The 68,891-nt window shown below is 49.0% G+C and overlaps 1 long non-coding RNA gene across 1 annotated transcript; it reads right to left on the bottom strand.

The window, feature by feature from the left end:
* Positions 1 to 39,134: 39,134 nt before the first annotated feature.
* LOC131412670 (uncharacterized) lies at positions 39,135 to 43,076 on the bottom strand. Its single transcript, XR_009221826.1, has 3 exons — positions 41,412 to 43,076; positions 40,551 to 40,661; positions 39,135 to 39,197 (listed from the first exon to the last, which is right to left on the bottom strand). It is a non-coding gene; the product is annotated as an uncharacterized LOC131412670 (long non-coding RNA).
* Between the last annotated feature and the right edge of the window lie 25,815 nt (positions 43,077 to 68,891).

The following is a 68,891-nucleotide window of genomic DNA, read 5'->3' as shown; positions in this document are numbered from 1 at the left end:
TCACGAGGAGCTTTGCCAAAGCTGCCCGGAGGCCGAGAGCCAAGCCCTGCTGGTCCCTTCCCCGGCGGTGGGCCTGGGTCTTAAAGCGGGGCTGTTCTCTCCCCCTCCACGCAGGCCTCCCAAGCCGCCTGGCTGCCTCCAGCCAGCTGGACCTCCATCGGAGCGTTCCTGAGGCCAGTGGATGCAGGGGAGCCCCTTCGCTGGGCTGGAGATCCTCTACCTTCGCCTGCTGGACACCGCAGACGGCTCCTTCGCGGTCAGTTCCTCCAAATCGACAGACTTTTGGAATTCCTAGAGCACACCAAGAAAAGTGGGACTTTGTTTCACTTCACGGACTGTTTGGATTATCCCTCGTTAGTAGTGAAGAAGAGCCTGATCTTTTCCTTAAATTGAACCTTCATCAAACTACCTTTCTCTAGACGATATTGTGTAAATATTATGTATATATTAAACTTCAGTGAATTATTAACGGTGTCTGTCTCAGTGTTGCATTGAAAGTTGTAAATGTGCGCCATGTAGCAGTCAAGACTTTTAGCAATCGACAGCAGTCTTGTTTCAGAGTAGTATTCCCAACAGTCGCGACTCACAAGTCGAAGGAGCTTTCTTGGACTAAGTGTGTAGTGGTTAGAAAAAGAAAAAGCTGATCGATCTCTTTGGGGATCAAGTTAGATTGCCTGGTTAGAGAGAGGTTTGCCTTCTTTTGTGACTTGATTCTAATGTGGCAACGGCTAAACAATTTTCAAGAAACAAATGATAAACTACGTGGAGGTTTGTCCTTGCACTACACGAAGGCCGAGGGAGAGTTTACTGATGAAGAGGAAATCACCTTTGACATCTGGGGGGAACCTCCTCGTTGCTGCCCTCGGCCCCCTCTACTCACCAGCTAACGCTCCACACTGGAAAGCTGAGGAAGTCTCAGGGGTTTCTCTCCCATGTGACGAAGTGAGGGTCTCGATCATTCCTAGTTTCACTCACAGATAATGTCCCCCAGTTAGGCAACGAGCACCAGCTGCGGATGACTCTAGTGGCAGGAAAGCAGCAAGTGGCAGTTGGAGCAAATAGGAGGGGTCACATGAGACAAATGGCAGAGACAGCATCAGCGGCACAGAAAGGATTTCTCCTCTTAAGTCGAGAGAAAGCAACAAACCAAAAACCTGTGCTTGCCTTGGCAACAGAGCAATGAAGACTAGAATGCGAGAGCCTGCCCTTGTGTTGCTGACATTTTAGGAAGGACAGGCAGGTGCTAAAGAATCAAATTGAGTAGAAGACATGGCATATTAGGTGATAACGAATGTTCTGGAGAAGAATAAACAAGGCAGGGTAAGGGGTGATGGGTGTGGGAATGGGGGGCACACTTGCCTAGACACACACTCTCGGTGGGAGTGGTCACCTGAGCACTGAGGAGCCCTGGAGGAGAGCTCTGTAGGCAGCGGGGGCAGAACGGGCCATGGCTCTGAAGGCGGCATGAGCACGGTGAGTGTGAGAAGCGACCAGGAGCCAGAGTGGCCCGAGTGCAGTGAGTGAAGCCAGAGAGAAGGGGGTCAAGGCCATCAGGGGTCAGAAGGTGGAGGGAGTCGAATCCACCGTAAAGAGTTTGGTTTCCCTTTCAGAGGACAGAAGCTGCCATGGGGAAGAGGAGAACAGAGGGAAACCTGTGGGAGAGCATGGCAGGGACTCGAGGCTGAGGATGGTGAAGGCTGCCCCCGGGCAGCGGTGGAGGTGGAGACGGAGAGATGGGGTGGGATCCGGGACCTGTCCTGCAGGCAGAGACCGTGAGACGTGCTGATGCCTGTGGGTGTGAGAAAAGAGAGGCGTCGGCATGGGGACGGGAGCCCCAAGTGAGGGGTGGTGTCCTTCAGCGAGATGGGGGGAATGGCAGAGGAGTGCCTTTGGACGGGAAATCAGAGTGGGTCTCTGTGAGAGTTAGGTTTCAGGGCCCTCAGCCAGCAGAGTAGAAATACCGAATGTTCGGAGGAGACAGGTGTCTGCGCTCAGAGGAGCGTTCACGGCTGCAGATAGAAGTACGCAGGGGCATCGGGGAGGGAAGTTCCCGTAGCAGAGACGATGTCCAAGGGCCGAGAAGATGCCACAGGGTAGACTCCATGGGCCTGTTTGCGGCGAGAGCCCATCTTACAGATGCAGAAGCTGAGGCCCAGAGAAGTGAAGTGAATATTTACCTCTTCCTTTCTCTGGAGTGGAAGGGTCAGTAATCAGCCCAGGCCTGCCTCTGGTGTCCTGGGCTTGGAGGCCTCACAGATGAAAACAGTAGAGAACAGAAGCCAGGTGTCCCATGGGAGCCAGGTGACCAGGGGAGCACAGGAAGCCTCAAGCAGCTGTCTTGAAGGTCCACTGAGCCTGAATCCATTTGTGGGGTTGGGGGTGGTGGGGGCGGGTCGAGGGGGCTGGGAGGCCCTAAAAGATGGTGTGTGTAGCTGGCGTGGGTTTTATGGTGGCATTTCTAGGGGACAGAGATGAAGCTGGCCTCTCTTCTTTCCTCTTGATACTTCTCCTGTCCCCATTTCTTTCTTTGTTTTTGGCAGGGAGGGCCCGGGGGTGATGCCAGTTCTCAGGTTTTAGGGCAGCTCCTCGCTCTGGAAGCGGGGTTGCCTTTTAGAGCCAGGAGGAAGGGCCGAGAGGCCCAGACGTCGCTCCGGGCTCGAGGGCCTCACACGTTGCCATTTGTGGATGCGTCGTGAGGCTCCTCCTCAGAACCAGGGCTGCTCAAGGAAGAGCTCACTTCCTAACACGCGGAAGAATACTTGCCACAGTGGCTTGAAATGGGCCTCTCGAGGTGACATTTCGGTGACTTTTTCCCCTTCCTGAAGACGCATATAATTTTTACATTCCAAACGGGTATAGAACTGTACCTGGTGAAGAAAACAGATCTTTGAAGGCGCTAACCTCGAAAGCTCCCTAGGTGTCAGTGACCGAGGGAGGAGGGGGTTCTTCTCACCTCCGTCTTGCCTTTGAGAGAGGAGCGGCGTGTTTCCACTTTTGTGAACTTCCGGGAACCCCGCTGCCACCCCGATCCCTGGTTTGGCTGGGAAGGTGGGAGGTGGCGAGGCAAACATCCCGTCACCAGCGAATCCCGTCGAAGGCCGCGCTTGGAAAATGAGTCTGCAAAGAAACAGTTCACGCCACGCGTGGAGCCCTTGACCATGGTGTGGCGAACGTGCTCAGAGCCCAGAGGTGGGCAGGGGTGGACGGGGACGAGCGACTCCTTCTCCACTTGGGCCCTCCTGACCACCTGCAGCTCTAGGGGAACCCCCCCAAAGGGCCCCCGCTCAGTGCGGCTCCTGTGCCATGCCACGGTGCACCCCACTTCCGTGGGCACCTCTTATTAAATGTGTGCCCAGATGGTCCCTGAGGATGGGGCCCCGCCTGTTGTCCCCACCTAGAAGTCCAGCCCCGGGAGGCAGGCTGCGGTCCTGCGCTGGACTGAATGTCCACTGTCTGGAACGGGGACTGCGGCTTTGGCGGCTCACAGGTCAGATTTACAGGAGGAAGGGAAGGGCCTGGCTGCCCGCAGTGCCAGCTCCTGGTGCTCTGTCACCCCACACTCACACAGCAGTGCCCTCCCCTCCTCCGTGCCGTGCTTCCTGCTGTCGCCTCCCTCAGGCTGCAGGGGCCTCTCTTCCCACCTGCCTCCAACCTTCAAGTCCTCCCTGTCCTTCAAGGCCTCGTCCAGATGCCACTCCCTCTGGACAAGCCGCCCCCTGCCGCCCCCCCCGCCCCCCCGCCACCGCCACCCGCCACCCCGCCCTCCCCGCCTCCTAATTACCCCATCACGTGCCCCCTCCTCACTGACTGTTTCCAGGAGGCCCACCACCACCACACACACCCTTTATCGAGTAGTGTAGCTTTAGAGGCAGTCCCGAAGATGGTAGTACCGTACCTTCCTCTCACTATGTTCTGCTTCAATACTGGGGAGGCGTGTTGAGTCTGCCGCTGGGATCTTCACTAGGATTGTCTTGACTCTGTAGATCCTGTTGGGAAGAGCTGACATCTGCTGAACAATACCGAGTCAACCTATGAAGAAACATGGAGGAAGTCTGCATTGCTGTTGGTCTTCTGTGATTTCTTCTGTCAGCGTGTTGTAGACCTCCTCACATCGATCTTGTGCGTAAGTGTTTAGATTTACACCTGTGTGTGTCATTTTTGATGCTGATATCAATGATGTGTTTGTAACTTTAAATTCGAGGTGTTCACCGTTAGTATAGAAGAGAGTTGAGAATCATTTTCAAGCCCATTCATTAGCACGGTGATTAAGTCTTCCACAACCTGTGATGAGGCTCTGTTCTGCCTCGGGCTGTCTCTTCAGGCCTGGGATCCCTGGTCAGGAAGGTAGAGCCAGATCCAGTCCCCTGGGTGTTCACGGCACTCTTGATCCTACCGTCCCCCGGGGAGTGGAGGGTTTTGTGGGCTGTAAGCAGCGAAGAACCGCCACCCGCCCCACTCTCCCCAGTTTGTTGCTGCGTCCCCGCTGTCCCCATCCGCGAGAACGCTTGGTGCCGCTGTTCGCAAACCAGTCGGCTAAACGACTTTTCACATCTGATCCCGTGATCGTCTGTTTTCTTTGCACTCCAGACGAAACCTAAAATCTGCAGATTTAGTTTCACATACACAATACTGCTACCACCTTGTATGGGCAGAACTTTCCGTGGACTCTACCCCCCCTTCTGCTCTGGGGAGACTTTGGCCAGGAGGGCCAATGGCCCTGGGAGGCCACCGTCAAGCTGTTCCCTTCTGTGAAGGAATTTCCGACCCGGCGACATGATGCAGGGAGCTCAGCCTCCAGGCGTCCTCTATGGGGAATGTGGATCTGAGAATTTCTGCCTGTTCTTCCAAGGGGATACGCAGGGAAGGGGAATTCATGCGACCCACGGTGGACATGTCCTGTGGTTTGCCTCCGACGACAAAGGGAGAGGCAAGCCCTGGCTGAGCTCCCTTCCTGTGACAGCCAGGGAGAGCCAACGCTACGGAGAGATGCCACAGCCTCGGAACAAATGCATGGCTGGGAGTGTACAGCCGAGTCAAGGGAAGGAGCACAGGCCTGTGAGACCAGAGCCAGCCTTGGGTCCTGCTCCAAATCCCAGAGAGGTGATCTGCAGTGTCCTGGAAAGGGAGGAGCTGGCTCGATCTCGGTGGTTCTTCTTTTATGATCGGAGTTTCGTGGGTGCAGGGGAATGTGCTGGAGTGGACCCCACATCCCCGGCTCTGCCTTGAGCATGAGGAAGAGCCATGGGGCTCTTATCCCCCAGTTCTGTGCCGGGGAAAGAAAGAGGCTTCCAGAAAATTCCCACGGACTGAACTTGACTGTGAGCTCCCCGTGAGGCTGGGCCTGGAGGGAGCAGAAGCAGATACTGATAAGCCTTCCAGAACCGTGACTTCCCGCACAGGTCACACGCACATCCGTGGACACACACCATTCCTCACAACCACAGGGCAGACGCACGAGGTCAGGCGATTACCCTTCTCATGGGCTCCCCTCCCACAGCATCCGTTACGAGAAGTTGCATGACTGGGAGATACATTTAAGTACTCGTATATATCTTTAGCTGCTCTTCTGCTCTTTACTGTTACGTCTTCTCAAGCCGAGGAATATTTCCCGAGACGACCTTGAAGAAATTAATTGGAAATCTGAAGACTAAGGAGGGACTGCGCTACGATGACGTGTATGTCCACATGCAGATCTGGAAAAAGTCGCAGGCTTAGTACAATCCACTAAAGTAGACTTTTGGTGCTCACGTAACTCAGTCATGCTTTTCTCTGCCTTCACACTGCACGTGTCATGATGGGGACTGGATAGGTCCTGTGATAGGTATTGGAGACTAAGCGGTGACACTGACAGGGAGACGCTTGAGCAGAGACCTGAAGGGAAGGAGGGAGACCAGCACGTGGGTCTCACAGGACAGGGATTCAAGGCGGAGAGAAGAGGAAACGTCAAGCCCTGGGGCAGGAGCATCTTGGCGCACTCGTGGAGCAGGAAGGAGGCCTGCGAGGCTGGGGCAGAGCGCGTGAGGGCCCAGCTGTGCAGTTCGACCGGGGAGGTAAGCGGGGGTCAGATCCCGTAGGGCTCCTGGGGCATGGGTGTGTTTGACTTGCACTCTGATGAGTGGAAAGCTGCTGGGGGCGTGAGCTGAGGACGGACCTGACTGGATCCTCTGGAGCTGGGTGGAGAACCGACTGCACGGCTGAGGGCAGGAGAAGGAGCTTGGTTAGGAGCAGCCACGCTCATGTTGTCAAAAGGTGAAGGCGACTCTGAACAGGTAGGGTAGCGGGAGGCAAGGAATGGCCGGATGAGGGCATTACTCTGATGCTGGGAATGAAGGCTTTGCCGATGGGGTGGAGGTGAAGAGGAGAGAGGGGAGAGGTCAAGAAAGACCACAAAGCTGGGGCCTGAACCCCCGTCGGGGTGGAGTTGCCCACGTGGAAAAGAGGGAGAGCGGGTTCAGGGGAGAATTGGAGTATGGTGTGGGCTCGTTCGATGTCCACATGGGGACGTCACGGAGGCAGCTGGGTGGGTGTGAGTCCGGACTGGATGGCAAGGTGTGGAAAGGATAAATAAACGTGGAAGTCACGACAGCACAGATGTCATTGAAGTCCGGAGACTGGCTGAGGTCAGCAAGGGCTCAAAAGCGGTCCAGGATCTACGTCCTGGGTCAACACTGATGCTGAGAGGTTTGGGAGAAACACAGACGTCAGCGATGGAGACAGAGAAGGAAAGGCTACTGAGGTCAGAGAAACACGCCAGCCGACGACAAGACAATCCTCGAAAGAGTAGAATGGACCGAACCGGCAACGAAGTGATGGAAGCATTTCAAGGAGAAGGGACCGACTGTGTCGAATGCAGCCAAGAGAGTCAAGGGTGAGTGATGGACTTTTCCTACAACGGCACTGTGATAGTTACACAACTCTGCACTTGTACAGAGAAAAATCAGTGAATTGGCGTATTTCGGTGTGTGAATTGATGACACTAAATTGTGCCTCAAGAAAACGGTTTCAAAATAAAAGGGCATTTAGCGTGTATCTACCCAGCATTTCTGCTCCCGGGTATTCTTCCCCCAAGGTAAATGAAACTACGTGCTTATAAGGCAGACGTATACGTGAATTTTCACAGCATCTCTGTTCATAACATACCACGCTTGAACTAACGCAGAAGTACATTATTATGTGAAGGGCTGGACATTTTGGGATATATTTACATGAGGTCAAAATACTCAGCCTTCAAAGGAGGGCGTACTGCTTATTCAAAGAAAAATATATAGATCTCAAAAAACATTGCTTTGAGCAAAACAGACAGACATCGAACCGTAGGCCGTGATTTACTTCCTTTTCATGAAGTTCTGCCACGACCCAACTGAAGGATGTCAACAGAAATGAAAACAGAGGCTGCGCATGTCGAGGGTGGTTGGGTCTCAATTGAAACGTTGCAGAGGGCCGTTTTCTGTAGTCATGGGAATGATTCATATAGGGGAGGGGGTTTGGACACTCTAGGGGTTCGTGAAGTGTCGAAGATTTGTCAAGTCATGCAGCTAATGTTGACACGTTTCACTCTATTTTCATTTGATTTGACTAAAAAGCGAAAAGAAAGAGGGAAATCAGAAGGAACACTGAACCGTCATGGAGCTACGCATAGTTTATTTCCAGATCTCCCCCCAGCCCCACCATGTAAGTGACCTTTCCAGACTGTCAGTTGCCGGTCGGGTTCCAGGCGGAATGTCGGGAGCCGACATTTGTTGTGGCTGGTGTTGCCACGGTGAGTGGGCAGAGCCCTGTGGTGGGTCAGTGCCATGGAGGGGCTGCCGTCCTCTGTGGAGCTGGGCTTTGGGCCGATCCTCGGCAAGCTGGGCGAGGTGGTGGTGGCGCTGCTGCCCGATGGCCTGAGTCCACGCCTCACTTGCCACAGCCTCCAGTGGGAGACAGTGATGCGCCCACCTGTCGTCGGTTTACTGGTGGGTCTCTTATTTCTCTTCAGACTTGTTCAGTCTGTTAGAAGTCGACGTTACGTGAGACGTGAAAAGCGGCTGGCAGAAGCAGTGGCTGCAGCGATTGAGGAGAAATGCCAGCTCATTGACAAGCTCAGCGCTGCTCAAGAGGAGTATATGGGGATCGACTCGTCTTCAGAGAACGCCAGGCTAGAGAGAGAGTCGCTAAATATACCCGGCCTCACAGACGCTTCCCGAAAGGTGACGAGGACCAACTCAGTGCTGATGGAGGAATTAACTGGCCTGGTTCGAGAACTGAAGGCAGAGAGAGCCAAACGGTCGAAAGAAGAAGGAGAGATGGCCGAGATGCTAAAAGCGCTCGCGTCCATAGAAGCGGTCGTGAGATCCAGCACGTCACGAGGAGCTTTGCCAAAGCTGCCCGGAGGCCGAGAGCCAAGCCCTGCTGGTCCCTTCCCCGGCGGTGGGCCTGGGTCTTAAAGCGGGGCTGTTCTCTCCCCCTCCACGCAGGCCTCCCAAGCCGCCTGGCTGCCTCCAGCCAGCTGGACCTCCATCGGAGCGTTCCTGAGGCCAGTGGATGCAGGGGAGCCCCTTCGCTGGGCTGGAGATCCTCTACCTTCGCCTGCTGGACACCGCAGACGGCTCCTTCGCGGTCAGTTCCTCCAAATCGACAGACTTTTGGAATTCCTAGAGCACACCAAGAAAAGTGGGACTTTGTTTCACTTCACGGACTGTTTGGATTATCCCTCGTTAGTAGTGAAGAAGAGCCTGATCTTTTCCTTAAATTGAACCTTCATCAAACTACCTTTCTCTAGACGATATTGTGTAAATATTATGTATATATTAAACTTCAGTGAATTATTAACGGTGTCTGTCTCAGTGTTGCATTGAAAGTTGTAAATGTGCGCCATGTAGCAGTCAAGACTTTTAGCAATCGACAGCAGTCTTGTTTCAGAGTAGTATTCCCAACAGTCGCGACTCACAAGTCGAAGGAGCTTTCTTGGACTAAGTGTGTAGTGGTTAGAAAAAGAAAAAGCTGATCGATCTCTTTGGGGATCAAGTTAGATTGCCTGGTTAGAGAGAGGTTTGCCTTCTTTTGTGACTTGATTCTAATGTGGCAACGGCTAAACAATTTTCAAGAAACAAATGATAAACTACGTGGAGGTTTGTCCTTGCACTACACGAAGGCCGAGGGAGAGTTTACTGATGAAGAGGAAATCACCTTTGACATCTGGGGGGAACCTCCTCGTTGCTGCCCTCGGCCCCCTCTACTCACCAGCTAACGCTCCACACTGGAAAGCTGAGGGAAGTCTCAGGGGTTTCTCTCCCATGTGACGAAGTGAGGGTCTCGATCATTCCTAGTTTCACTCACAGATAATGTCCCCCAGTTAGGCAACGAGCACCAGCTGCGGATGACTCTAGTGGCAGGAAAGCAGCAAGTGGCAGTTGGAGCAAATAGGAGGGGTCACATGAGACAAATGGCAGAGACAGCATCAGCGGCACAGAAAGGATTTCTCCTCTTAAGTCGAGAGAAAGCAACAAACCAAAAACCTGTGCTTGCCTTGGCAACAGAGCAATGAAGACTAGAATGCGAGAGCCTGCCCTTGTGTTGCTGACATTTTAGGAAGGACAGGCAGGTGCTAAAGAATCAAACTGAGTAGAAGACATGGCATATTAGGTGATAACGAATGTTCTGGAGAAGAATAAACAAGGCAGGGTAAGGGGTGATGGGTGTGGGAATGGGGGGCACACTTGCCTAGACACACACTCTCGGTGGGAGTGGTCACCTGAGCACTGAGGAGCCCTGGAGGAGAGCTCTGTAGGCAGGGGGGGCAGAACGGGCCATGGCTCTGAAGGCGGCATGAGCACGGTGAGTGTGAGAAGCGACCAGGAGCCAGAGTGGCCCGAGTGCAGTGAGTGAAGCCAGAGAGAAGGGGGTCAAGGCCATCAGGGGTCAGAAGGTGGAGGGAGTCGAATCCACCGTAAAGAGTTTGGTTTCCCTTTCAGAGGACAGAAGCTGCCATGGGGAAGAGGAGAACAGAGGGAAACCTGTGGGAGAGCATGGCAGGGACTCGAGGCTGAGGATGGTGAAGGCTGCCCCCGGGCAGCGGTGGAGGTGGAGACGGAGAGATGGGGTGGGATCCGGGACCTGTCCTGCAGGCAGAGACCGTGAGACGTGCTGATGCCTGTGGGTGTGAGAAAAGAGAGGCGTCGGCATGGGGACGGGAGCCCCAGGTGAGGGGTGGTGTCCTTCAGCGAGATGGGGGGAATGGCAGAGGAGTGCCTTTGGACGGGAAATCAGAGTGGGTCTCTGTGAGAGTTAGGTTTCAGGGCCCCTCAGCCAGCAGAGTAGAAATACCGAATGTTCGGAGGAGACAGGTGTCTGCGCTCAGAGGAGCGTTCACGGCTGCAGATAGAAGTACGCAGGGGCATCGGGGAGGGAAGTTCCCGTAGCAGAGACGATGTCCAAGGGCCGAGAAGATGCCACAGGGTAGACTCCATGGGCCTGTTTGCGGCGAGAGCCCATCTTACAGATGCAGAAGCTGAGGCCCAGAGAAGTGAAGTGAATATTTACCTCTTCCTTTCTCTGGAGTGGAAGGGTCAGTAATCAGCCCAGGCCTGCCTCTGGTGTCCTGGGCTTGGAGGCCTCACAGATGAAAACAGTAGAGAACAGAAGCCAGGTGTCCCATGGGAGCCAGGTGACCAGGGGAGCACAGGAAGCCTCAAGCAGCTGTCTTGAAGGTCCACTGAGCCTGAATCCATTTGTGGGGTTGGGGGTGGTGGGGGCGGGTCGAGGGGGCTGGGAGGCCCTAAAAGATGGTGTCTGTAGCTGGCGTGGGTTTTATGGTGGCATTTCTAGGGGACAGAGATGAAGCTGGCCTCTCTTCTTTCCTCTTGATACTTCTCCTGTCCCCATTTCTTTCTTTGTTTTTGGCAGGGAGGGCCCGGGGGTGATGCCGGTTCTCAGGTTTTAGGGCAGCTCCTCGCTCTGGAAGCGGGGTTGCCTTTTAGAGCCAGGAGGAAGGGCCGAGAGGCCCAGACGTCGCTCCGGGCTCGAGGGCCTCACACGTTGCCATTTGTGGATGCGTCGTGAGGCTCCTCCTCAGAACCAGGGCTGCTCAAGGAAGAGCTCACTTCCTAACACGCGGAAGAATACTTGCCACAGTGGCTTGAAATGGGCCTCTCGAGGTGACATTTCGGTGACTTTTTCCCCTTCCTGAAGACGCATATAATTTTTACATTCCAAACGGGTATAGAACTGTACCTGGTGAAGAAAACAGATCTTTGAAGGCGCTAACCTCGAAAGCTCCCTAGGTGTCAGTGACCGAGGGAGGAGGGGGTTCTTCTCACCTCCGTCTTGCCTTTGAGAGAGGAGCGGCGTGTTTCCACTTTTGTGAACTTCCGGGAACCCCGCTGCCACCCCGATCCCTGGTTTGGCTGGGAAGGTGGGAGGTGGCGAGGCAAACATCCCGTCACCAGCGAATCCCGTCGAAGGCCGCGCTTGGAAAATCAGTCTGCAAAGAAACAGTTCACGCCACGCGTGGAGCCCTTGACCATGGTGTGGCGAACGTGCTCAGAGCCCAGAGGTGGGCAGGGGTGGACGGGGACGAGCGACTCCTTCTCCACTTGGGCCCTCCTGACCACCTGCAGCTCTAGGGGAACCCCCCCAAAGGGCCCCCGCTCAGTGCGGCTCCTGTGCCATGCCACGGTGCACCCCACTTCCGTGGGCACCTCTTATTAAATGTGTGCCCAGATGGTCCCTGAGGATGGGGCCCCGCCTGTTGTCCCCACCTAGAAGTCCAGCCCCGGGAGGCAGGCTGCGGTCCTGCGCTGGACTGAATGTCCACTGTCTGGAACGGGGACTGCGGCTTTGGCGGCTCACAGGTCAGATTTACAGGAGGAAGGGAAGGGCCTGGCTGCCCGCAGTGCCAGCTCCTGGTGCTCTGTCACCCCACACTCACACAGCAGTGCCCTCCCCTCCTCCGTGCCGTGCTTCCTGCTGTCGCCTCCCTCAGGCTGCAGGGGCCTCTCTTCCCACCTGCCTCCAACCTTCAAGTCCTCCCTGTCCTTCAAGGCCTCGTCCAGATGCCACTCCCTCTGGACAAGCCGCCCCCTGCCGCCCCCCCCGCCCCCCCGCCACCGCCACCGCCACCCCGCCCTCCCCGCCTCCTAATTACCCCATCACGTGCCCCCTCCTCACTGACTGTTTCCAGGAGGCCCACCACCACCACACACACCCTTTATCGAGTAGTGTAGCTTTAGAGGCAGTCCCGAAGATGGTAGTACCGTACCTTCCTCTCACTATGTTCTGCTTCAATACTGGGGAGGCGTGTTGAGTCTGCCGCTGGGATCTTCACTAGGATTGTCTTGACTCTGTAGATCCTGTTGGGAAGAGCTGACATCTGCTGAACAATACCGAGTCAACCTATGAAGAAACATGGAGGAAGTCTGCATTGCTGTTGGTCTTCTGTGATTTCTTCTGTCAGCGTGTTGTAGACCTCCTCACATCGATCTTGTGCGTAAGTGTTTAGATTTACACCTGTGTGTGTCATTTTTGATGCTGATATCAATGATGTGTTTGTAACTTTAAATTCGAGGTGTTCACCGTTAGTATAGAAGAGAGTTGAGAATCATTTTCAAGCCCATTCGTTAGCACGGTGATTAAGTCTTCCACAACCTGTGATGGGGCTCTGTTCTGCCTCGGGCTGTCTCTTCAGGCCTGGGATCCCTGGTCAGGAAGGTAGAGCCAGATCCAGTCCCCTGGGTGTTCACGGCACTCTTGATCCTACCGTCCCCCGGGGAGTGGAGGGTTTTGTGGGCTGTAAGCAGCGAAGAACCGCCACCGCCCCACTCTCCCCAGTTTGTTGCTGCGTCCCCGCTGTCCCCATCCGCGAGAACGCTTGGTGCCGCTGTTCGCAAACCAGTCGGCTAAACGACTTTTCACATCTGATCCCGTGATCGTCTGTTTTCTTTGCACTCCAGACGAAACCTAAAATCTGCAGATTTAGTTTCACATACACAATACTGCTACCACCTTGTATGGGCAGAACTTTCCGTGGACTCTACCCCCCCTTCTGCTCTGGGGAGACTTTGGCCAGGAGGGCCAATGGCCCTGGGAGGCCACCGTCAAGCTGTTCCCTTCTGTGAAGGAATTTCCGACCCGGCGACATGATGCAGGGAGCTCAGCCTCCAGGCGTCCTCTATGGGGAATGTGGATCTGAGAATTTCTGCCTGTTCTTCCAAGGGGATACGCAGGGAAGGGGAATTCATGCGACCCACGGTGGACATGTCCTGTGGTTTGCCTCCGACGACAAAGGGAGAGGCAAGCCCTGGCTGAGCTCCCTTCCTGTGACAGCCAGGGAGAGCCAACGCTACGGAGAGATGCCACAGCCTCGGAACAAATGCATGGCTGGGAGTGTACAGCCGAGTCAAGGGAAGGAGCACAGGCCTGTGAGACCAGAGCCAGCCTTGGGTCCTGCTCCAAATCCCAGAGAGGTGATCTGCAGTGTCCTGGAAAGGGAGGAGCTGGCTCGATCTCGGTGGTACTTCTTTTATGATCGGAGTTTCGTGGGTGCAGGGGAATGTGCTGGAGTGGACCCCACATCCCCGGCTCTGCCTTGAGCATGAGGAAGAGCCATGGGGCTCTTATCCCCCAGTTCTGTGCCGGGGAAAGAAAGAGGCTTCCAGAAAATTCCCAAGGACTGAACTTGACTGTGAGCTCCCCGTGAGGCTGGGCCTGGAGGGAGCAGAAGCAGATACTGATAAGCCTTCCAGAACCGTGACTTCCCGCACAGGTCACACGCACATCCGTGGACACACACCATTCCTCACAACCACAGGGCAGACGCACGAGGTCAGGCGATTACCCTTCTCATGGGCTCCCCTCCCACAGCATCCGTTACGAGAAGTTGCATGACTGGGAGATACATTTAAGTACTCGTATATATCTTTAGCTGCTCTTCTGCTCTTTACTGTTACGTCTTCTCAAGCCGAGGAATATTTCCCGAGACGACCTTGAAGAAATTAATTGGAAATCTGAAGACTAAGGAGGGACTGCGCTACGATGACGTGTATGTCCACATGCAGATCTGGAAAAAGTCGCAGGCTTAGTACAATCCACTAAAGTAGACTTTTGGTGCTCACGTAACTCAGTCATGCTTTTCTCTGCCTTCACACTGCACGTGTCATGATGGGGACTGGATAGGTCCTGTGATAGGTATTGGAGACTAAGCGGTGACACTGACAGGGAGACGCTTGAGCAGAGACCTGAAGGGAAGGAGGGAGACCAGCACGTGGGTCTCACAGGACAGGGATTCAAGGCGGAGAGAAGAGGAAACGTCAAGCCCTGGGGCAGGAGCATCTTGGCGCACTCGTGGAGCAGGAAGGAGGCCTGCGAGGCTGGGGCAGAGCGCGTGAGGGCCCAGCTGTGCAGTTCGACCGGGGAGGTAAGCGGGGGTCAGATCCCGTAGGGCTCCTGGGGCATGGGTGTGTTTGACTTGCACTCTGATGAGTGGAAAGCTGCTGGGGGCGTGAGCTGAGGACGGACCTGACTGGATCCTCTGGAGCTGGGTGGAGAACCGACTGCACGGCTGAGGGCAGGAGAAGGAGCTTGGTTAGGAGCAGCCACGCTCATGTTGTCAAAAGGTGAAGGCGACTCTGAACAGGTAGGGTAGCGGGAGGCAAGGAATGGCCGGATGAGGGCATTACTCTGATGCTGGGAATGAAGGCTTTGCCGATGGGGTGGAGGTGAAGAGGAGAGAGGGGAGAGGTCAAGAAAGACCACAAAGCTGGGGCCTGAACCCCCGTCGGGGTGGAGTTGCCCACGTGGAAAAGAGGGAGAGCGGGTTCAGGGGAGAATTGGAGTATGGTGTGGGCTCGTTCGATGTCCACATGGGGACGTCACGGAGGCAGCTGGGTGGGTGTGAGTCCGGACTGGATGGCAAGGTGTGGAAAGGATAAATAAACGTGGAAGTCACGACAGCACAGATGTCATTGAAGTCCGGAGACTGGCTGAGGTCAGCAAGGGCTCAAAAGCGGTCCAGGATCTACGTCCTGGGTCAACACTGATGCTGAGAGGTTTGGGAGAAACACAGACGTCAGCGATGGAGACAGAGAAGGAAAGGCTACTGAGGTCAGAGAAACACGCCAGCCGACGACAAGACAATCCTCGAAAGAGTAGAATGGACCGAACCGGCAACGAAGTGATGGAAGCATTTCAAGGAGAAGGGACCGACTGTGTCGAATGCAGCCAAGAGAGTCAAGGGTGAGTGATGGACTTCTCCTACAACGGCACTGTGATAGTTACACAACTCTGCACTTGTACAGAGAAAAATCAGTGAATTGGCGTATTTCGGTGTGTGAATTGATGACACTAAATTGTGCCTCAAGAAAACGGTTTCAAAATAAAAGGGCATTTAGCGTGTATCTACCCAGCATTTCTGCTCCCGGGTATTCTTCCCCCAAGGTAAATGAAACTACGTGCTTATAAGGCAGACGTATACGTGAATTTTCACAGCATCTCTGTTCATAACATACCACGCTTGAACTAACGCAGAAGTACATTATTATGTGAAGGGCTGGACATTTTGGGATATATTTACATGAGGTCAAAATACTCAGCCTTCAAAGGAGGGCGTACTGCTTATTCAAATAAAAATATATAGATCTCAAAAAACATTGCTTTGAGCAAAACAGACAGACATCGAACCGTAGGCCGTGATTTACTTCCTTTTCATGAAGTTCTGCCACGACCCAACTGAAGGATGTCAACAGAAATGAAAACAGAGGCTGCGCATGTCGAGGGTGGTTGGGTCTCAATTGAACCGTTGCAGAGGGCTGTTTTCTGTAGTCATGGGAATGATTCATATAGGGGAGGGGGTTTGGACACTCTAGGGGTTCGTGAAGTGTCGAAGATTTGTCAAGTCATGCAGCTAATGTTGACACGTTTCACTCTATTTTCATTTGATTTGACTAAAAAGCGAAAAGAAAGAGGGAAATCAGAAGGAACACTGAACCGTCATGGAGCTACGCATAGTTTATTTCCAGATCTCCCCCCAGCCCCACCATGTAAGTGACCTTTCCAGACTGTCAGTTGCCGGTCGGGTTCCAGGCGGAATGTCGGGAGCCGACATTTGTTGTGGCTGGTGTTGCCACGGTGAGTGGGCAGAGCCCTGTGGTGGGTCAGTGCCATGGAGGGGCTGCCGTCCTCTGTGGAGCTGGGCTTTGGGCCGATCCTCGGCAAGCTGGGCGAGGTGGTGGTGGCGCTGCTGCCCGATGGCCTGAGTCCACGCCTCACTTGCCACAGCCTCCAGTGGGAGACAGTGATGCGCCCACCTGTCGTCGGTTTACTGGTGGGTCTCTTATTTCTCTTCAGACTTGTTCAGTCTGTTAGAAGTCGACGTTACGTGAGACGTGAAAAGCGGCTGGCAGAAGCAGTGGCTGCAGCGATTGAGGAGAAATGCCAGCTCATTGACAAGCTCAGCGCTGCTCAAGAGGAGTATATGGGGATCGACTCGTCTTCAGAGAACGCCAGGCTAGAGAGAGAGTCGCTAAATATACCCGGCCTCACAGACGCTTCCCGAAAGGTGACGAGGACCAACTCAGTGCTGATGGAGGAATTAACTGGCCTGGTTCGAGAACTGAAGGCAGAGAGAGCCAAACGGTCGAAAGAAGAAGGAGAGATGGCCGAGATGCTAAAAGCGCTCGCGTCCATAGAAGCGGTCGTGAGATCCAGCACGTCACGAGGAGCTTTGCCAAAGCTGCCCGGAGGCCGAGAGCCAAGCCCTGCTGGTCCCTTCCCCGGCGGTGGGCCTGGGTCTTAAAGCGGGGCTGTTCTCTCCCCCTCCACGCAGGCCTCCCAAGCCGCCTGGCTGCCTCCAGCCAGCTGGACCTCCATCGGAGCGTTCCTGAGGCCAGTGGATGCAGGGGAGCCCCTTCGCTGGGCTGGAGATCCTCTACCTTCGCCTGCTGGACACCGCAGACGGCTCCTTCGCGGTCAGTTCCTCCAAATCGACAGACTTTTGGAATTCCTAGAGCACACCAAGAAAAGTGGGACTTTGTTTCACTTCACGGACTGTTTGGATTATCCCTCGTTAGTAGTGAAGAAGAGCCTGATCTTTTCCTTAAATTGAACCTTCATCAAACTACCTTTCTCTAGACGATATTGTGTAAATATTATGTATATATTAAACTTCAGTGAATTATTAACGGTGTCTGTCTCAGTGTTGCATTGAAAGTTGTAAATGTGCGCCATGTAGCAGTCAAGACTTTTAGCAATCGACAGCAGTCTTGTTTCAGAGTAGTATTCCCAACAGTCGCGACTCACAAGTCGAAGGAGCTTTCTTGGACTAAGTGTGTAGTGGTTAGAAAAAGAAAAAGCTGATCGATCTCTTTGGGGATCAAGTTAGATTGCCTGGTTAGAGAGAGGTTTGCCTTCTTTTGTGACTTGATTCTAATGTGGCAACGGCTAAACAATTTTCAAGAAACAAATGATAAACTACGTGGAGGTTTGTCCTTGCACTACACGAAGGCCGAGGGAGAGTTTACTGATGAAGAGGAAATCACCTTTGACATCTGGGGGGAACCTCCTCGTTGCTGCCCTCGGCCCCCTCTACTCACCAGCTAACGCTCCACACTGGAAAGCTGAGGGAAGTCTCAGGGGTTTCTCTCCCATGTGACGAAGTGAGGGTCTCGATCATTCCTAGTTTCACTCACAGATAATGTCCCCCAGTTAGGCAACGAGCACCAGCTGCGGATGACTCTAGTGGCAGGAAAGCAGCAAGTGGCAGTTGGAGCAAATAGGAGGGGTCACATGAGACAAATGGCAGAGACAGCATCAGCGGCACAGAAAGGATTTCTCCTCTTAAGTCGAGAGAAAGCAACAAACCAAAAACCTGTGCTTGCCTTGGCAACAGAGCAATGAAGACTAGAATGCGAGAGCCTGCCCTTGTGTTGCTGACATTTTAGGAAGGACAGGCAGGTGCTAAAGAATCAAACTGAGTAGAAGACATGGCATATTAGGTGATAACGAATGTTCTGGAGAAGAATAAACAAGGCAGGGTAAGGGGTGATGGGTGTGGGAATGGGGGGCACACTTGCCTAGACACACACTCTCGGTGGGAGTGGTCACCTGAGCACTGAGGAGCCCTGGAGGAGAGCTCTGTAGGCAGGGGGGGCAGAACGGGCCATGGCTCTGAAGGCGGCATGAGCACGGTGAGTGTGAGAAGCGACCAGGAGCCAGAGTGGCCCGAGTGCAGTGAGTGAAGCCAGAGAGAAGGGGGTCAAGGCCATCAGGGGTCAGAAGGTGGAGGGAGTCGAATCCACCGTAAAGAGTTTGGTTTCCCTTTCAGAGGACAGAAGCTGCCATGGGGAAGAGGAGAACAGAGGGAAACCTGTGGGAGAGCATGGCAGGGACTCGAGGCTGAGGATGGTGAAGGCTGCCCCCGGGCAGCGGTGGAGGTGGAGACGGAGAGGTGGGGTGGGATCCGGGACCTGTCCTGCAGGCAGAGACCGTGAGACGTGCTGATGCCTGTGGGTGTGAGAAAAGAGAGGCGTCGGCATGGGGACGGGAGCCCCAGGTGAGGGGTGGTGTCCTTCAGCGAGATGGGGGGAATGGCAGAGGAGTGCCTTTGGACGGGAAATCAGAGTGGGTCTCTGTGAGAGTTAGGTTTCAGGGCCCCTCAGCCAGCAGAGTAGAAATACCGAATGTTCGGAGGAGACAGGTGTCTGCGCTCAGAGGAGCGTTCACGGCTGCAGATAGAAGTACGCAGGGGCATCGGGGAGGGAAGTTCCCGTAGCAGAGACGATGTCCAAGGGCCGAGAAGATGCCACAGGGTAGACTCCATGGGCCTGTTTGCGGCGAGAGCCCATCTTACAGATGCAGAAGCTGAGGCCCAGAGAAGTGAAGTGAATATTTACCTCTTCCTTTCTCTGGAGTGGAAGGGTCAGTAATCAGCCCAGGCCTGCCTCTGGTGTCCTGGGCTTGGAGGCCTCACAGATGAAAACAGTAGAGAACAGAAGCCAGGTGTCCCATGGGAGCCAGGTGACCAGGGGAGCACAGGAAGCCTCAAGCAGCTGTCTTGAAGGTCCACTGAGCCTGAATCCATTTGTGGGGTTGGGGGTGGTGGGGGCGGGTCGAGGGGGCTGGGAGGCCCTAAAAGATGGTGTCTGTAGCTGGCGTGGGTTTTATGGTGGCATTTCTAGGGGACAGAGATGAAGCTGGCCTCTTTTCTTTCCTCTTGATACTTCTCCTGTCCCCATTTCTTTCTTTGTTTTTGGCAGGGAGGGCCCGGGGGTGATGCCGGTTCTCAGGTTTTAGGGCAGCTCCTCGCTCTGGAAGCGGGGTTGCCTTTTAGAGCCAGGAGGAAGGGCCGAGAGGCCCAGACGTCGCTCCGGGCTCGAGGGCCTCACACGTTGCCATTTGTGGATGCGTCGTGAGGCTCCTCCTCAGAACCAGGGCTGCTCAAGGAAGAGCTCACTTCCTAACACGCGGAAGAATACTTGCCACAGTGGCTTGAAATGGGCCTCTCGAGGTGACATTTCGGTGACTTTTTCCCCTTCCTGAAGACGCATATAATTTTTACATTCCAAACGGGTATAGAACTGTACCTGGTGAAGAAAACAGATCTTTGAAGGCGCTAACCTCGAAAGCTCCCTAGGTGTCAGTGACCGAGGGAGGAGGGGGTTCTTCTCACCTCCGTCTTGCCTTTGAGAGAGGAGCGGCGTGTTTCCACTTTTGTGAACTTCCGGGAACCCCGCTGCCACCCCGATCCCTGGTTTGGCTGGGAAGGTGGGAGGTGGCGAGGCAAACATCCCGTCACCAGCGAATCCCGTCGAAGGCCGCGCTTGGAAAATGAGTCTGCAAAGAAACAGTTCACGCCACGCGTGGAGCCCTTGACCATGGTGTGGCGAACGTGCTCAGAGCCCAGAGGTGGGCAGGGGTGGACGGGGACGAGCGACTCCTTCTCCACTTGGGCCCTCCTGACCACCCGCAGCTCTAGGGGAACCCCCCCAAAGGGCCCCCGCTCAGTGCGGCTCCTGTGCCATGCCACGGTGCACCCCACTTCCGTGGGCACCTCTTATTAAATGTGTGCCCAGATGGTCCCTGAGGATGGGGCCCCGCCTGTTGTCCCCACCTAGAAGTCCAGCCCCGGGAGGCAGGCTGCGGTCCTGCGCTGGACTGAATGTCCACTGTCTGGAACGGGGACTGCGGCTTTGGCGGCTCACAGGTCAGATTTACAGGAGGAAGGGAAGGGCCTGGCTGCCCGCAGTGCCAGCTCCTGGTGCTCTGTCACCCCACACTCACACAGCAGTGCCCTCCCCTCCTCCGTGCCGTGCTTCCTGCTGTCGCCTCCCTCAGGCTGCAGGGGCCTCTCTTCCCACCTGCCTCCAACCTTCAAGTCCTCCCTGTCCTTCAAGGCCTCGTCCAGATGCCACTCCCTCTGGACAAGCCGCCCCCTGCCGCCCCCCCCGCCCCCCCGCCACCGCCACCGCCACCGCCACCCCGCCCTCCCCGCCTCCTAATTACCCCATCACGTGCCCCCTCCTCACTGACTGTTTCCAGGAGGCCCACCACCACCACACACACCCTTTATCGAGTAGTGTAGCTTTAGAGGCAGTCCCGAAGATGGTAGTACCGTACCTTCCTCTCACTATGTTCTGCTTCAATACTGGGGAGGCGTGTTGAGTCTGCCGCTGGGATCTTCACTAGGATTGTCTTGACTCTGTAGATCCTGTTGGGAAGAGCTGACATCTGCTGAACAATACCGAGTCAACCTATGAAGAAACATGGAGGAAGTCTGCATTGCTGTTGGTCTTCTGTGATTTCTTCTGTCAGCGTGTTGTAGACCTCCTCACATCGATCTTGTGCGTAAGTGTTTAGATTTACACCTGTGTGTGTCATTTTTGATGCTGATATCAATGATGTGTTTGTAACTTTAAATTCGAGGTGTTCACCGTTAGTATAGAAGAGAGTTGAGAATCATTTTCAAGCCCATTCGTTAGCACGGTGATTAAGTCTTCCACAACCTGTGATGGGGCTCTGTTCTGCCTCGGGCTGTCTCTTCAGGCCTGGGATCCCTGGTCAGGAAGGTAGAGCCAGATCCAGTCCCCTGGGTGTTCACGGCACTCTTGATCCTACCGTCCCCCGGGGAGTGGAGGGTTTTGTGGGCTGTAAGCAGCGAAGAACCGCCACCGCCCCACTCTCCCCAGTTTGTTGCTGCGTCCCCGCTGTCCCCATCCGCGAGAACGCTTGGTGCCGCTGTTCGCAAACCAGTCGGCTAAACGACTTTTCACATCTGATCCCGTGATCGTCTGTTTTCTTTGCACTCCAGACGAAACCTAAAATCTGCAGATTTAGTTTCACATACACAATACTGCTACCACCTTGTATGGGCAGAACTTTCCGTGGACTCTACCCCCCCTTCTGCTCTGGGGAGACTTTGGCCAGGAGGGCCAATGGCCCTGGGAGGCCACCGTCAAGCTGTTCCCTTCTGTGAAGGAATTTCCGACCCGGCGACATGATGCAGGGAGCTCAGCCTCCAGGCGTCCTCTATGGGGAATGTAGATCTGAGAATTTCTGCCTGTTCTTCCAAGGGGATACGCAGGGAAGGGGAATTCATGCGACCCACGGTGGACATGTCCTGTGGTTTGCCTCCGACGACAAAGGGAGAGGCAAGCCCTGGCTGAGCTCCCTTCCTGTGACAGCCAGGGAGAGCCAACGCTACGGAGAGATGCCACAGCCTCGGAACAAATGCATGGCTGGGAGTGTACAGCCGAGTCAAGGGAAGGAGCACAGGCCTGTGAGACCAGAGCCAGCCTTGGGTCCTGCTCCAAATCCCAGAGAGGTGATCTGCAGTGTCCTGGAAAGGGAGGAGCTGGCTCGATCTCGGTGGTTCTTCTTTTATGATCGGAGTTTCGTGGGTGCAGGGGAATGTGCTGGAGTGGACCCCACATCCCCGGCTCTGCCTTGAGCATGAGGAAGAGCCATGGGGCTCTTATCCCCCAGTTCTGTGCCGGGGAAAGAAAGAGGCTTCCAGAAAATTCCCAAGGACTGAACTTGACTGTGAGCTCCCCGTGAGGCTGGGCCTGGAGGGAGCAGAAGCAGATACTGATAAGCCTTCCAGAACCGTGACTTCCCGCACAGGTCACACGCACATCCGTGGACACACACCATTCCTCACAACCACAGGGCAGACGCACGAGGTCAGGCGATTACCCTTCTCATGGGCTCCCCTCCCACAGCATCCGTTACGAGAAGTTGCATGACTGGGAGATACATTTAAGTACTCGTATATATCTTTAGCTGCTCTTCTGCTCTTTACTGTTACGTCTTCTCAAGCCGAGGAATATTTCCCGAGACGACCTTGAAGAAATTAATTGGAAATCTGAAGACTAAGGAGGGACTGCGCTACGATGACGTGTATGTCCACATGCAGATCTGGAAAAAGTCGCAGGCTTAGTACAATCCACTAAAGTAGACTTTTGGTGCTCACGTAACTCAGTCATGCTTTTCTCTGCCTTCACACTGCACGTGTCATGATAGGGACTGGATAGGTCCTGTGATAGGTATTGGAGACTAAGCGGTGACACTGACAGGGAGACGCTTGAGCAGAGACCTGAAGGGAAGGAGGGAGACCAGCACGTGGGTCTCACAGGACAGGGATTCAAGGCGGAGAGAAGAGGAAACGTCAAGCCCTGGGGCAGGAGCATCTTGGCGCACTCGTGGAGCAGGAAGGAGGCCTGCGAGGCTGGGGCAGAGCGCGTGAGGGCCCAGCTGTGCAGTTCGACCGGGGAGGTAAGCGGGGGTCAGATCCCGTAGGGCTCCTGGGGCATGGGTGTGTTTGACTTGCACTCTGATGAGTGGAAAGCTGCTGGGGGCGTGAGCTGAGGACGGACCTGACTGGATCCTCTGGAGCTGGGTGGAGAACCGACTGCACGGCTGAGGGCAGGAGAAGGAGCTTGGTTAGGAGCAGCCACGCTCATGTTGTCAAAAGGTGAAGGCGACTCTGAACAGGTAGGGTAGCGGGAGGCAAGGAATGGCCGGATGAGGGCATTACTCTGATGCTGGGAATGAAGGCTTTGCCGATGGGGTGGAGGTGAAGAGGAGAGAGGGGAGAGGTCAAGAAAGACCACAAAGCTGGGGCCTGAACCCCCGTCGGGGTGGAGTTGCCCACGTGGAAAAGAGGGAGAGCGGGTTCAGGGGAGAATTGGAGTATGGTGTGGGCTCGTTCGATGTCCACATGGGGACGTCACGGAGGCAGCTGGGTGGGTGTGAGTCCGGACTGGATGGCAAGGTGTGGAAAGGATAAATAAACGTGGAAGTCACGACAGCACAGATGTCATTGAAGTCCGGAGACTGGCTGAGGTCAGCAAGGGCTCAAAAGCGGTCCAGGATCTACGTCCTGGGTCAACACTGATGCTGAGAGGTTTGGGAGAAACACAGACGTCAGCGATGGAGACAGAGAAGGAAAGGCTACTGAGGTCAGAGAAACACGCCAGCCGACGACAAGACAATCCTCGAAAGAGTAGAATGGACCGAACCGGCAACGAAGTGATGGAAGCATTTCAAGGAGAAGGGACCGACTGTGTCGAATGCAGCCAAGAGAGTCAAGGGTGAGTGATGGACTTCTCCTACAACGGCACTGTGATAGTTACACAACTCTGCACTTGTACAGAGAAAAATCAGTGAATTGGCGTATTTCGGTGTGTGAATTGATGACACTAAATTGTGCCTCAAGAAAACGGTTTCAAAATAAAAGGGCATTTAGCGTGTATCTACCCAGCATTTCTGCTCCCGGGTATTCTTCCCCCAAGGTAAATGAAACTACGTGCTTATAAGGCAGACGTATACGTGAATTTTCACAGCATCTCTGTTCATAACATACCACGCTTGAACTAACGCAGAAGTACATTATTATGTGAAGGGCTGGACATTTTGGGATATATTTACATGAGGTCAAAATACTCAGCCTTCAAAGGAGGGCGTACTGCTTATTCAAATAAAAATATATAGATCTCAAAAAACATTGCTTTGAGCAAAACAGACAGACATCGAACCGTAGGCCGTGATTTACTTCCTTTTCATGAAGTTCTGCCACGACCCAACTGAAGGATGTCAACAGAAATGAAAACAGAGGCTGCGCATGTCGAGGGTGGTTGGGTCTCAATTGAAACGTTGCAGAGGGCTGTTTTCTGTAGTCATGGGAATGATTCATATAGGGGAGGGGGTTTGGACACTCTAGGGGTTCGTGAAGTGTCGAAGATTTGTCAAGTCATGCAGCTAATGTTGACACGTTTCACTCTATTTTCATTTGATTTGACTAAAAAGCGAAAAGAAAGAGGGAAATCAGAAGGAACACTGAACCGTCATGGAGCTACGCATAGTTTATTTCCAGATCTCCCCCCAGCCCCACCATGTAAGTGACCTTTCCAGACTGTCAGTTGCCGGTCGGGTTCCAGGCGGAATGTCGGGAGCCGACATTTGTTGTGGCTGGTGTTGCCACGGTGAGTGGGCAGAGCCCTGTGGTGGGTCAGTGCCATGGAGGGGCTGCCGTCCTCTGTGGAGCTGGGCTTTGGGCCGATCCTCGGCAAGCTGGGCGAGGTGGTGGTGGCGCTGCTGCCCGATGGCCTGAGTCCACGCCTCACTTGCCACAGCCTCCAGTGGGAGACAGTGATGCGCCCACCTGTCGTCGGTTTACTGGTGGGTCTCTTATTTCTCTTCAGACTTGTTCAGTCTGTTAGAAGTCGACGTTACGTGAGACGTGAAAAGCGGCTGGCAGAAGCAGTGGCTGCAGCGATTGAGGAGAAATGCCAGCTCATTGACAAGCTCAGCGCTGCTCAAGAGGAGTATATGGGGATCGACTCGTCTTCAGAGAACGCCAGGCTAGAGAGAGAGTCGCTAAATATACCCGGCCTCACAGACGCTTCCCGAAAGGTGACGAGGACCAACTCAGTGCTGATGGAGGAATTAACTGGCCTGGTTCGAGAACTGAAGGCAGAGAGAGCCAAACGGTCGAAAGAAGAAGGAGAGATGGCCGAGATGCTAAAAGCGCTCGCGTCCATAGAAGCGGTCGTGAGATCCAGCACGTCACGAGGAGCTTTGCCAAAGCTGCCCGGAGGCCGAGAGCCAAGCCCTGCTGGTCCCTTCCCCGGCGGTGGGCCTGGGTCTTAAAGCGGGGCTGTTCTCTCCCCCTCCACGCAGGCCTCCCAAGCCGCCTGGCTGCCTCCAGCCAGCTGGACCTCCATCAGAGCGTTCCTGAGGCCAGTGGATGCAGGGGAGCCCCTTCGCTGGGCTGGAGATCCTCTACCTTCGCCTGCTGGACACCGCAGACGGCTCCTTCGCGGTCAGTTCCTCCAAATCGACAGACTTTTGGAATTCCTAGAGCACACCAAGAAAAGTGGGACTTTGTTTCACTTCACGGACTGTTTGGATTATCCCTCGTTAGTAGTGAAGAAGAGCCTGATCTTTTCCTTAAATTGAACCTTCATCAAACTACCTTTCTCTAGACGATATTGTGTAAATATTATGTATATATTAAACTTCAGTGAATTATTAACGGTGTCTGTCTCAGTGTTGCATTGAAAGTTGTAAATGTGCGCCATGTAGCAGTCAAGACTTTTAGCAATCGACAGCAGTCTTGTTTCAGAGTAGTATTCCCAACAGTCGCGACTCACAAGTCGAAGGAGCTTTCTTGGACTAAGTGTGTAGTGGTTAGAAAAAGAAAAAGCTGATCGATCTCTTTGGGGATCAAGTTAGATTGCCTGGTTAGAGAGAGGTTTGCCTTCTTTTGTGACTTGATTCTAATGTGGCAACGGCTAAACAATTTTCAAGAAACAAATGATAAACTACGTGGAGGTTTGTCCTTGCACTACACGAAGGCCGAGGGAGAGTTTACTGATGAAGAGGAAATCACCTTTGACATCTGGGGGGAACCTCCTCGTTGCTGCCCTCGGCCCCCTCTACTCACCAGCTAACGCTCCACACTGGAAAGCTGAGGGAAGTCTCAGGGGTTTCTCTCCCATGTGACGAAGTGAGGGTCTCGATCATTCCTAGTTTCACTCACAGATAATGTCCCCCAGTTAGGCAACGAGCACCAGCTGCGGATGACTCTAGTGGCAGGAAAGCAGCAAGTGGCAGTTGGAGCAAATAGGAGGGGTCACATGAGACAAATGGCAGAGACAGCATCAGCGGCACAGAAAGGATTTCTCCTCTTAAGTCGAGAGAAAGCAACAAACCAAAAACCTGTGCTTGCCTTGGCAACAGAGCAATGAAGACTAGAATGCGAGAGCCTGCCCTTGTGTTGCTGACATTTTAGGAAGGACAGGCAGGTGCTAAAGAATCAAACTGAGTAGAAGACATGGCATATTAGGTGATAACGAATGTTCTGGAGAAGAATAAACAAGGCAGGGTAAGGGGTGATGGGTGTGGGAATGGGGGGCACACTTGCCTAGACACACACTCTCGGTGGGAGTGGTCACCTGAGCACTGAGGAGCCCTGGAGGAGAGCTCTGTAGGCAGGGGGGGCAGAACGGGCCATGGCTCTGAAGGCGGCATGAGCACGGTGAGTGTGAGAAGCGACCAGGAGCCAGAGTGGCCCGAGTGCAGTGAGTGAAGCCAGAGAGAAGGGGGTCAAGGCCATCAGGGGTCAGAAGGTGGAGGGAGTCGAATCCACCGTAAAGAGTTTGGTTTCCCTTTCAGAGGACAGAAGCTGCCATGGGGAAGAGGAGAACAGAGGGAAACCTGTGGGAGAGCATGGCAGGGACTCGAGGCTGAGGATGGTGAAGGCTGCCCCCGGGCAGCGGTGGAGGTGGAGACGGAGAGGTGGGGTGGGATCCGGGACCTGTCCTGCAGGCAGAGACCGTGAGACGTGCTGATGCCTGTGGGTGTGAGAAAAGAGAGGCGTCGGCATGGGGACGGGAGCCCCAAGTGAGGGGTGGTGTCCTTCAGCGAGATGGGGGGAATGGCAGAGGAGTGCCTTTGGACGGGAAATCAGAGTGGGTCTCTGTGAGAGTTAGGTTTCAGGGCCCCTCAGCCAGCAGAGTAGAAATACCGAATGTTCGGAGGAGACAGGTGTCTGCGCTCAGAGGAGCGTTCACGGCTGCAGATAGAAGTACGCAGGGGCATCGGGGAGGGAAGTTCCCGTAGCAGAGACGATGTCCAAGGGCCGAGAAGATGCCACAGGGTAGACTCCATGGGCCTGTTTGCGGCGAGAGCCCATCTTACAGATGCAGAAGCTGAGGCCCAGAGAAGTGAAGTGAATATTTACCTCTTCCTTTCTCTGGAGTGGAAGGGTCAGTAATCAGCCCAGGCCTGCCTCTGGTGTCCTGGGCTTGGAGGCCTCACAGATGAAAACAGTAGAGAACAGAAGCCAGGTGTCCCATGGGAGCCAGGTGACCAGGGGAGCACAGGAAGCCTCAAGCAGCTGTCTTGAAGGTCCACTGAGCCTGAATCCATTTGTGGGGTTGGGGGTGGTGGGGGCGGGTCGAGGGGGCTGGGAGGCCCTAAAAGATGGTGTGTGTAGCTGGCGTGGGTTTTATGGTGGCATTTCTAGGGGACAGAGATGAAGCTGGCCTCTCTTCTTTCCTCTTGATACTTCTCCTGTCCCCATTTCTTTCTTTGTTTTTGGCAGGGAGGGCCCGGGGGTGATGCCAGTTCTCAGGTTTTAGGGCAGCTCCTCGCTCTGGAAGCGGGGTTGCCTTTTAGAGCCAGGAGGAAGGGCCGAGAGGCCCAGACGTCGCTCCGGGCTCGAGGGCCTCACACGTTGCCATTTGTGGATGCGTCGTGAGGCTCCTCCTCAGAACCAGGGCTGCTCAAGGAAGAGCTCACTTCCTAACACGCGGAAGAATACTTGCCACAGTGGCTTGAAATGGGCCTCTCGAGGTGACATTTCGGTGACTTTTTCCCCTTCCTGAAGACGCATATAATTTTTACATTCCAAACGGGTATAGAACTGTACCTGGTGAAGAAAACAGATCTTTGAAGGCGCTAACCTCGAAAGCTCCCTAGGTGTCAGTGACCGAGGGAGGAGGGGGTTCTTCTCACCTCCGTCTTGCCTTTGAGAGAGGAGCGGCGTGTTTCCACTTTTGTGAACTTCCGGGAACCCCGCTGCCACCCCGATCCCTGGTTTGGCTGGGAAGGTGGGAGGTGGCGAGGCAAACATCCCGTCACCAGCGAATCCCGTCGAAGGCCGCGCTTGGAAAATGAGTCTGCAAAGAAACAGTTCACGCCACGCGTGGAGCCCTTGACCATGGTGTGGCGAACGTGCTCAGAGCCCAGAGGTGGGCAGGGGTGGACGGGGACGAGCGACTCCTTCTCCACTTGGGCCCTCCTGACCACCCGCAGCTCTAGGGGAACCCCCCCAAAGGGCCCCCGCTCAGTGCGGCTCCTGTGCCATGCCACGGTGCACCCCACTTCCGTGGGCACCTCTTATTAAATGTGTGCCCAGATGGTCCCTGAGGATGGGGCCCCGCCTGTTGTCCCCACCTAGAAGTCCAGCCCCGGGAGGCAGGCTGCGGTCCTGCGCTGGACTGAATGTCCACTGTCTGGAACGGGGACTGCGGCTTTGGCGGCTCACAGGTCAGATTTACAGGAGGAAGGGAAGGGCCTGGCTGCCCGCAGTGCCAGCTCCTGGTGCTCTGTCACCCCACACTCACACAGCAGTGCCCTCCCCTCCTCCGTGCCGTGCTTCCTGCTGTCGCCTCCCTCAGGCTGCAGGGGCCTCTCTTCCCACCTGCCTCCAACCTTCAAGTCCTCCCTGTCCTTCAAGGCCTCGTCCAGATGCCACTCCCTCTGGACAAGCCGCCCCCTGCCGCCCCCCCCCGCCCCCCCCGCCACCGCCACCGCCACCGCCACCCCGCCCTCCCCGCCTCCTAATTACCCCATCACGTGCCCCCTCCTCACTGACTGTTTCCAGGAGGCCCACCACCACCACACACACCCTTTATCGAGTAGTGTAGCTTTAGAGGCAGTCCCGAAGATGGTAGTACCGTACCTTCCTCTCACTATGTTCTGCTTCAATACTGGGGAGGCGTGTTGAGTCTGCCGCTGGGATCTTCACTAGGATTGTCTTGACTCTGTAGATCCTGTTGGGAAGAGCTGACATCTGCTGAACAATACCGAGTCAACCTATGAAGAAACATGGAGGAAGTCTGCATTGCTGTTGGTCTTCTGTGATTTCTTCTGTCAGCGTGTTGTAGACCTCCTCACATCGATCTTGTGCGTAAGTGTTTAGATTTACACCTGTGTGTGTCATTTTTGATGCTGATATCAATGATGTGTTTGTAACTTTAAATTCGAGGTGTTCACCGTTAGTATAGAAGAGAGTTGAGAATCATTTTCAAGCCCATTCGTTAGCACGGTGATTAAGTCTTCCACAACCTGTGATGGGGCTCTGTTCTGCCTCGGGCTGTCTCTTCAGGCCTGGGATCCCTGGTCAGGAAGGTAGAGCCAGATCCAGTCCCCTGGGTGTTCACGGCACTCTTGATCCTACCGTCCCCCGGGGAGTGGAGGGTTTTGTGGGCTGTAAGCAGCGAAGAACCGCCACCGCCCCACTCTCCCCAGTTTGTTGCTGCGTCCCCGCTGTCCCCATCCGCGAGAACGCTTGGTGCCGCTGTTCGCAAACCAGTCGGCTAAACGACTTTTCACATCTGATCCCGTGATCGTCTGTTTTCTTTGCACTCCAGACGAAACCTAAAATCTGCAGATTTAGTTTCACATACACAATACTGCTACCACCTTGTATGGGCAGAACTTTCCGTGGACTCTACCCCCCCTTCTGCTCTGGGGAGACTTTGGCCAGGAGGGCCAATGGCCCTGGGAGGCCACCGTCAAGCTGTTCCCTTCTGTGAAGGAATTTCCGACCCGGCGACATGATGCAGGGAGCTCAGCCTCCAGGCGTCCTCTATGGGGAATGTGGATCTGAGAATTTCTGCCTGTTCTTCCAAGGGGATACGCAGGGAAGGGGAATTCATGCGACCCACGGTGGACATGTCCTGTGGTTTGCCTCCGACGACAAAGGGAGAGGCAAGCCCTGGCTGAGCTCCCTTCCTGTGACAGCCAGGGAGAGCCAACGCTACGGAGAGATGCCACAGCCTCGGAACAAATGCATGGCTGGGAGTGTACAGCCGAGTCAAGGGAAGGAGCACAGGCCTGTGAGACCAGAGCCAGCCTTGGGTCCTGCTCCAAATCCCAGAGAGGTGATCTGCAGTGTCCTGGAAAGGGAGGAGCTGGCTCGATCTCGGTGGTTCTTCTTTTATGATCGGAGTTTCGTGGGTGCAGGGGAATGTGCTGGAGTGGACCCCACATCCCCGGCTCTGCCTTGAGCATGAGGAAGAGCCATGGGGCTCTTATCCCCCAGTTCTGTGCCGGGGAAAGAAAGAGGCTTCCAGAAAATTCCCAAGGACTGAACTTGACTGTGAGCTCCCCGTGAGGCTGGGCCTGGAGGGAGCAGAAGCAGATACTGATAAGCCTTCCAGAACCGTGACTTCCCGCACAGGTCACACGCACATCCGTGGACACACACCATTCCTCACAACCACAGGGCAGACGCACGAGGTCAGGCGATTACCCTTCTCATGGGCTCCCCTCCCACAGCATCCGTTACGAGAAGTTGCATGACTGGGAGATACATTTAAGTACTCGTATATATCTTTAGCTGCTCTTCTGCTCTTTACTGTTACGTCTTCTCAAGCCGAGGAATATTTCCCGAGACGACCTTGAAGAAATTAATTGGAAATCTGAAGACTAAGGAGGGACTGCGCTACGATGACGTGTATGTCCACATGCAGATCTGGAAAAAGTCGCAGGCTTAGTACAATCCACTAAAGTAGACTTTTGGTGCTCACGTAACTCAGTCATGCTTTTCTCTGCCTTCACACTGCACGTGTCATGATAGGGACTGGATAGGTCCTGTGATAGGTATTGGAGACTAAGCGGTGACACTGACAGGGAGACGCTTGAGCAGAGACCTGAAGGGAAGGAGGGAGACCAGCACGTGGGTCTCACAGGACAGGGATTCAAGGCGGAGAGAAGAGGAAACGTCAAGCCCTGGGGCAGGAGCATCTTGGCGCACTCGTGGAGCAGGAAGGAGGCCTGCGAGGCTGGGGCAGAGCGCGTGAGGGCCCAGCTGTGCAGTTCGACCGGGGAGGTAAGCGGGGGTCAGATCCCGTAGGGCTCCTGGGGCATGGGTGTGTTTGACTTGCACTCTGATGAGTGGAAAGCTGCTGGGGGCGTGAGCTGAGGACGGACCTGACTGGATCCTCTGGAGCTGGGTGGAGAACCGACTGCACGGCTGAGGGCAGGAGAAGGAGCTTGGTTAGGAGCAGCCACGCTCATGTTGTCAAAAGGTGAAGGCGACTCTGAACAGGTAGGGTAGCGGGAGGCAAGGAATGGCCGGATGAGGGCATTACTCTGATGCTGGGAATGAAGGCTTTGCCGATGGGGTGGAGGTGAAGAGGAGAGAGGGGAGAGGTCAAGAAAGACCACAAAGCTGGGGCCTGAACCCCCGTCGGGGTGGAGTTGCCCACGTGGAAAAGAGGGAGAGCGGGTTCAGGGGAGAATTGGAGTATGGTGTGGGCTCGTTCGATGTCCACATGGGGACGTCACGGAGGCAGCTGGGTGGGTGTGAGTCCGGACTGGATGGCAAGGTGTGGAAAGGATAAATAAACGTGGAAGTCACGACAGCACAGATGTCATTGAAGTCCGGAGACTGGCTGAGGTCAGCAAGGGCTCAAAAGCGGTCCAGGATCTACGTCCTGGGTCAACACTGATGCTGAGAGGTTTGGGAGAAACACAGACGTCAGCGATGGAGACAGAGAAGGAAAGGCTACTGAGGTCAGAGAAACACGCCAGCCGACGACAAGACAATCCTCGAAAGAGTAGAATGGACCGAACCGGCAACGAAGTGATGGAAGCATTTCAAGGAGAAGGGACCGACTGTGTCGAATGCAGCCAAGAGAGTCAAGGGTGAGTGATGGACTTCTCCTACAACGGCACTGTGATAGTTACACAACTCTGCACTTGTACAGAGAAAAATCAGTGAATTGGCGTATTTCGGTGTGTGAATTGATGACACTAAATTGTGCCTCAAGAAAACGGTTTCAAAATAAAAGGGCATTTAGCGTGTATCTACCCAGCATTTCTGCTCCCGGGTATTCTTCCCCCAAGGTAAATGAAACTACGTGCTTATAAGGCAGACGTATACGTGAATTTTCACAGCATCTCTGTTCATAACATACCACGCTTGAACTAACGCAGAAGTACATTATTATGTGAAGGGCTGGACATTTTGGGATATATTTACATGAGGTCAAAATACTCAGCCTTCAAAGGAGGGCGTACTGCTTATTCAAATAAAAATATATAGATCTCAAAAAACATTGCTTTGAGCAAAACAGACAGACATCGAACCGTAGGCCGTGATTTACTTCCTTTTCATGAAGTTCTGCCACGACCCAACTGAAGGATGTCAACAGAAATGAAAACAGAGGCTGCGCATGTCGAGGGTGGTTGGGTCTCAATTGAAACGTTGCAGAGGGCTGTTTTCTGTAGTCATGGGAATGATTCATATAGGGGAGGGGGTTTGGACACTCTAGGGGTTCGTGAAGTGTCGAAGATTTGTCAAGTCATGCAGCTAATGTTGACACGTTTCACTCTATTTTCATTTGATTTGACTAAAAAGCGAAAAGAAAGAGGGAAATCAGAAGGAACACTGAACCGTCATGGAGCTACGCATAGTTTATTTCCAGATCTCCCCCCAGCCCCACCATGTAAGTGACCTTTCCAGACTGTCAGTTGCCGGTCGGGTTCCAGGCGGAATGTCGGGAGCCGACATTTGTTGTGGCTGGTGTTGCCACGGTGAGTGGGCAGAGCCCTGTGGTGGGTCAGTGCCATGGAGGGGCTGCCGTCCTCTGTGGAGCTGGGCTTTGGGCCGATCCTCGGCAAGCTGGGCGAGGTGGTGGTGGCGCTGCTGCCCGATGGCCTGAGTCCACGCCTCACTTGCCACAGCCTCCAGTGGGAGACAGTGATGCGCCCACCTGTCGTCGGTTTACTGGTGGGTCTCTTATTTCTCTTCAGACTTGTTCAGTCTGTTAGAAGTCGACGTTACGTGAGACGTGAAAAGCGGCTGGCAGAAGCAGTGGCTGCAGCGATTGAGGAGAAATGCCAGCTCATTGACAAGCTCAGCGCTGCTCAAGAGGAGTATATGGGGATCGACTCGTCTTCAGAGAACGCCAGGCTAGAGAGAGAGTCGCTAAATATACCCGGCCTCACAGACGCTTCCCGAAAGGTGACGAGGACCAACTCAGTGCTGATGGAGGAATTAACTGGCCTGGTTCGAGAACTGAAGGCAGAGAGAGCCAAACGGTCGAAAGAAGAAGGAGAGATGGCCGAGATGCTAAAAGCGCTCGCGTCCATAGAAGCGGTCGTGAGATCCAGCACGTCACGAGGAGCTTTGCCAAAGCTGCCCGGAGGCCGAGAGCCAAGCCCTGCTGGTCCCTTCCCCGGCGGTGGGCCTGGGTCTTAAAGCGGGGCTGTTCTCTCCCCCTCCACGCAGGCCTCCCAAGCCGCCTGGCTGCCTCCAGCCAGCTGGACCTCCATCGGAGCGTTCCTGAGGCCAGTGGATGCAGGGGAGCCCCTTCGCTGGGCTGGAGATCCTCTACCTTCGCCTGCTGGACACCGCAGACGGCTCCTTCGCGGTCAGTTCCTCCAAATCGACAGACTTTTGGAATTCCTAGAGCACACCAAGAAAAGTGGGACTTTGTTTCACTTCACGGACTGTTTGGATTATCCCTCGTTAGTAGTGAAGAAGAGCCTGATCTTTTCCTTAAATTGAACCTTCATCAAACTACCTTTCTCTAGACGATATTGTGTAAATATTATGTATATATTAAACTTCAGTGAATTATTAACGGTGTCTGTCTCAGTGTTGCATTGAAAGTTGTAAATGTGCGCCATGTAGCAGTCAAGACTTTTAGCAATCGACAGCAGTCTTGTTTCAGAGTAGTATTCCCAACAGTCGCGACTCACAAGTCGAAGGAGCTTTCTTGGACTAAGTGTGTAGTGGTTAGAAAAAGAAAAAGCTGATCGATCTCTTTGGGGATCAAGTTAGATTGCCTGGTTAGAGAGAGGTTTGCCTTCTTTTGTGACTTGATTCTAATGTGGCAACGGCTAAACAATTTTCAAGAAACAAATGATAAACTACGTGGAGGTTTGTCCTTGCACTACACGAAGGCCGAGGGAGAGTTTACTGATGAAGAGGAAATCACCTTTGACATCTGGGGGGAACCTCCTCGTTGCTGCCCTCGGCCCCCTCTACTCACCAGCTAACGCTCCACACTGGAAAGCTGAGGGAAGTCTCAGGGGTTTCTCTCCCATGTGACGAAGTGAGGGTCTCGATCATTCCTAGTTTCACTCACAGATAATGTCCCCCAGTTAGGCAACGAGCACCAGCTGCGGATGACTCTAGTGGCAGGAAAGCAGCAAGTGGCAGTTGGAGCAAATAGGAGGGGTCACATGAGACAAATGGCAGAGACAGCATCAGCGGCACAGAAAGGATTTCTCCTCTTAAGTCGAGAGAAAGCAACAAACCAAAAACCTGTGCTTGCCTTGGCAACAGAGCAATGAAGACTAGAATGCGAGAGCCTGCCCTTGTGTTGCTGACATTTTAGGAAGGACAGGCAGGTGCTAAAGAATCAAACTGAGTAGAAGACATGGCATATTAGGTGATAACGAATGTTCTGGAGAAGAATAAACAAGGCAGGGTAAGGGGTGATGGGTGTGGGAATGGGGGGCACACTTGCCTAGACACACACTCTCGGTGGGAGTGGTCACCTGAGCACTGAGGAGCCCTGGAGGAGAGCTCTGTAGGCAGGGGGTGCAGAACGGGCCATGGCTCTGAAGGCGGCATGAGCACGGTGAGTGTGAGAAGCGACCAGGAGCCAGAGTGGCCCGAGTGCAGTGAGTGAAGCCAGAGAGAAGGGGGTCAAGGCCATCAGGGGTCAGAAGGTGGAGGGAGTCGAATCCACCGTAAAGAGTTTGGTTTCCCTTTCAAAGGACAGAAGCTGCCATGGGGAAGAGGAGAACAGAGGGAAACCTGTGGGAGAGCATGGCAGGGACTCGAGGCTGAGGATGGTGAAGGCTGCCCCCGGGCAGCGGTGGAGGTGGAGACGGAGAGGTGGGGTGGGATCCGGGACCTGTCCTGCAGGCAGAGACCGTGAGACGTGCTGATGCCTGTGGGTGTGAGAAAAGAGAGGAGTCGGCATGGGGACGGGAGCCCCAGGTGAGGGGTGGTGTCCTTCAGCGAGATGGGGGGAATGGCAGAGGAGTGCCTTTGGACGGGAAATCAGAGTGGGCCTCTGTGAGAGTTAGGTTTCAGGGCCCCTCAGCCAGCAGAGTAGAAATACCAACTGTTCGGAGGAGACAGGTGTCTGCGCTCAGAGGAGCGTTCACGGCTGCAGATAGAAGTACGCAGGGGCATCGGGGAGGGAAGTTCCCGTAGCAGAGACGATGTCCAAGGGCCGAGAAGATGCCACAGGGTAGACTCCATGGGCCTGTTTGCGGCGAGAGCCCATCTTACAGATGCAGAAGCTGAGGCCCAGAGAAGTGAAGTGAATATTTACCTCTTCCTTTCTCTGGAGTGGAAGGGTCAGTAATCAGCCCAGGCCTGCCTCTGGTGTCCAGGGCTTGGAGGCCTCACAGATGAAAACAGTAGAGAACAGAAGCCAGGTGTCCCATGGGAGCCAGGTGACCAGGGGAGCACAGGAAGCCTCAAGCAGCTGTCTTGAAGGTCCACTGAGCCTGAATCCATTTGTGGGGTTGGGGGTGGTGGGGGCGGGTCGAGGGGGCTGGGAGGCCCTAAAAGATGGTGTCTGTAGCTGGCGTGGGTTTTATGGTGGCATTTCTAGGGGACAGAGATGAAGCTGGCCTCTCTTCTTTCCTCTTGATACTTCTCCTGTCCCCATTTCTTTCTTTGTTTTTGGCAGGGAGGGCCCGGGGGTGATGCCAGTTCTCAGGTTTTAGGGCAGCTCCTAGCTCTGGAAGCGGGGTTGCCTTTTAGAGCCAGGAGGAAGGGCCGAGAGGCCCAGACGTCGCTCCGGGCTCGAGGGCCTCACACGTTGCCATTTGTGGATGCGTCGTGAGGCTCCTCCTCAGAACCAGGGCTGCTCAGGGAAGAGCTCACTTCCTAACGTGCGGAAGAATACTTGCCACAGTGGCTTGAAATGGGCCTCTCGAGGTGACATTTCGGTGACTTTTTCCCCTTCCTGAAGACGCATATAATTTTTACATTCCAAACGGGTATAGAACTGTACCTGGTGAAGAGAACAGATCTTTGAAGGCGCTAACCTCGAAAGCTCCCTAGGTGTCAGTGACCGAGGGAGGAGGGGGTTCTTCTCACCTCCGTCTTGCCTTTGAGAGAGGAGCGGCGTGTTTCCACTTTTGTGAACTTCCGGGAACCCCGCTGCCACCCCGATCCCTGGTTTGGCTGGGAAGGTGGGAGGTGGCGAAGCAAACATCCCGTCACCAGCGAATCCCGTCGAAGGCCGCGCTTGGCAAATGAGTCTGCAAAGAAACAGTTCACGCCACGCGTGGAGCCCTTGACCATGGTGTCGCGAACGTGCTCAGAGCCCAGAGGTGGGCAGGGGTGGACGGGGACGAGCGACTCCTTCTCCACTTGGGCCCTCCTGACCACCCGCAGCTCTAGGGCAACCCCCCCAAAGGGCCCCCGCTCAGTGCGGCTCCTGTGCCATGCCACGGTGCACCCCACTTCCGTGGGCACCTCTTATTAAATGTGTGCCCAGATGGTCCCTCAGGATGGGGCCCCCCCTGTTGTCCCCACCTAGAAGTCCAGCCCCGGGAGGCAGGCTGCGGTCCTGCGCTGGACTGAATGTCCACTGTCTGGAACGGGGACTGCGGCGTTGGCGGCTCACAGGTCAGATTTACAGGAGGAAGGGAAGGGCCTGGCTGCCCGCAGTGCCAGCTCCTGGTGCTCTGTCACCCCACACTCACACAGCAGTGCCCTCCCCTCCTCCGTGCCGTGCTTCCTGCTGTCGCCTCCCTCAGGCTGCAGGGGCCTCTCTTCCCACCTGCCTCCAACCTTCAAGTCCTCCCTGTCCTTCAAGGCCTCGTCCAGGTGCCACTCCCTCTGGACAAGCCGCCCCCTGCCGCCCCCCCTGCCCCCCCGCCCCCGCCCCCGCCCCCCCCGCCCTCCCCGCCTCCTAAGTACCCCATCACGTGCCCCCTCCTCACTGACTGTTTCCAGGAGGCCCACCACCACCACCACACACCCTTTATCGAGTAGTGTAGCTTTAGAGGCAGTCCCGAAGATGGTAGTACCGTACCTTCCTCTCACTATGTTCTGCTTCCATACTGGGGAGGCGTGTTGAGTCTGCCGCTGGGATCTTCACTAGGATTGTCTTGACTCTGTAGATCCTGTTGGGAAGAGCTGACATCTGCTGAACAATACCGAGTCAACCTATGAAGAAACATGGAGGAAGTCTGCATTGCTGTTGGTCTTCTGTGATTTCTTCTGTCAGCGTGTTGTAGACCTCCTCACATCGATCTTGTGCGTAAGTGTTTAGATTTACACCTGTGTGTGTCATTTTTGATGCTGATATCAATGATGTGTTTGTAACTTTAAATTCGAGGTGTTCACCGTTAGTATAGAAGAGAGTTGAGAATCATTTTCAAGCCCATTCATTAGCACGGTGATTAAGTCTTCCACAACCTGTGATGAGGCTCTGTTCTGCCTCGGGCTGTCTCTTCAGGCCTGGGATCCCTGGTCAGGAAGGTAGAGCCAGATCCAGTCCCCTGGGTGTTCACGGCACTCTTGATCCTACCGTCCCCCGGGGAGTGGAGGGTTTTGTGGGCTGTAAGCAGCGAAGAACCGCCACCGCCCCACTCTCCCCAGTTTGTTGCTGCGTCCCCGCTGTCCCCATCCGCGAGAACGCTTGGTGCCGCTGTTCGCAAACCAGTCGGCTAAACGACTTTTCACATCTGATCCCGTGATCGTCTGTTTTCTTTGCACTCCAGACGAAACCTAAAATCTGCAGATTTATTTTCACATACACAATACTGCTACCACCTTGTATGGGCAGAACTTTCCGTGGACTCTACCCCCCCTTCTGCTCTGGGGAGACTTTGGCCAGGAGGGCCAATGGCCCTGGGAGGCCACCGTCAAGCTGTTCCCTTCTGTGAAGGAATTTCCGACCCGGCGACATGATGCAGGGAGCTCAGCTTCCAGGCGTCCTCTATGGGGAATGTGGATCTGAGAATTTCTGCCTGTTCTTCCAAGGGGATACGCAGGGAAGGGGAATTCATGCGACCCACAGTGGACATGTCCTGTGGTTTGCCTCCGACGACAAAGGGAGAGGCAAGTCCTGGCTGAGCTCCCTTCCTGTGACAGCCAGGGAGAGCCAACGCTACGGAGAGATGCCACAGCCTCGGAACAAATGCGTGGCTGGGAGTGTACAGCCGAGTCAAGGGAAGGAGCACAGGCCTGTGAGACCAGAGCCAGCCTTGGGTCCTGCTCCAAATCCCAGAGAGGTGATCTGCAGTGTCCTGGAAAGGGAGGAGCTGGCTCGATCTCGGTGGTTCTTCTTTTATGATCGGAGTTTCGTGGGTGCAGGGGAATGTGCTGGAGTGGACCCCACATCCCCGGCTCTGCCTTGAGCATGAGGAAGAGCCATGGGGCTCTTATCCCCCAGTTCTGTGCCGGGGAAAGAAAGAGGCTTCCAGAAAATTCCCAAGGACTGAACTTGACTGTGAGCTCCCCGTGAGGCTGGGCCTGGAGGGAGCAGAAGCAGATACTGATAAGCCTTCCAGAACCGTGACTTCCCGCACAGGTCACACGCACATCCGTGGACACACACCATTCCAGCGAGAGCCAAACGGTCGAAAGAAGAAGAAAAGATTGCCGAGATGCTAAAAGCGCTCGCGTCCATAGAAGCGGTCGTGAGATCCAGCACATCACGAGGAGCTTTGCCAAAGTTGCCCGGAGGCCGAGAGCCAAGCCCTGCTGGTCCCTTCCCCGGCAGTGGGCCTGGGTCTTAAAGCGGAGCTGTTCTCTCCCCCTCCACGCAGGCCTCCCAAGCCGCCTGGCTGCCTCCAGCCAGCTGGACCTCCATCGGAGCGTTCCTGAGGCCAGTGGATGCAGGGGAGCCCCTTCGCTGGGTTGGAGACCCTTGCCTTCACCTGCTGGACACCGCAGACGGCTCCTTCGCGGTCAGTTCCTCCAAATCGACAGACTTTTGGAATTCCTAGAGCACACCAAGAAAAGTGGGACTTTGTTTCACTTCACGGACTGTTTGGATTATCCCTCGTTAGTAGTGAAGAAGAGACTGATCTTTTCCTTAAATTGAACCTTCATCAAACTACCTTTCTCTAGACGATATTGTGCAAATATTATGTATATATTAAACTTCAGTGAATTATTAACGGTGTCTGTCTCAGTGTTGCATTGCAAGTTGTAAATGTGTGCCATGTAGCAGTCAAGATCAGCTGGAGAGAACCTCAAACTCCTGGACAGGGTGTCCATCTGGTTTTCCAAACTCAGAAAGGCTAAATCCCAGTGATGCGTGAGGAAGTCTGCTTTTCATGGGGGAAAGCAAAATAATCACCATGAACAACCACAGCACATTCCCCAGCCCTTTTTGCAGAACCAGGCACCAGGTAAGCACCTGCCTTGGCTGATTCCATGATTTCCTAAAATAACTTTATGAGGTTCATCTTCTTACCAACCCACTTTTCAGAAGAGCAAAGTAAAGCTCACAGAGGTGTGTTGACATTCCCCAGACACACGGTTGGTAGATGGGACACTAACCACTGTGCTCTGGAGGCGGCAGCACTCGCCTATGGGGCAGCTAGTCCAGTACCTGTTGGGTGGTGGTGAAGACCTGGTACATGCATGGGAAGGCGGCAATGTAGGAGATGTTTCTATCCGGGAAAGCTGGTACCAGGGACTCTACCACCTTCTCCATTGTGCCTGCCTTGGGGGTCGGCATTGAGTAGGCCTCATCCCGGGAGAGGGTTGACTCCTTTTCACACCAAGTGGACGAGGAGGAACAAATAGTGAGTGGCATCACCATGAGCCACCAGGAGGATCAGGGTCTGGAGCTCAGACCAGAAACTCCCATCACCTCAGGAACTTGGGCAAGAGGAGGGACATGAGTGCCCACACAGAAAAAGGTTCCAGGCTTTAAAAGCATCATTTGATTTTGGGGAGAGTGATAAACAACCAGTACCTTCAAGGCTTTGTGTTAGCTGAGAAACAATAGCACCTCCCTGTATTGATAGCCTGTGTTAAGAGCATTATCTCAGTGAGTCATCAACAAACGTCCCCACTGTAGATATTGAGAAACAGAGGGTTAGGGATTTCAAGGGGCTGCTCAAGATCACACAGGTCAGAACTGAGAACTGCCCCTACCATGGGCTGCATGACATTCCCTCTAAACTACCTGAGGCTTCATCAGCACCTGGCATGAAGCGGAAGGCTCTGGGGAAACCACATTCCTGGAAGGAACCCAGGGGATTCAGCAGATTGACTGGGTTCTGGGTTCACCCCGGTCCTCTCAGTGTCCTGGGTATGGAGACCACTATGTGCCCACACTTACCCCAGACCAGTGTTGGCCATTGTTCATCGCCAGATGCATCTGCCCCTTGTCTAGTGAGATGGAGGAGTTGAACCCATCAACCAGCTCCTTGACAATGTCCTGGGTGGAGCTCTACAAAGACAGAAACCAGTACCGTGCCAGTAAGCATGAGGGGCCATCCACCCACTTGGTGGTTCTATGTTACAGCAGACCCAGCAAACTAACACAGTCTATGAGGACACATTTAAGATGTTCCTGCAGCACTGCTGAAATGGCAACAGAATTGAATCATGTCAAGGTCCGACAACATTGAAAAGCTGAATTGCTGTGGCAAATGACTTCCTTTATGGGATATTATGAAGTCACATTAAGGCCACAGCTCCTGACCTGACAGCCCTACAGTGATTTGATGCAGTCTGTGAAATGACAAGTTGCACAGAAATGTATAGAATTGGAGGAACCAAGCTAATCGAAGCCTGGATTCCTCATCCACAAAACTTGTGAGCTATTAAATATTTGTAGTTTTAAGATGCATGGTATTGGGGCAACGCTTTCAGAGAGGAAGGGATAACTAACAATCTAACAGCCCCCAAGATCTGGCCCTGCCCTCCTCCTTCTGCTCCTCTCTCTTCCCAGGCTCGCTCCAGCCACACTGGTCACCTTTCTAACCGCCTCAGGTCAAACTCACTTCTGCCTGCAAGTCTCTGTACCAGTGGTGCCTTCTCCCTGACACACTGCTCCCAGACTTGTGCAGGGATGGCTCTCTCTTGTCATTCTAGTCTCAGTAAATGTCACCCCAGTGAGGCCTTTCAGATCTTCCTACCCAGCGACTGCCATCTCATCTCTCACAACACCCTGCTTTGTTTTCAGGTTAGCACTTACTCTTTTCTTTCACATGTCTTGCTTCTGTGCTTTTGTCCTTCTCTCCTCCAGACTGAAAGCTCCTGGAAGAGAGAGACCATTTGGCACCTGGCACAGGGTGAGCCATAATCTCGGAATAAATAAATAAATAAATCTCCGAATAAATAAATAAATGGGGAGATCTTGGAGCTCTTCTTCCTGCCTCTGCCCAGCTCATTCTGTAGAAATGATCACTAATCGTAGGAGGTGCATATTGTTTCTGAAGCAGAGGCGTGGCCGAAATGACATTCTGCATGGCTCTTCCTGCCCCAATTGCTCCAGCAAAGCTCAGTGGGCACCATGAACCAGGAGGCTGCCTGTCCCCTGGTGGCCAGCACTAGCACTGCAGCCCCAGGCAGGAATCTTTCTTTGGGTGACCTCAAGGCAAAGGCTCTCCGGAGTCCCAGGAGTAAAACAGCAGGCCCTGAAGGATTTCAGGGCTGTGGAAGGGACCTCAGAAGACACTCCTGCCGCCCTCTTTGCCACTCCCCTCTGGGGTGTCTAGTTTTCTCAGAAGGCATCCTCACCTCAGCCAGGGCAATGATTCCCCCTACTTCCAAATGAGGACCCCAAGGATCCAAGTATGAGTGGTCTTGTTCCTGGACCCTTAACTTTCAGTCCCTGGCTCTGTCTTGTTCTTCCCTACCCCAAGTCCTCATTCCCCAAGCTCCTCTCTGCCACGAAGGACCTTCAGGGAGTGGGAAGCATTTATCCATGTCCTTGGAGGACAATGGGTCATTGGTAGAGAATCAAGGTCTACAGACTTTCCAAGCATGCAGAACCCTTGGGTACTGCCATTGCAAGAGCCCAATTTGTAGAGAAGGAAACTGAGACCTTCTCTCCTGTAGTCCCTGTCTATACTAGGGGATGAAGTATGCTCGGTCCACTTCCAGGAGCCTAGCACAGTAGACTGCAGGACCCCAGTCCCTGTCCTCTGGAGACTACTATGGAGTTGGCCCCTGCCCAGGCAGGACTGTGGGAAATTTAAGGATCGCCTTCATGCTATGGACCTCTGGACATGTTGCCGGGAGAATGGATGCCCCTACTCTATTGCAGAGCTGGCTCCAACCCCTCTCTCCTCTTTCCCTTGTCATTTTCAGGGTGTCTGCTCTTCTTAACCACCCTCCCATAGTCCCCAGCTGGAAGTCTGCTTCTGTTTGTGCATGCCTGCGTGCTTGTGGGGATGCAGGAAGGAAAATGGTCCAAACTGGGAGGGGTTGGGTAGGATCCTAGTCCAAACTAGGATCTTAGGGGCTTTCATTTCCAAAGTAAACATGACTGGAGGAGTTGGGCCCGGGCCTATGAAGCCGGTGTCCTCACTTTTCTTCTTGACTCTGACCACATACTGTGCCCTGGGCCTGCCTCTTTCTGAGCCTCAGTTTCCCAATTATACAAAGAGGGGCTGAATGCAGAATTTCATAAGCACAAGCACAGCAGGGCATGTTTTCAGGCTCCATCGACACTGGATGGGGTGTTGGAGTGGGCGAGCTCAAGTGGGCACAGGTGCACAGGCCTCCTAACATGGGCAGATGCTGGTGGACATGGAGCGGGAGCAGCCAGGTCTCCTGTTGAAGGCCCAGTGCTCACAAGCAGCCCCAGGACTGTGAGTGCCCCTGAGCCCTGCCTTGCCGCTGGCATGAGCACTGCACCAGCTGTTCTGCTCATGAGATGAGTTCTTTGAGATCCTCTACCTGCAGCCTCCGAGAACCCCATATCTTCTGCAGCCCCATGGGCACCCCCAGTGCAGTCAGGCAGGTCCTCAGGGTGCTGGACCTGGTGGGCCTGCAAAGTCTGAGAGGAAGGAGTCCCTTCTCTATTTTCCCCTGGCTTTGTTACATCTTCAATATGACAATTTTGTCATGGTATGACTGAGCTTGAGCATATTTTCATACATTTAGGACTATTTATATATCATTTTCCGTGAACTGTGGGTTCGTGTCTTTTGTCAATTTTTCTACTATGTGTTATTTTTCTTATCAATTTCTAGGAACTTTTTCTAATTGGGGATATGAACCCTTTTGTGACATGAATTACAAATATTTCTTCTCAGTTTATCATTTCTTCCTTCTTTATTGTGATGTTTTCGTTTGGTTCAGGTTTTTTTTTGGTATTTTTATTTGTTTGCTTTGCTATGTATTGTTAATATGTCACTTCTCCCCTCATTGATCTACAGATTCATACAATCACAATAAAGTATCTCAGCAGATATCTTGTGGACACTGACTATGCAATTTCAAAATCTCCATAGAAATACTAGTGGCCACATTTAGTCAAGACAATCTTGAAGGAGAATAAACTTGGAGGGCTTCTGCTACTAGATATGAAGCCTTGGTATAAAGCTACAGTCATCAGGGAGGTGTGCTGTCATAGTGCAGGGACAGCCACAAGGAGAAGTAGAAAGAATAGAGTCCTCCTGGGACCCAGACATACGAACATTTGTATGTGACAGAAGAGGCAGGCAGAGCACTGGGGAAAAGACAGTCTTCTCAGTAAATGGCCCAGGGGCACTGGTTACCCACACAGGAAAGAAATTCATCTTGATTCCTACTTACACCATAAACAAAAGTCAACTCCAGGTGGATTTTACATCCAAATGTGGTGTTTAAAACAATGACATTTGTAGTAGATAATACAGGATAATATTCTCATGACTTTGGGACAGGCAAAGGTTTCTTACACAGATCACAGGGTACATTAAACATAGAGACAAAAATTAATAAATTGAACCTTAAGAGAAGTCAAGATAGCGGCATAGGCAGACTCGGAACTCACCTCCTCCCATGGCCAGCAGACATACAACTATTCTTGGAAAAATTACCCCTGAGAGAGAACTGAAAACTAGATAAGCGGAACCCCTGCAACAAGTGGCAGTCCTAACTGAGGTAGAAGTGGCAGAAATTCCCTTCTGGAGACAAAAAACGTCACTTTCACAAGCCACAAGACTTCACGGCCATGCAGAGGGAACCCAAAGGTATGCAGCCTTCCCTGGAGGAGTGGGGGACCTGAGCCAGGGAGGGGAGTGTTGCTGCTATAGGCAATTTTTGGACGCAACACAACTGAGACAAGTGTCGTAATATCTGGCTTTGCTGGCTACTAACAACAACAGGGAGTACCCCTAGAAAAGCTGAGTCACAAAGAATTTAAAGCCGGCTCTTAAAGGGCCCATACACAAATTCACCCATTTCAGAAAGCAACCTAAAATCACCAGAAAGAAAGGTGCACAGTCCTTTGGTGAAAAGAGACTCACCTGATAGGCTCTGGGTGCATCTCCATGAAAGGTGAGACCTCTCGAGGGACTGGGACATTGGTGGCAGCCATTGTTGTGACCTGGCATGGGTATGGGCATGCTGACATACATGCTGGCAGACACCATTGGAGTTCTCCCTGTGACTTGCTAGTCCAGGGTCTGCCTCACCCACTAGAGCACCGATTTAATCCAACTCAGCCAAGGAAAGCAGCCCACCCTAAGGACTGGCCCCACCCAACAACAAGCCTTTGGGCAACTTGTGGGCCTGCAGAAGCAAGCTGCCTGGATTCTCTGCAGCCTGGCAAGTGGGTCCACCTCTGTGGGGCAGGGTGTGCATGAGGAGTGGGTGGAGCGTGTGGGGCATTATTGGAGTCTGTGGGGCTCCTGCCTTGCAGCAACTGGATCCACTTCAGGGGGTCGGGGTGTGCGTACCGGGCAGGACTGTGTTGACTGTGTGTGTGGCCCTGTGGGTGGTGGGGCTTGTCAGCTGCAGAAGACGTGTGCTTCTCAAACAGCCACATATGGGATCAGCCCCACCTTCCAAAGCCTGAAACAACTGGGTGCTCTTGTGCCTGGGGCCAGCCCCACCCAGCTGCAATCCTCAGAGAGCAGACAAGAGCCTTATAGGCCAGAGGCTTATAGCAATTGTAAGCCCCTGAGCCTAACAACCAGCTACACTGGTGGCCTACTCACCTAATAGAAAAACTGCAACAGGAATGTGCTATTAGATCTTGCAGCCAACTGTGCTGGGGCTCCCCACACCCGATAAAGAGACTGAAGGGCCCACAACAACCACACGCAGCTGAGCGTTATAACCAGCTGGCCACGGAGACAGCTTAGCCTCCCTGGGCACCTATGGCAAGAGCAACCCTGCCACAACAGAAGGACACATGTAGCCCAGAGAGGGGTCACTCCTGGAATATTTGGAACTGGTGATGAGAGGGAAGCACACTGCTGGGCCTCATAAGGCATCTCTTACATAAGGCCACCTCTCCAAGATCAGGAGACGTAGCTGACCTACCTAATACATAGATAAAAGCACAGAGAAAGAGGCAAAATGAGGAGGCAAAGGAATATGTTCCAAGTTAGGGAACAGGACAAAATCCCAGAAAATGAACTAAATGAAACAGAAATGAGCAATCTATCTGACAGAGAGTTCAAACAAAGGGTCATAAGGATGCCCACCCATCTTGGGAGAATAATGGATGAACTCAGTGAGAATGTCAGCAAAGAAATGGAAGATATAAAAAAGAACCAATCAGAAATGAAGAATACAATACTGGAAATAAAAAATTCACGAGAGGGGCTTAAAAGCAGAGTAGAGGATACAGAACAGATCAGCAAGCTGGATGAAGGAGTAGAGGAAATCACCCAAGCTGAAGAGATAAAAGAAAGAAGAAAAAGAGTGAGAACAGTATAAGGGACCTCTGGGACAATATCAAGTGCATTAACATCCGTGTTATAGGTGTCCCAGAAGGAGAAGAGACAGACGAAGGGGCAGAGAATCTATTTGAAGAAATAATAGCTGAAAACTTCCCTAACCTAAGGAAGGAAGCAGACATCCAGGTACAGGACGCACAAAAAAGAAAAACCCAAAGAGGCCCACACAAAGACACATCATAAGTGAAATGTCCAGAATTAAAGATAAAAAGAGAATCGTAAAAACCACAAGAGAAAGACAAGTTACATACAAAGGAAACCCCATAAGGCCATCAGCTGACTTCTCAGCAGAAACCTTACAGGCTAGAAGAGAGTGGCATAATATATTTAAAGTGCTAAAAAGAAAAAACCTACAGCCAAGAACACTCTACCCTGCAGGATGGAGAGATAAAGAGTTCCCCAGACAAGCAACAATTAAAGGAGTTTGTCACCAAGAAACCAGTCCTGCAAGAAATGGTAAAGGGACTCATTTAAGGGGGAAAGAGAAGCTCACAAATAGGAAAAAATTATCTATTTCCATGATAAGAGGGTAATGATACAAACACACAAAAAAGAGGTTACACAAGATATCAAAAACATAAAATGTGGGAGAAGGGGAGTAAAAGAGTAGAGCTTTTAGAAAGAAGTCAAACTAAAGAGACCATCAACTTAATACAGATTGCTATATATGTAGGTTATTATATATGACCCTCATGGTAATCACAAACTAGAAACCTATAATAAATACACAAAAAACTAAGAGAAAGGAACCCAAACATAATACTAAAGAAAGTCATCAAATCACAAGGGAAGAGAGAAAGAGAAGAAGAAAGGAACAGAGAAGAACTACTAAAACACCAAAAAATGGCAGTAAGTACATACTTATCAATAGCTACTTTAAATGTCACTGGACTAAACGCTCCAATTAAAAGGCATAGGGTGGCTGATTGGATAAAAAAAAACAAGATCCATATATATGCTGCATCCAAGAGACACACTTCAGACCTAAAGACACTCACAAACTGAAAGTGAAAGGATGGAAAAAGATTCTCCATGCAAACGGCAATAAAAAGAAAGCTGGGGTAGCAATACTCATATCAGACAAAATAGACTTTAAAACAAAAACTGTAACAGGAGACAAAGAAGGGCACTACATAATGATCAAGGGAACAATCCAACAAGAGGATATACACTCATAAATATCTATACACCCGACATACGAGCACCTAATATACAAAGCAATTATTAACAGACATAAAAGAGAAATAGACAGTAACACAATAATAGTAGGAGACTTTAACACTCCACTTACACCAATGGATAGATCATCCAAACAGAAGATCCATAAGGAAACACTGGCCTTAAACGACACACTAGACCAGATGGACTTAGTAGATATATACAGAATGCTCCATCCAAAAACCGAAGAATACACATTCTTTTCAAATGCACGTGGAACATTCTCCAGGATTGATCACATATTAGGCCACAAAACAAGTCTCCATAAATTTAAGAAGACTGAAATAATACCAAGCATCTTTTCTGACCACAACATTATGAAACTAGAAATCAACTATAGGAAGAAAATCAGAAAAGCTACAAATACGTGGCGATTAAACAAAATGCTACTGAACAATGACTGGGTCAATGAAGAAATCAAAGAAGAAATCAAAAAACAAATGAAATGAAATGAAACAAATGAAAATGAAAATATGACATGCCAGAATTTAGGGGATACAGCAAAAGCAGTTCTAAGAGGGAGGTTTGTAGCAATACAGGCCTATCTCAACAAAAAGAAAAATCTCAAATAAACAATCTAACAGTGCACCTAAAGGAACTGGAAAAAGTGGAAAAGAAGAACAAACAAAGCCCCAAATAAGCAGAAGGAGGGAAATAATAAAAATCAGAGCAGAAATAAATGAAATAGAGACTAAAAAACAATAGAAAAAAATCAATGAAACCAAGAGCTGGTTCTTTGAAAAGATAAACAAAATTAACAAACCTTTAGCTAGACTCACCAAGAAAAAAAGAGAGAAGGCTCAAATAAGTAAAATCAGAAATGAAAGAGGAGACATTACAATGGACACCTTAGAAATACAAAAGATTATAAGAGAATACTATGAAAAGCTATATGCCAACAAACTGGATAATCTAGAAGAAATGGATAAATTCTTGGAGTCATACAACCTTCCAAAACTGAATCAAGAAGAAATAGAGAATTTGAATAGACCAATCACCAGTAAGGAGATCAAAACACTAATCAAAAACCTCCCAAAAAATAAAAGTCCAGGACCAGATGGCTTCCCTGGTGAATTCTACCAAACATTCAACGAAGACTTACTACCTTTGCTTCTCAGACTCTTTCAAAAAATTGGGGAGGAGAGGAAGCTTCCTAACTCATTCTACAAAGCGAACATTACCCTGATACCAAAACCAGACAAGGACAGCACAATAAAAGAAAATTACAGGCCAATATCACTGATGAACATTGATGCAAAAATCCTCGACAAAATACTAGCAAATTTCATACAACAATGCATTAAAAAGATCATACACCATGACCAAGTGGGATTTATTCCAGGGACACAGGGATGGTTCAGCATCTGCAAATTAATCAATGTGATACACCACATTAAAAAATGAGGAATAAAAACCACATGATCATCTCAACAGATGCAGAGAAAGCATTTGACAAGATCCAACATCCATTTATGATAAAAACTCTGAATAAAATGAGTATAGAAGGAAAGCACCTCAACATAATAAATGCCATATATGAAAAACCCACAGCCAACATCATACTCAATGGGGAAAAACTGAAAGCCAACCCTCTGAGAACAGGAACAAGACAAAGGTGCCCACTCTCACCTCTCTTATTCAACACAGTACTGGAGGTTTTGGCCAGAGCAATTAGGCAAGAAAAATGAATCCAAATAGGCAATGAAGAAGTGAAACTCTCGCTGTTTGCAGACAACATGATTTTATATATAGAAAACCCGAAAGAATCCATTGGAAAACTATAGAAATAATCAATAACTACAGCAAAGTTGCAGGGTACAAAATCAACTTACAAAAAAGAGTTGCATTTCTATACTCTAATAACAAACTAACAGAAAGAGAACTCAAGAAGACAATCTCATCTACAATTGCAATGAAAAGAATAAAATATCTAGGAATAAATTTAACCAAGGTGGTGAAAGACCTACACAATGAAACTATAAGACATTATTGAAAGAAATTGATGATGACATAAAGAAATGGAAAGATATTCCATGCACATGGATTGGAAGAATAAACATAGTCCAAATGCCCACACTACCTAAAGCAACCTACAGATTCAATGCAATCCCAATCAGAATCCCAATGACATTCTTCACGGAATAGAACAAAGAATCCTAAAACTCATATGGGGCAACAAAAGACCCCAAAGAGCTAAAGCAATCCTGAGAAAAAGAACAAAGCTGGAGGCATCACAATCCCTGACTTCAAAATATACTACAAAGCTATAGTAATCAAACACCATGGTAGTGATACATAAACAGACACACAGATCAATGGAATAGAACTGAAAGCCCAGAAATAAAACCACACATCTATGGACAGCTAGTCTTTGACAAAGGAGCTAAGAACATACAATGGAGAAAGGAAAGTCTCTTCAATAAATGGTGTTGGGAAAACTGGACAGCCACATGCAGAAGAATGAAAGTAGACCATTATCTTTTGCCATACACAAAACTTAACTCAAAATGGATCAAAGACTTGAAGATAAGACCCGAAATCATAAAACTCCTAGAAGAAAATATAGGCAGTACACTCTTTGACATGGGTCTTAGAAGGATCTTTTCGAATACTGTGTCTACTCAGACAATGGAAACAAAAAATAAACAAGTGGGACTTCATCAGACTAAAGAGCTTCTGCAAGGCAAAGGAAAATAGGAACAAAACAAAAAGACAACCCACGAACTTGGAGAAAATAATTACAAATCATATATCTGACAAGGGGTTATTCTCCAAAATATATAAAGAACTCACACAACTGAATAACAAAAGCAAACAACCCGATCAAAAAATGGGCAGGGGATATGAACAGACAGTTTTGCAAAGAAGATATACAGACAGCGAATAGGCACATAAGAAGATGTTTAACATCACTAATCATCAGGAAAATGCACATCAAAACTATACTAAGATATCACTTCACACCCGTTAGAATGGCTATAATCACCAAGACAAAAAATAACAAACGTTGGAAAGGATGTGGAGAAAACGGACCCTCATACACTGCTGGCAGGAATGCAAACTGGTACAGCCACTATGGAAAACAGTATGGAGATTTCTCAAAAAATTAAAAATAGAAATACCATATGACCCAGCTATCCCACTACTGGATATTTATCCAAAGAACTTAACATCAACAATTCAAAGAGACTTTATGCACACCTATGTTCATTGCAGCGTTCTTCACTATAGCCAAGAAGTGGAAGCAACCCAAGTGCCCATCAACTGATGATTGGATAAAGAAGATGTGGTATACATACATACAATGGAATACTACTCAGCCATAAAAAAAGACAAAACCATCCGATTCGCAACAATATGGATGGACCTTGAGGGTATTATGTGAAGCGAAATAAGCCAGACAGAGAAAGACAAGCACCATATGATTTCACTCACATGTGGAAGATAAACTAACACACGACACACAGACAAAGACAACAGTTTAGTGGTTACCAGAAGGTAAGGGGGTTGGGGGGTGGCACAAGGGATGAAGGGGAGCATTTGTATGGGGACTGACAAATAATAATGTACAACTGAAATTTCACAGTGTTATAAACTATTATGACCTCAATAAAATAAAAAAAATAAAGTAAAAACTGCACTACTTTCCCAACTGTCCAAGCATGGATGAACAAAATACGGTATATACAAGCAACGGAATAATATTCAGTTTTAAAAAGGAAGGAAATTCTGACACATGCCACAACAAGGCGAACTTTGAGGACGTTATGCTAAGTGAAATAAGCCAGTGACAAAAGGACAAATATTGTAGGATTCCACTTACATGAGGTCTCTAGAGTAGTCAAATTTATAGAGGCAGAAAGTAGAATGGTGGGTGCCAGAGGCTGGAGGGAGGAATGGGGAGTTAGTGTTTAATGGATGCAGAGTTTCAGTTTGGGAAGACAAAAAGGTCTGGAGACGGATGGTGGTGATGGTTGCACAGCAATGAGAATGTGCTTAATGCCTCTGAGCTGTACATTTACAAATGGTAAAAGAAAAGAAACACTTCGAATTGTTTTGTGTTATAACACATGATCACAGTTTTTCTTTTAAATTATGTTTGCAGCAGTTGTGCCTGTTCTAAAAGTTCTCAAAGTAGTCGATTTAAAAGTTTCATTTTACCTTTTAGAACAACAACAACAACAAGGTAATTTCTAGAATCAAGGGGTGGCTAACCTCTGCCCTTGGCCATGAACCCAGCCCTCTTCACTACCCATGGGGTCTGCCCGAAAGCTCTGCCGTGTGTCACCCCACTCTCCAGCCGCCTCCCTCCCTCCCCTGTCAGCCCTTCACCCTCCATAGGGCAGTCTTCCTCATGCTCAGTGACTCACTTGCACTGTTGATGGATCCACGGAAGCCTTACCTTAGCATTTCTTTTCTCCACCATCACGATGGCCTTCTTCAGTCCCACTTCATGTGCTACTCAAACCAGATGATCAGACCTGTCTACACCTCGCCTGTCTCTTCCCTGCTCTGCCTTTGCCTACAGGATCCCCAACTCTGGAAGGTGCCGCCTCTGTCTCCCATCACCCAAACCCCACTCTTTTAGAGCCTAGATCAGTCGCCACTTCCTCCAAGAAGCTTTCCCTGTTCCTCTTTCTCCATTGCAGGGATGGACAAGCTACAGCCCGTGGCCAAATCCAGCCTGCCGCCTGTTTTGATAAAATAGTTTTATTGGGACACAGCCTGCCTGTTTATTTATCCGCTGTCTGTGGCCACATGTCCTACAAAGTCTGCGAGATAATAGATAGTTCTGCAATTGAAAGTAAAATTCAAACACCCTCTTGACTGCACGCAAGTGCATTAAGTGTTCAGCACGTTTAAGGATAATCTCTAAGCCTGCACGAACACCATTAGCTTGTACACGTGGTTGAGTAAACAAAACAGGCACAAAGGCACAATCTGCCAAAAAATACAAAGTTTACATGCGGCAGAGTCTACAGTGGCCCCCAAACGCTAGCAGGATCTCCAGTCCCTCTGCCCGCGCTCCAGGACCAGCACCTGCCAGGTGTCTCGACACAGATACCCTGTACTTGTACCTTGTCAGCATCAGCTGCTCAAGAGGGACTCCTGATCAGCCCTGGGTGCTGGAGGCCCAGCCCAGGATGGCCCACCTCCAGTCAAGGTCTCTTAGGAGAATCTGTGACATCAAATTCCAGTCACAGCACAAGACAGTGAGCCAGGCTCTGTCTTCAGAGTTCATGCTGTACTAGACCTGCTGTCATCAGAAGTGCAGGCTACTGTGATATCACAGAATTATAGCTCAAGGAAGCAGAACACGTACATTTATATCACAGTCACTAGAGAGGTAACCTCAGTGAGGCTAGACTTATCAAGGACTGGATAAACTGCATCTTTTGAGATTATCCATCTCACTTTGTTCTGATTCCAAACCTGCTGTTGAATAATTCAACTCCCCAGATATCCTGATATTAAAGGGGGTGACGTAGTCTTTCATGCATTTGGTTAGCAAGTGCATTGATAAACCCAGAGCTGAGGGCCAGGTCCCAGGGCCCCTGGTCGACCCAGGTACTGCCACTCCCTGGGTGCTGGTACGACCTCCATATGAGAGGGCATCTTCACCACATCTCCCACCACAATGCACTAACTGGCCAACACTATGCACTAAATGGTCAACAGCATGTTAAATTAGTTCGTTCTAAATAAGAACAAATGGGTTCTGATTACCACTGAAATAAGGCACAATCACTCTCCTGAGCCCACAGAACCCATTTGTTATATACTTGTTGATTGATTAAAATGATAAAAAGTTATGAAATAAACAGCTAAAGGTGCCTGGCAGTTTTCATTTTGTTTGTTTGCTTAATGCTGGTTAATTGCTAACACCTGCTGGCATCAGTGTCTGCTATCTCTTAAACGCTTCCATTTCTATGGAATTCACATTTCTAGGTACTGGAGTCTCTATGTGTGTGTACTATCAGAAGACAAACATTCCAGAAGGTAAATGTGCATTGACTTATATCATACTGATTTTCAAAGAAATATCTCCGCACTATCTTTTCAGTTTCCATAACAAACAACAAGATTTCACAGCTTAGATCTATCAGCCAATGATTATAAATTCCAAAAAACTCCAGATTAGCCTTTGAACTTGACAACAAAGGAAAAAAAGCTATTACCATTTGTTTCATACTTTTCTGTTTATAATTTACTAAAGATAGTACAATAGAACTAGGTTTCAGAAGCAGCATCTGGGTAAGAACTGCAGTTAGCACACTAACAAAAAGTGAAAGTTAGAATAAAAACATCAAAGATGTTAATGTTAAAACTAAGTCTAGTGCTTAGAAAAACAGTTGTATAAACTAAAGTAAAAAATGATAATGTTTTTGGGAAAAAATAAAGCTCTAATCCATAACATAATTTAACAAAAAACTTAAAGTATGGGTGGATCTGATGGCAAAAGCAAGAACTTCTTTACGTGCAAACAAAATCCTAGTAATTAGTGAACAATACAAAAAGAAAAATCAGGAGTATAATCACTTACTGAGTAGGAAGTAGAGAGATTTGGGTTTTATAAATCTACAATATAAAAATATGTTTTGTAAGACCAACTCTTAACTGAAATAAGGAGAAAATCATATAGAACACTACAAGGGGGTGTGGCATAGGAGAATCTGAAATGTACTAAAAGCATTTTACTTTATTTTTATATTTTTATTACTTGGCATAAGGCACAATAAACCTTTTGTCTTCCAAGTGCACACCTTCAGTCTTTGCCTCGTTTGAGGGTGGGCTGCATTCTGTACGCTCCCACAATCACTTCTAGCACACATCTCCTTGACTCTCTATACGGAGATTTCTTCATCATCAACTGCATCAAAGTGATCCAGGGCACTTTCATAAATATATGGGTGACTATTTCTGAGATATGAAACATATATGTATTGATCCTCAGACATTATTCTCATATAAAATAACATTTGTTTTAATATCCCTATATATGAGATCTTTCCTCAAGCAGAATGTTCAGTTTCAGAGAGCAATCTAGAATGGAGATTCATACAGGTTCATGATGAAAACCAGCATGCAGGACCATTTCAAAGATAGATCAGAATGCTGCAGCCAGCTGAGTTTCAGAAATACCAAAAAAGCTTGAAAAAGATACTTTAAAAAAAATTTTGCCTATAAAATTAAATACCTGTGTTTTATGGACTCAAAGTGGTTAAAAAAATTTGTTTATGTGTGTGTGAGTCCAAAGAGAATTCTAAAATGTGTCAGTACATCTCTGTCAATATATACTATGCTACATAAGGCAAGCTGGATGGGCCAAATTCACCCCAACAAAGAACGGAAGGACAGGTCACAGCCTGATGCCCCAGCCCACAGGTTACTGGCCCATCAAGTCTTCACCCTGCTCACGCGGCCTCTTGGGAAAGCTCAATGCTTGGTGTCTAATTCCTACTGCTGGCATTCCTCCAGGAAAGGGCTCTGATGTGGGTCAACAGCAAGACAAAGGACCACAGGAAGAGAACGTCTGAATAGAAGGAGCAAGAAGGTATTTAGAAATGGACAACTGCTAAGCCTTTGGGTTCAGGCCAAGCCCCAGCTAGTAATAGAGAGTGTGCCTCCTTAAAGTATTCCAGCAGATAGTACAAGGAGATGAACCAAGTGCCAGCACGGGCCGTCCTGAGCCGCAATACCAGCAGCCTTGCAGCACCACCCAGGCAGCCAGCATCTGCATCTCTAGGGGCACGCATGTCCACCTCTCCTTAACAATCCACCAGACAGGATTTTAAAATAATGTTTGCACAACATCACCTATACAATATTCTTGCCAAAAAGGTTTGACCTAAATCTAATATTGAGGAAACTCAGAAAAATCCAAGTTGTGGCAACTCTAAGAGTGAATGCCCTGGGCTCTTCAGAAATGTCAGTGTCGTGAGAGAGAAGGAAAACACAAACACTGTTCTAGGTGAAAGTAGACTAGGTAGACATGGCAGCTAAAGACATCACATGGCCCTCCTCTGAATCCTGGCTTGGAAACAACCCGGCTACAGAGGATGTTCTGATACAGGTGGGAAGTTTTGAATATTATTGCATCAAAGTTAATGGGTGTGATATAACATTATGGTTATGCAGGTAAACTTCCTTATTGGGAGATATGTGATAAAGTACTCATGAAAGAACCAGCATGATCTAAAACTTGAACATGATTTGGAAAACACGTGCTATGACAGATAGATAGACAGATGGATAGTTGATTGATAGACAGATGAGACATAGACAGATGATTGATAGATAGAAAGATGGTAGAGAGCTAGATTTGAGTAGATAAAGACAGACAGACAGACATAGATAACACATGAATGTGGCAAATGTGAGTCTAGGTGAAGCGTCTATTAGTATTCATTGCACTATTCTTTCTACATTTTCTATAAGTTTGAAATTTTTCAAAATAACTTGGGGAAAATGCTTGTAGTGCTCTAGCATCTGAAACGAAACAGCTATAGAACGTTTGGCTATACAATAATACAACATCAATTTAAAGTTGAAATAAAAATTTTAAAAGTGCTTTCTACAAAATCTCTGTATACATATAGCTAGATATATGAAAATAAATCAAATTGTTTCACACAAGTCTATAATATTTTAGCTGCATTCCATAAAGAGATCATCACAAACATGAATTATATATCACACTCCTGGCCAATGTAAGCACCTAATGAGTATCCCACACATTTTGGCACTTTGCTGAAAGCAGTTTCACACTTTATTATGCAATGTCCTGTGCTGTTTCTAATATTTTCTAAATTACGTTCCAAGAAGACTCAAGGGCAGAAACTCTGGATTGTTATTTCTTTTGTATCTGCTACAATGTAGATCACTAAAGAAGGTTAACAAAATATTTGTTAAGGTGAAAACTGCAGCTTCCTAAATGCTTCCATAGATAATGATCAATTTACAAAAATTAAAGAAAATTCACATTTTCCATGGCCAGTGGGTTTGAGACTCACACTGAATTCAGTTTCAGTTGTTAAAAACATGGACGTGAGAAGGGAGCTGAGCACCCCTTGGTCTGTGTGTAGGTCTCAGTGCCTCCCAGGGCAGAGGTGGAGTGTGCCTTTCCACCCAGACAGCCCCACCTCTGCTCACAAGAGCCCCCTGTCCTTCCCCTTCCTCCAGGGGACCCTTCCTTTGGGATTCTACATGTGCTGCCAAAACCACATCTGCTACTTTGAGGTAAAGCTGTGTTGTAAATGCTCCCTCCCTCACTAGTCAATTCTATACCATCAATGGTGCTAGCTGATTGAATATTAAAACTGTGAAAGTCTTCAGCTTTATGTACATATGTATTCAGTGCATATTTTTCTATTATGCCATAAAAGTATATAGCACGCCCATTAAGATGGTTACTATTATTAAAAAAAAAAAAAAGAAAAGGAAGTGTTGGCGAGGATGTGGAGAAATTGGAACCGCTGTGACTGTTGGTGGGAATGTAAAATAGTTACAGCCACTATGGAAGATAGTATGGTGGTTACTCACAAAATTAAACAAAGAATTACCATATGATCCAATAATTCTACTTCTGCATATATACCCAAAAGAACTGAAAGCAGGATCTAGAAGAGATATGTGTACACCCATGTTCAAAGCAGCATTATTAACAACAGCTAAAATGTGGAAGCAACCCAAGTGTCCACTGAGAGATAAATGGATTACCAAAATGTGATATATACATACGATGGGATATTATTCAGCCTTAAAAAGGAAGGAGATTCTCACACCTGCTGCAACATGAATGAACCTTGAGGACACTGTGCTGAGTGAAATTAGCCAGTCACAAAAGGACAAATACTGTATGATTCCACTTATAGGAAGTCTCTGGAGAATGGTGGGTGCCAGAGGCTGGGGAAGGTGGAATGAGGAGTTAGTGTTTAATGGGGACAGAGTTTCAGTTTGGGGAAGATGAAAAAGTCCTGGAGATGGATGGTGGTGATGGTTTCATAACAATGTGGATGTACTTAATACCACTGAACTGTATGCTAAAAAATGGTTAAGAGAATAAATTTTATGTTATGTATTTTTATCACAGTTAAAAAAGAACTTATGTATACAAGAACACAGTAAGTGACTTGTGGTTTCTAGGTACTTTCTTGTATTCAGAAATGTAGAATCATTGTTCTTTGCTACTCATCACCTAAAACATGCCTAAAGAACAAAAGAAAGTTACATTAGCAAGGAAATAATTTGGAAAATTTACTCCTTTTTTAAAAAGCAGACAAGGAAAGGGGGAAGAGAGAGGAGAAAAATCTATCACAAAGAGGCCACAATCATACAAAAAGCATAAAAAAGCAGATGTATCAGAAAAGCAAATAATAATGAAAAACATTCAAGCTGAATAGTTAATAGATGTAAGCCAATGAACCAGAGACAAAAACTTCTTCATTTCATCAACAGCAGGAAAAAATAACATAATTCATGCATTAAAACTTTGATTCTTCATAAAGTCATCTCAATATGTATCTTTTAATTACAAAGGACAGACTCTTGGAAAATATCTGATTCTGCCAGAGAACACCAAATCCCCACGTCCAAGTGTGGAAAATCAGGGACAAAGCTACATTTTAGAACCACTGAAAAGTACCTGAAATGGTTGCTGCTGGGGTGAAAAAGAGGCAGAAACCAGGAGGAAGCTGGGTTGCTATAACAAAAGGAGTACCAGTCTGCCCATCCTTTCCTGTCACAACCTTTACCTGAAAGGAGATACTGAAGGGAAGGGAGGGAAAAAGCAGAATCATTTGTAAGCTTTTTCAAAGTTGATCAATATTTGTATTTCACACTCTGATGGTGAGACCTCACTGAGAGGGGACATGACTGAGTGGCCCCCGTGTGATTTCAGATGAACACAGTTGAACACATGGTTATTTGTCACCGTTAGTGACTCACAAGCGGGCTGGAATGAATAAAACTAGGACCTCAGCACTGAAAAGCTTTGTTTTAAGTCTGGTTTGACTCTTCACTTCAACAAGGCATATTTAATTGCTGGCAGGTAACAAGTTTAGGCACGACAGGCGTCTGCATTGGACAGTTACAGGCATGAGCCCAGCAGGGAGGGGATGCTGGCGCTGCAGGCGACTTGGGAGGACATAAGCGGGGGAGGAGGGAATGAGAATCACACACACACACACTGAAAATGTATAATCTCTTAAAAACACATTTTGATCTGATAAAGCAGAACAGAAGGACAAGTTAACCTGCATATCCATGATAATGCACTTAGAGCTAAGCAAATGAGAGTCTTTCAAGAAGAATTATCTGCTTTTGGTCCAGGATATTTGAATGGAACATACCCTTATATTAAATTAACTCAAAGTGAAACAGCATTTCACATCTTAAAAGCTCACAAGGGGAAATACAAGAAAACAAAAACTGGTTCATCTGGATAAATACATTTAGAAGGCTAATTAGAAACAAACCTATATCATCATAAATAATAAAAACTAAACCTTAATATTTATCAGTACTCTGGAAAAAAGGTATACTTTTAGAAAAATAAGCAAAATGGTAAATTTTATGTTCTGTATATTTTACCACAATTAATTTTTTTTTTAAAAATCAAGTACATTAACTCTGTAATCAAATGAGCTTGAATAAAATGTACAAACATTTCTCATTCTTTCAGGAACCTTCAATGTAATTTCTAGTCAAAATGCCTAAAATGGCTGACATTGGCTAAATGTCTTGGCCTTAGGGAATCCAGTTCTGTTAGGAGGTACTGAAGCCTTTAACTTTGACCCAGAAGGAGAGAACCATACTGTGACAGTGGGAATTTCGGCATTCAGCGGGCTGAAGAGTAATCAGCAATGCTTGGGGAAGAAGGAGACTTTGAACTCTGAGGTCCTCTGAGTGATGTCCATGCTGAGGGCATGTGCAGAGGCCTCTGCCTGAAGTTTATTGGGGGGCCAAGTCATCAAAAGTTGACAGAGATAGGACATCAGCATCATGGCAGAGTGAGCTTCCCCCATTGAAGCTCTCCCCACTAAGACACAACAAAAAAGACATTCATATTCCAACAGAAGCTATTCACACAACACGGGACATCTGAGGCACCCAGGCAGCCGTACACTCGAAGATTGAGGTGCTGGAATCCCCAGAGTAAGTGGAAGAAGGTAAGAGGAGCTCCCTTCCTTTCCCAAGGACTGCGACCCAGAGACTGAGACCCCGTGGCTCTCAGAGGAGGGGGAGGGACGGCTCGCCATGTGAAAAATGGCACTCTCCAAGACCCCTCACAGCCTGAGGGGATCCCCCTATGGAGGGAGAGGAACTGTTGTGAGGGTAGTTTCAACAACCTACCCCCTCAGGAGAGCAGAGAGCGACAGCCAGGCAAGAAACCTCGGAGATCCGGGAGGCGAAAGTAAGAGCCCCTCTCCCACCTGGCCCACCCAACTGGCACTTCAGCACAGTGGCGGTTCAGCTCAGCCCTGTCCCCAGAGGCAGTGGCCCCCAGGTGCCTGGGCCCCACCAGCAGGGGCAGCGTGACCGCGTCCCACCCCCACAGACAGCAGCCCCCAGGTGCCCGGGCCTGACCAGCAGTGGGGTGAGCCTGCGCCCCCACACCAGAGGAAGCGGCAGCTCAGGCCCCACCATGCCACAGCCCCAGCTGCTCCAGCTGGACCAGGCCACGGCCCCAGCTTCCCCAGCTCCACCGTGCCACGGCCCCAGCTCCTTTGGCTTGACCGCCCTCCCTCCCCCTGGCTCCAGCTGCTGCAGCTTGGCCTGTGCTCAGGCTCCAGTTGACTTGGCGCTCGTAACTTCAGCCCACCGCACTCCAGTTCCAGCTTCTTTGGCCCAGCACACTCTGGTTCCAGCTTCTTTTGCCTAGCGCACTCCAGTTCCAGCTTCTTCGGCCCAGTGGTGCTCCAGTTCCTGCTTCTTTGGCCCAGCAGCACTTCAGCTGTAGCTGCTTCAACTCACCCGCACCCAAACCCCAGCTGCTTCAGCCCAGCTGCACTCTAGTCACAGCTGTTCCCACGCTTCCCCCCTAGCAGCCTCCACTCAGCCACGCCTCAGATCAGCCAGAGGCCGAGAAGAATGCCTGCGGATTGAGGCTGGCCACAATACACAGCCCTTGACCCCCACCCAGCAGCAGCAAGAGGAAACTGAGACCATATATTTTCACTGTGAGGAAAAGTAAGCCAACACTGACAGGCACCATGCAAGAATATATTAAATCTCCAGACCAAAAGGAAAATGACAAGCACCCAGAAGTCAACCCGGAAAGCACAGAAATGTATAACCTTAATGAGAATTCAAAATAGCCATCATAAAAAAGCTTAATGAAATACAAGAAAACATAGACAATTCAATGAAATCAGGAGTTTCTTCACAAAAGAGATTGAAACTATAAAAAAAAAATCAGAAATCTTAGAGATGAAAAACACAATAGAGGAGATAAAGACAAATCTGGAAGCCTTAAGCATCAGAGCTGACAATATGGAGGAAAGAATTAGCAATATTGAGGACAGCAATGCAGAAATGCTCCAGAGGGAGGAAGGAAGAGAACTAAGACTAAAAAGAAGTGAAGAACCTCTCCGAGAAATATCCGACTCAATTAGGAAATCCAACGTAAGGATTATAGGTATTCCAGAAGGAGAAGAGAGGGAAAAAGAAGCAGAGAACTTATTCAAAGAAATAATATCCGAGAACTTCCCAAACCTGGGGAAGGAGCTGGAAATACTAGTGAATGAAATAAATAGATCTCCTAAATATATCAACACGAAAAGACCCTCTCCAAGGCATATAGTAGTAAAGCTGACAAAAGTCAACGACAAAGAAAAAATATTAAAGGCAGCTAGACAAAAAAAAAAATAACATACAAAGGATTTCCTATCAGGATCTCAGCTGATTTCTCAACAGAAACTTTACAGGCTAGGAGAGAGTGGAATGATATATTCAAAATTCTGAAGGACAAAAACTTTCAGCCAAGAATACTCTATCCAGCAAAAATATCCTTCAGATGTGATGGAGAAATAGTAACTATCCCAGATAAACAAAAGCTAAGGGAGTTCATTGCCACAAGACCCCCACTACAAGAAGTGCTCAAGAAGGCCCTCGTCCCTGAGGAAAAAAAGAGAAAGGGGATTCAAAGTTTTGAACAAGGAGGAAAAGAGGTCGACAAAACCAGAAAAATTGCAGTCCTCTATCAAAATAGATTAGCAAACACTTAATTATAAAACCAAAGATCAAGGGAAGGGAAGCACCAAGCATAAATATAACCTCATCATGTTAAACACGAACTCACAACACAAGAAGGAATAAGATGTGACAACAACAACGTAGCAGGGGAAGAAGAAAGGGATCGAATCAACTTAGTCTAAGGGAATAAGAGGCCATCAAAAAATGGACTCTCACATCCACGAGATTTTTTACACAAACCTCATGGTAACCACTAACCAAATAATCAGAACAGAATCACACACGATAAAGAAAGAGAAAACTAAGAGAACCCCCATACAGAACTACCAAACTAAATTGGTAGTCCGAAACACATGGGACGAGAAACAAAAGAAATGCAAAAGAACTGGAAAAAGAGCAATAAAATAACAACAACAAGCCCTCATATATCAATAATTACCCTAAATGTAAATGGACTGAACTCTCCAATCAAAAGACACAGAGTGGTGGGATGGATTAAAAAACAAGACCCAACAATACGCTGCCTCCAGGAAACACATCTCAGCTCTAAAGACAAACACAGGCTCAGAGTGAAAGGATGGAAGACAATACTCCAAGCTAATGGCAAACAAAAGAAAGCAGGTGTTGCCATACTTATATCAGACAAAGCTGACTTCAAGATAAAACAGGTAATGAGAGACAAAGAGGGGCAATGTATAATGATAAAAGGGACACTCCACCAAAAAGACTTATCACTTTTAAATATATATGCACCCAATACAGGAGCACCAAGGTACATAAAGCAACTATTAACAAACCTAAAAGGAGATATTAACAACAATACAATAATAGTGGGGGATCTTACCACCCCACTCTCATCAATGGACAGATCATCCAGACAGAAAATAAATAAGGAAATAATGGACCTAAATGAAAAACTAGATGAGATGGACTTAATAGACATATACAGAGCACTCCATCCAAACACAGAATATTACACATTCTTCTCAAGTGCACATGGAACATTCTCAAGAATACATCATATGTTGGGAAACAAGGCATGCTGATATAAATTTAAGAAGATTGAAATCATAACAAGCATTTTTTCAGACCATAATGCCATGAAGTTAAAAATCAACTACAAGGAGAAAACCGCGAAAGTGACAAAGCTGTGGAGACTCAACAACATGCTACTAAACAACCAATGGATCATTAATGAAATTAAAGGAGAAGTCAAAGCATATCTGCAGACTAATGAAAATGAAAATACACTGTACCAACTCATATGGGATGCAGCAAAAGCGGTCCTGAGAGGGAAACTCATAGCAATACAGGCCCACCTTAACAAACAAGAAAAAGTCCAAATAAGCAACCTCAAAGTATGCCTAACAGAATTAGAAAAAGAAGAACAAACTAAGCCTAAAGTCAGAGGAAGGAGGGAAATAATAAAAATCAGAGCAGAAATAAATGAAATTGAAATTAAAAAAACAGTAGAAAGGATCAATGAAACAAAGAGCTGGTTCTTTGAGAAGATAAACAAAATTGACAAACCCTTAGCCAGACTCACCAAGAAAAAAGAGAGAAGGCTCAAATAAATAAAATTAGAAATGAAAAAGGAAAAATTACAACAGATACCACAGAAATACAAAAGATTATAAGAGAATACTATGAAAAACTATATGCCAACAAATTGGACAATCTAGAAGAAATGGATAAATTCCTGGACTCATACAACCTCCCAAAACTGAATCAAGAAGAAATAGAGAACCTGAATAGACCAATCACAAGTAAAGAGATTGAAACAATAATCAAAAACCTCCCAAAAAGAGTGACGTCAGCATCATGGCGGAGTGAGCTTTCCCGTGAATTCTTCCCCCACAAAATACAACAAAAGTAACAGCCACAGACAAACAACGGAATCCCAGACAGTCAAAAGCTGGAGCGGAGGGATCCACACTGCCACACATCTGAGAGCGGAACGTGCTGGGCCCCCGGAGGAAGTGGGGAGAGGTAAGGAGAACTCCGCTCCCTCCCCATCAGATCAGCGATCCGGTCCGCGCGGCTCCCAGAGAGGGGGGAGGGGCGGCCCTCGGCGGGAAACTGCAGCTCTTCGGGCGCTCTCAACCAGTGGGAAACTCCCGCACAGAGGGCTCAGAGGAGCCACAGGGCTACCATCAACATCTGAGCAACCCAGAGAGCGGATAAAGAGGGGCAAACGAGAAGCCTCCCACGTCAGGGACCCAGAGGGCAAAAGAGAGAGCTCCCCCCTCCCCACAACCCGGAGTCTGCAGCTCGACCAGATCTAGCGGTCCGAGGCAGACCTGAATAAATTGGACTGGACCCGTGGATCGCAGTGGGGAAAAGAAACAAAACAAAACAAAACAAAACTGCGGATCGCAGCAGAAAAACTGGGGCAGAGCGCAGGGGGCTTAGACTACACAGCCCTTCACCACCACACAGTGGCGGCAGGTGGAAAGTGCAACCAGAGACTTCCAGGATGAGGAAAACCAAAACCAACACAGGAACCACAATGCAAAAATATATGAAATCACCAGACCAGAAACAAAATGACAAGCAACCAGAAATCAACCCCGAAGACACAGAAATCCATAAACTAAATGACAGAGATTTCAAAATAGCTATCATAAAAACACTCAACGAAATACGAGACAACACAGACAAACAATTCAATGAGATTAGGAGTTTCTTCACAAAAGAGATTGAAATCATAAAGAAAAACCTATCAGGGCTGATGGAGATGAAGAACACAATGGAGGAGATAAAGGAGAATCTGGAATCTTTAAAGAACAGAGCTGACAATATGGAGGAAAGAATTAGTACCTTAGAGGATAGGAATACAGATATACTCCAGATGGAAGAAGAGAGAGAACTAAGACTAAAAAGAAATGAAGAAAGACTCCGAGAAATATCGGACTCTATTAGAAAATGTAACATAAGAATTATAGGTATTCCTGAGGGAGAGGAGAGGGAAAGAGGAACAGAGAGCCTATTCAAGGAAATAATAGCTGAAAATTTCCCAAATCTGGGGAAGGAGCAGGAAATACCAGTAAGCGAAGCCAACAGGACTCCTATATATATTAACAGACAAAGGCCTTCACCACGACACCTAGTGGTAAGGCTAGCCAGGGTCAACGACAAAGAAACAATATTAAGGGCAGCTAGACAAAAACAAAAAATAACATACAAAGGAACTCCCATCAGGCTCTCAGCGGATTTCTCAACAGAAACTTTTCAGGCTAGAAGAGACTGGAATGATATATTCAAAATACTAAAAGACAAAAACTTTCAGCCAAGAATACTCTATCCAGCAAAAATATCCTTCAAATATGATGGAGAAATAGTAACTCTCCCAGATAAACAAAAGCTAAGGGAGTTCATGGCCACGAGACCGCCACTACAAGAAATACTCAAGAAGGCCCTCAGGCCCGAAAACAAGAAGAGAAAGGGAACACAAAGCTTGGAGTAAGGAGAAAAGTAGGCAGACAAAATCAGAGAAATAGTAGATCTTTACCGGAATAGGTTAGCAACCACTTAAATACTAAACTCAAAGATCAAAGGAAGAAATTCACCAAAAATAAATTTAACCTCATCACTGTAAACACACAGCCACAACACAAGATAGAATAAGGTATAACAAGAGCAACTTAGAAGGGGAAGAGGAAAGTGACTGAATTGACTTAGTATAAGGAAATAGGAGGCTATCAGATAATGGACTATCTCATACAGAAGATTTTTTGCCCAAACCTCAAGGTAACCACTAAACAAATAATCAAATTAAAACCACATATGATAAACAAAGAGAAAACTAGAAGAATCATAAGACAGAACAACCAAACTGAATTGGCAGTCCAAAACAAATGGGACAAGAAACAAAGGAAATGCAAAAGAACCAGAAAATAAGTGACAAAACAGCAACATTCAACCCTCATATTTCAATAATTACCCTAAATGTAAATGGATTGAACTCTCCAATCAAAAGATACAGAGTGGCAGGATGGATTAAAAAGCAAGACCCAACAATATGCTGCCTTCAGGAAACACATCTTAGCACTAAAGACAAGCACAGGCTCAGAGTGAAAGGATGGAAGACAATACTCCAAGCTAATGGCAAACAAAAGAAAGCAGGTGTTGCCATACTCATATCAGACAAAGTAGACTTCAAGATAAAACAGGTTAAGAAAGACAAAGAAGGGAAATATATAATGATAAAAGGGACACTCCATCAAGAAGACATATCACTTATAAATATATATGCACCCAACATAGGAGCACCAATGTACATAAAACAACTATTAACAAACCTAAAAGGAGAAATCAACAACAACACAATAATAGTAGGGGATCTTAACACCCCACTTACAGCAATGGATAGATCATCCAGACAAAAAGTTAATAAAGAAATATTAGACTTAAATGAAAAACTGGACGAGATGGACCTAGTAGACATATACAGAGCACTCCACCCAAAAACAGCTGACTACACATTCTTCTCAAGCGCGCATGGAACATTCTCTAGGATAGACCATATGTTGGGAAACAAAGCAAGCCTCAATAAATTTAAGAGGATTGAAATCATAACAAGCATCTTTTCAGACCATAAGGCTATGAAACTGGAAATGAACCAGGAAAAAAAAGCTGGGAAAGTGACAAAAATGTGGAGATTAAACAACATGCTACTGAACAACCAATGGATCATTGATGAAATTAAAGGAGAAATCAAAAACTATCTGGAAACAAACGAAAATGATAACATGCCATATCAAACCATATGGGATGCAGCAAAAGCGGTCCTGAGAGGGAAACTCATAGCGATACAAGCCCACCTTAACAAACAAGAAAAAGCCCTAATAGGCAACCTTAAATTACACCTAACAGAACTAGAAAAAGAAGAACAAACAAAGCCCAAAGCCAGCAGAAGGAGAGAAATAATAAAAATCAGAGCAGAAATAAATGATATTGAGACCAAAAAAACAGTAGAAAGGATTAATGAAACAAAGAGTTGGTTCTTCGAGAAGATAAACAAAATAGACAAACCCTTAGCCAGGCTAACTAAGAAAAAAAGAGAAAAGGCTCAAGTAAATAAAATTAGAAATGAAAGAGGAGAAATTACAACGGATACCATGGAAATACAGAGGATTATAAGAGAATACTATGAGAAATTATATGCCAACAAATCGGACAATCTAGAAGAAATGGATAAATTCTTGGACTTATACAACCTCCCAAAATTGAACCAAGAAGAAATGGAGAATCTGAATAGACCAATCACAAGTAAAGAGATTGAAATAGTAATCAAAAACCTCCCAAAAAATAAAAGTCCAGGACCAGATGGCTTCTCCAGTGAATTTTACCAAACATTCAAAGAAGATTTAATACCCATCCTCCTCAAACTATTCCAAAAAATAGAGGAAGATGGAACACTTCCTGAATCATTCTACGAGGCCAACATCACCCTGATACCGAAACCAGACAAAGACAATACAAAGAAAGAAAATTACAGGCCAATATCGCTGATGAACATTGATGCAAAAATCCTCAACAAAATATTGGCAAACCGAATACAACAATATATTAAAAAGATCATACACCATGATCAAGTGGGATTTATACCAGAGACGCAGGGATGGTTCAACATCCGCAAATCAATCAACGTGATACATCACATCAACAAAACAAAGAATAAAAACCACATGATCATCTCAATAGACGCAGAGAAGGCATTTGACAAGATACAACATCCATTTATGATAAAAACTCTCAATAAATTGGGAATAGAAGGAAAGTACCTCAACATAATAAAGGCCATATATGACAAACCCACAGCTAACATCATACTCAACGGGGAAAGACTGAAAGCCATTCCTCTGAGAACAGGAACGAGGCAGGGCTGCCCACTCTCACCACTCCTGTTCAACATAGTACTGGAGGTTTTGGCCAGAGCAATTAGGCAAGAAAAAGGAATAAAAGGAATCCAAATAGGTAACGAAGAAGTGAAACTCTCACTATTTGCAGATGACATGATTGTATATATAGAAAACCCTAAAGAATCTGTTGGAAAACTGTTAGAAACAATCAACAACTACAGCAAAGTTGCAGGGTACAAAATCAATCTACAAAAATCAGTTGCATTTCTATATGCTAATAATGAACTAACAGAAAGAGAGCTCAAAAAGATAATACCATTTACAATTGCATCAAAAAGAATAAAATACCTAGGAATAAATCTTACCAAGGAGGTGAAGGACCTATACAATGAGAACTACAAGACATTATTGAGGGAAATCAACGATGACATAAAGAAATGGAAAGATATCCCATGCACGTGGATTGGAAGAATAAACATAGTTAAAATGTCTATATTACCTAAAGCAATCTACAGATTCAATGCAATCCCAATCAGAATCCCAATGACATTCTTCACAGAAATAGAAAAAAGAATACTAAAATTTATATGGGGCAACAAAAGACCCCGAATAGCTAAAGAAATCCTAAAGAAAAAGAACAAAGCAGGAGGCATCACAATTCCTGACTTCAAAACATACTACAAAGCAATAGTAATCAAAACAGCATGGTACTGGTACAAAAACAGACACACAGATCAATGGAACAGAATTGAAAGCCCAGAAATAAAACCACACATATACGGACAGCTAATTTTCGACAAAGGTGCTAAGGACATGCAATGGAGAAAGGAAAGTCTCTTCAATAAATGGTGTTGGGAAAACTGGACATCCACATGCAAAAGAATGAAAGTGGACCATGTGCTATCGCCATACACAAAAATTAACTCAAAATGGATCAAAGACCTGAAGGTGAGACCTGAAACTATAAAACTCATAGAAGATAATATAGGCAACACACTATTTGACATTGGGTTTAAAGGAATCTTTTCGGATGACATGCCTACCCAGACTAGGGAAACTAAAGAAAAAATAAACAAGTGGGACTTTATCAGACTAAAGAGCTTTTATAAGACAAATGAAATCAGAATCAAGATGAACAAACAACCAACCAGCTGGGAGAGAATATTTGCAAAACATACATCTGACAAGGGGTTGATCTCCATAATATATAAAGAACTCACACAATTGAACAACAAAAAAACAAACAACCCGATCAAAAAATGGGCAGAGGAAATGAACAGACACTTCTCCAAGGAAGATATACAGATGGCCAATAGGCACATGAAAAGATGCTCAACATCACTAATCATCAGGGAAATGCAAATCAAAACAACACTAAGATACCACCTCACGCCCGTTAGAATGGCTATAATCACCAAGACAAAAAACAACAAATGTTGGAGAGGATGTGGAGAAACAGGAACCCTCATACACAGCTGGTGGGAATGCAAATTGGTG

This window comes from Diceros bicornis, chromosome 13 (assembly GCF_020826845.1).
Source record: "Diceros bicornis minor isolate mBicDic1 chromosome 13, mDicBic1.mat.cur, whole genome shotgun sequence".
Classification (NCBI taxonomy): domain Eukaryota; kingdom Metazoa; phylum Chordata; class Mammalia; order Perissodactyla; family Rhinocerotidae; genus Diceros; species Diceros bicornis.
Note: the sequence above shows the minus strand (reverse complement) of the source record. Positions and strands in the feature narration are given on the sequence as shown.